Source organism: Phoenix dactylifera, chromosome 11, assembly GCF_051530095.1.
Source record: "Phoenix dactylifera cultivar Ajwa chromosome 11, Ajwa_hap1_PhDact_Kaust_v1.1, whole genome shotgun sequence".
Taxonomy (NCBI): Eukaryota; Viridiplantae; Streptophyta; class Magnoliopsida; order Arecales; family Arecaceae; genus Phoenix; species Phoenix dactylifera.
This window is the reverse complement of record NC_143200.1, coordinates 26083744-26153452: the sequence shown is the minus strand read 5'-3', so window position 1 is coordinate 26153452 and position 69709 is coordinate 26083744. Positions and strand designations below refer to the sequence as shown.

General features: G+C 39.1%; 9 protein-coding genes across 23 annotated transcripts in view; 5 read left to right on the top strand and 4 right to left on the bottom strand.

The window, feature by feature from the left end:
• Positions 1–2934: 2934 nt before the first annotated feature.
• TOP6B (topoisomerase 6 subunit B) lies at positions 2935–11417 on the bottom strand. Of its 2 annotated transcripts, XM_008784662.6 has the most exons (19): positions 11124–11417; positions 10975–11027; positions 10718–10815; positions 10514–10619; positions 10205–10342; positions 9963–10014; positions 9750–9814; positions 8396–8502; positions 8169–8271; positions 7916–8001; positions 7635–7831; positions 6889–7004; positions 6690–6775; positions 6342–6414; positions 4713–4804; positions 4489–4627; positions 4309–4403; positions 3424–3598; positions 2935–3191 (listed from the first exon to the last, which is right to left on the bottom strand). In XM_008784662.6, exons 1-19 carry the CDS (start codon positions 11224–11226, stop codon positions 3045–3047), a joined length of 2031 nt encoding a protein of 676 aa, XP_008782884.2. In that variant the 5' UTR covers positions 11227–11417; the 3' UTR covers positions 2935–3044. The 2 variants fall into 2 exon arrangements, with proteins under 2 accessions (XP_008782884.2, XP_088563635.1); XM_088707509.2 differs by lacking the exons at positions 9750–9814; positions 9963–10014 and having other exon boundaries at positions 11124–11380.
• A 775-nt stretch (positions 11418–12192) lies between these two features.
• On the top strand, positions 12193–15451 carry PSRP2 (RNA-binding (RRM/RBD/RNP motifs) family protein). Its single transcript, XM_008784661.5, has 4 exons — positions 12193–12592; positions 13970–14071; positions 14229–14528; positions 15276–15451. The coding sequence occupies exons 1-4, from the start codon at positions 12278–12280 to the stop codon at positions 15312–15314; spliced, it is 756 nt and encodes a 251-aa protein (XP_008782883.3). The 5' UTR covers positions 12193–12277; the 3' UTR covers positions 15315–15451.
• A 3243-nt stretch (positions 15452–18694) lies between these two features.
• On the bottom strand, positions 18695–22567 carry LOC103702296 (Rhodanese/Cell cycle control phosphatase superfamily protein). 7 transcript variants are annotated; one of them, XR_015971453.2, is made up of 8 exons: positions 22408–22567; positions 21615–21820; positions 21357–21507; positions 20127–20212; positions 19914–20018; positions 19545–19705; positions 19336–19405; positions 18695–18802 (listed from the first exon to the last, which is right to left on the bottom strand). XR_015971453.2 is itself a non-coding variant. In XM_088707512.2 (7 exons), exons 1-6 carry the CDS (start codon positions 22446–22448, stop codon positions 19635–19637), a joined length of 660 nt encoding a protein of 219 aa, XP_088563638.1. In that variant the 5' UTR covers positions 22449–22567; the 3' UTR covers positions 18887–19050; positions 19605–19634. The 7 variants fall into 7 exon arrangements, 2 of the variants coding, with proteins under 2 accessions (XP_088563638.1, XP_088563637.1); XR_015971452.2 differs by lacking the exon at positions 18695–18802 and adding an exon at positions 18887–19050; XR_015971451.2 differs by lacking the exon at positions 18695–18802 and adding an exon at positions 18887–19050 and having other exon boundaries at positions 19336–19705.
• A 2818-nt stretch (positions 22568–25385) lies between these two features.
• LOC103702295 (squamosa promoter-binding-like protein 17) lies at positions 25386–28751 on the bottom strand. Its single transcript, XM_088707510.2, has 3 exons — positions 28267–28751; positions 26318–26454; positions 25386–26221 (listed from the first exon to the last, which is right to left on the bottom strand). Exons 1-3 carry the CDS (start codon positions 28626–28628, stop codon positions 25614–25616), a joined length of 1107 nt encoding a protein of 368 aa, XP_088563636.1. The 5' UTR covers positions 28629–28751; the 3' UTR covers positions 25386–25613.
• Positions 28752–41336: 12585 nt separating this feature from the next.
• Positions 41337–42697, top strand: LOC149751662 (uncharacterized). Its single transcript, XM_089926405.1, has one exon. It carries the CDS (start codon positions 41471–41473, stop codon positions 42695–42697), a length of 1227 nt encoding a protein of 408 aa, XP_089782531.1. The 5' UTR covers positions 41337–41470.
• Positions 42698–42999: 302 nt separating this feature from the next.
• Positions 43000–44069, top strand: LOC149751661 (uncharacterized). The gene has a single exon (XM_089926216.1). The coding sequence runs from the start codon at positions 43138–43140 to the stop codon at positions 43966–43968; it is 831 nt and encodes a 276-aa protein (XP_089782342.1). The 5' UTR covers positions 43000–43137; the 3' UTR covers positions 43969–44069.
• Positions 44070–51064: 6995 nt separating this feature from the next.
• Positions 51065–54040, bottom strand: LOC103702294 (G-type lectin S-receptor-like serine/threonine-protein kinase LECRK3). The gene has a single exon (XM_008784656.6). It carries the CDS (start codon positions 53905–53907, stop codon positions 51472–51474), a length of 2436 nt encoding a protein of 811 aa, XP_008782878.4. The 5' UTR covers positions 53908–54040; the 3' UTR covers positions 51065–51471.
• A 3784-nt stretch (positions 54041–57824) lies between these two features.
• Positions 57825–58725, top strand: LOC103702293 (uncharacterized). Its single transcript, XM_008784655.4, has one exon. It carries the CDS (start codon positions 57840–57842, stop codon positions 58425–58427), a length of 588 nt encoding a protein of 195 aa, XP_008782877.2. The 5' UTR covers positions 57825–57839; the 3' UTR covers positions 58428–58725.
• Positions 58726–65936: 7211 nt separating this feature from the next.
• LOC103702291 (protein EMSY-LIKE 3) overlaps positions 65937–69709 on the top strand; it is a 10423-nt gene continuing 6650 nt past the window's right edge. For all 8 annotated transcript variants that reach the window (XR_015971449.1, XM_008784650.5, XM_008784651.5 and 5 more), the window contains exons 1-3: positions 65937–66344; positions 69213–69415; positions 69512–69621. Coding sequence is in view for 7 of the 8 variants with exons in the window: in XM_008784650.5 (XP_008782872.2) it covers positions 66317–66344; positions 69213–69415; positions 69512–69621 (341 nt within the window). In the remaining variant the exon portion in view is untranslated. The remainder of the gene's footprint in view (positions 66345–69212; positions 69416–69511; positions 69622–69709) is intronic.

Below are 69709 nucleotides of genomic sequence, written 5' to 3'. Positions count from 1 at the left end.
TAAGATTGATTTTATATTATGGATTTATTTACGTATTATCGTTTTAGAACTTTATGAAATTAGTTTTTTTTATAGAAATTTTTTTTGTTATTTTGTTACTCTATATATCTGAGTCCGTACATTGTTTAGGATTATGATATGATGAATAAAAAAATGGTTCTCTTCCTTCAAGCTCTCGCATGTGAACCCTGAGCGGGGCTAGGTGTGAAGCCTAGTTTTCTTTCTCTTCTCTTCTTCTTCTCTTTCTTCCTCTTTTTCTTATTGTCCTGCATCATGATTCCAGCAAGCGTTCGAGCTAAGTATTTTATTATTTAAGTTTAATAATAATGAAGTTAGGTTAAATTCGAGCAGCTTGTGAAATATTTGGACTCATCTGTACCTCTAACTTTAATTGTTTCTATCTTATTTAAAATCAATCACCTGCACTTATTTCTTAAATTTAATATATATATATATATAAAATTAATAGTATTATATTTTTATTTATAATATATATTATTAATTTAATATTTTAAAATATAATATTAGTTTGTTTTTTTGTTTTAGCTATATTTTATTTTAAATTATGACTAAGGCTCGAATTCGAGCTCGAACATGAGTTCAAGTATGACTTAGTTGATATTCGAGTCGGTCTCAATTATTATTTTTTTTAATCGAGTTGAGTTCGAGCTTGGATATTAAGATTCGATCGATTTTGAATTGAATTTTGACTCGAGTCGAGCTCAAGTAACTAAGAACTATGGGCAACGGTGACTCTCTCCATGAGCAAAACAAATAGTGTTGTAGCGGAGACGATCTCACAAATCTTGTTGCGTGGTGTTACGTCAGGTTTAGCATACCATTACTGCTGATAGGCAGCACTAGGAGCCACTGTTTGAAAATAAATCCAAAAGGCTTTTTTGAGATTCTTATTATTTACAAGGGTTGTTCATGAACGATGCAATCACTTGTGGCAATAAAACAATGGAAATATCAGTAGTTCCTTGTATCCGAGCATCTATCAGTAACCATCTATCTGTAGTTTCTTGTATGCAAGTATCTATCAGCAACTATCCATCTGTAGTTCCTTGTATGCAAGCATCTGACCATTGTAATATTAGATCAATTTCAATCAGAAGTACTGCAAGATCAGAAGGAAACCATCAAAAATTTCCACACATGACTAATCGGCTCCTTGCATGTTTTGCTCAAATTATTAGTCAATAAGATCCATAGCAAGATTTGCAAAAAGATTTTTATTTTATTACGTTATACAAGCTAAGTAGTCGTCTGAATGAATATTTAAGGAAACTAGAATTAATTTATAATCATATGATTATTTTGAGCTCTATTACCTTAGTCCTGTGGCGGAGTAAGTATCGGTGTAAGTTTGAATTGGTTAATGAACATTGTAATGAATGAACCTATTAGCATTATACTAATTAGGTTATTGCTATCTGTAGTAAAATCCTAGGACATAAAGGTTCCTACCGCACGTACCCATTGAGAAGCCAGATATCAAGGAGGATAGGCGCTCGTGTTTTCTTCTTTCACAGGATACTGCTACAACGGTTATCAATAGCTTCTCAGAGTTCTCAAGGTACGCCTCAATTTTTCTAGTTTATTTTTATGAGTTTTATGTTCTAATCTTTTGCATGATGTCCTCGAAAAATTCCATAATTTAACTATCTACGAGTTAAATAAAAAAACCTAGACCAGATTAAATAGAAATACAGCACATCAACCAAGTTAACTCAAATGCCCATCCGACACGGAAACGGGGAAAGTTCAGCCCATTCATTACCTCAAAACGAAACAGCCGACATGCTATGAGGAAAAGCGAAGAATCGGTTAAACTACAACAGTTCTCGCGTGAGATCGAATCAAAGAGTAGGAGAAGAAAACAAAACAAAAGAAAGAAAAAGAGAGGAAAAAAAGGAAAAGAAAACTGAACGAGGATCCGCTGATATTTTCCTCGAAGAACTCAAATTTCTCGATCTTCTGTTATATATCGCTTATATTCGTACCCATACTTGCCTATCACAAACGTTTCCACGGAAGGAATCAAAGAGAGAAATCTTAGAAAAACTGGCAATCAATAAAAAATAATACCGTCTCAAGCATAAAAAAGTCCGTCGAATTTTACCCCCGTTTTTTTTCTTAAATTCTTCCTTTAATTTTAAGTCCTCTCCTTTCTTGTATCTTGAATCTGATGTAATCTGAGGAGAATTGTGGATCTCAATGAAAAAATATCCTTCAGAGCCGGCATGAGGGCTGTAGCCTGTAGTTACTACATTTGTTAATCATAGGCAAGAATTAAAATACATGTTAAATTTCAGCTTCCTAATAGCCAGCTGCAGATTAAAAATGTTGTGATACGATTTTGGATTTAAATTGTGGATTTAACAACACATAACCGGGTTAACTACTCAGATTGCAACCATAAATTTCGAGAAATTTCAAGTTGAAACATGGTGCACGGAGCAGCAGTGATTGCTGAAATGGAACTCATCTTCCTCGTATCATGACATATGAGCAACTCAACCAGAGCTACCGCCAAGCTTGTACCAGGGGTACCGGTCATAAGATTGATGCAATACTGGATACAATGGGGCCAGGTAAGCAATGCACGCTATGAATGTACAATCAAAGACACATTTACGTGAAACAGAGTAACAAAAATGTGCATTTCCCCCGTTTTTCTTTTTCTTTTCTTCTTCTGGATCCACACAATTGTATGTTTGTAACTGAAACAACTTAGTCCCAAGATTATGTGCACTTAAATCAGTATGTCATTACATCAAGTGGCCGTCTCTAATTTAAAATCAGCAACCCAAATCATCAAGTACCAACTACAGCCATCGCTCTTTGCTTGAGAGTCTGATCCAGAATACTGTGGTCAAAGCTTCCAGCTACTCTGAATCTCTTCCAAAACACAAGCTGATTCTTTTACAGTGAAATGGAAACATTGTTTGACATTTTATTTTATTTTATTTTATTTTTGGAGTTTAGCATGAATTACAGAAAAAAAATGAAACAGCATGTAAATGAAAAAAAATGATTGCCTAAGGAATGAGTCTGAAAACAAAGACAGGACTATGGAAGTCAATGAAATCATGTGTGCCTTCAAGCGAGCTTAAATAGACAGCTTCTCGAGGCTCCTCACTTGCTCCACTTTGTGTGGCATACTCTAGTGCCATCTCGTAATCCACCTGATTGTGTGGACCAAAAAACTCAAGTCAATATGATTCATCACACTGTCCTTAGGAACAGAAGAGAAAAGATGCCAACAAGATGAGATTGTCTGGGAAAGTGAGTTGCAACATCTATAACATTGGATGTAAACTAGGATAGACATTGTGGACTATAAACTGGATCCATTAGTATATCATTTTTATCACCATATCAGAGAGTAAACCTCAACAAATAAGTTAGGCTAATGACCTGTTCAACGTGTTGGGATAAGATTTCCCTAAAAGTCATCTCTGTTATATCCTGAGATGCTACTTTTCTGAGGAGCTCTCCATCCTCTCCATCATAACGCGGCCGCTTTGGTTCATAATTTCGTGCCATTTCTTCCAGAACCTCCATGACAGCCCTTGAAGCATCAGGAACATACCTGTGACCAGACGTTATCAGGGGCTTTCTAGCCAATTAAAAAGAGAGCATATTTTATAACAGGCCACAGAGTTGGGCATTGGTATAAATGCAGAATTATCATGTAGGTTACTTCAGCAACAAAAGTAGATCACAGCAAGAAGCTTAATGACCTGACAAAACAGGTAGGCTCATAATTACAGCAAGGGGAACCAGCAGCCAGTGACTTTGAGGATTCATAAGTCCTTACTCTTTACAGAACTAAGCAGAACAGCAGGTGATGTATGAACTGAGATAACATAAACTCTCAAATGATACAACTTAAAAAGAAAAACAAGAAGCTAAAAACAATTTGGAAGAGACACTCCAACCCATCACTTAAACATGTTTCCCACATCACTCTCACCATCTTCAGATCAATAATAAGCTAAATTCTTAGTCAAGATAAACTGAAGATATGTAAGATTGAATGTATTATAGAAATCTGGCTTCCTAGAGTATTGCTAAAGCGAAACAATAGACTTCAAACTTGGTTTTGGAAGTTAACAGTATCATTTTAATCTGTAAAGACTATCAAATGGGACAGATGACAAATGCCGAGGGAAAACAAGTTTTCCTCCAGTTGATCAAAAATATACTAGTATCAGAAGCTGTGTAATAAAAAATCTTCATTATAATCTTTAAATGATGTTTATATTGTTAAAATTTCGCAAGCTTTAGCAGTAAAGTTACCTGAATAAGTTCCTCTTCCTCTCCTGCCGTTCACGGGCCTGAAGTTTCTTCACTATCTTAGACTTTAGTTGAAGACAACACTGCTTAATAGCTGACTGCAAACAATGCATGAAGTCATGCAGATCAGCTCAAATTATTCCACCTGACGCTACCTACCACATCACAGAGAATCTACAATACCTTGACAGCAGAGGAAATTTCAGCGATATCATCTCCAATATATTCCTTCCCAGTTCCTTTGAAGGGTATTTTTGTGCTCACTATACTTATGAACACACCAATTTTATCTTGCATCTGATTCATCTTGTAACTGCTCCAACTGATATTAAAAAAAATCTATATTGTAACAAGAAAAAAAGTAGAATTATGTGATTTTAAAGGAAATAAGAATATTGTGAACTCACTTGATCCTTTTTAAAGCAGTTCTTGTGATGACATCAGCACCTTGTTCAAAAAGAAGAGGTATACGGTTTGCAAAACGGAATATATTTAGGCCCTGTGGCAAATATGATATAGTATCTTTGTCAATTAACAATAAAATAAATCAGTGACAGACAATGTCAAAAATGTTTGGTGGGACAGTACAAGGGAATGCAACTGTATTGCCCAGAGACTGCTTCAGAATGACATATTCAAGTGCTGTAAGAAAACAAGAATATACATGCATGTCTTGGTACTTTAGGAACTTAATATGCTACAACAAGCATCATCTTACGTACGCACTTTAAAGCATTTTAACTGCTACAACATTCTGAACAAATAACTAACTCTATAACTTATTCTACAACTGAGAAATTATGCCTGCAACATAATTTTATGCAGGAGGGAAGAAAAATATAGAGATGTCACATTCCTCACAAGCATTCTGCATATTCTTCTAAAGATGGTATGTTGTACCAATCCATACTAGCACACACATATCAGGCAACCGTACCATACTGCTAATAAATAGGTACTTGACATTGGAGGGCATACCAAGTATAGGTACGTCATATTGACAACGTCATATTGACAACCGAACCAGACATACCGACACTCAACCAAGATGGTATCGGTATGGGATCCGGTACCAAGATTGCAAACTTTGTCCTAAACTAATTCAGAGACCAATAAAATACTGAAGAAACAGCACGTCAGTCATTCATGCACATACTGACAGATGCTATCTATGGACACATGAAACTACATGCAGAAAGCAAATATTTACACATATAGCCTCACAACTAATAGAAGTGTCTGAAAGTAAAGCTTCTGAATTTGCATGAATGTATAAAATAAGCCCATGCACGTGTTGTGACATGTATAGATGAACACACACCTATCCAGCGGGGTCCGTTGGGTGTAGAAAAGGATGCATACCCACCTGCAAAGCAGGGAGGGGAGTATTTCAGGTGGGGGTATAGAAAGCAGGGGAGAGACTAGGCATGCACCAGGGTGCAAGTTTCACTTCCCGTGTTACAATCCATTGCCTGTGAGAAACACAGACATATGCCATCAGGGTCTGTTGGTAGGAAAGGATGCATGTCCACCTGCCAAGCAGGGAGGGGAGTATTTTAGGTGTGGGTATAGAAAGCAGGTCAGAGAATGGGTAAGCACCAGGTTGTGCGTTTCGCCACCTGTGTTACAATCCACAGCCTTTTAAGGAAGACATACACCTATACCAGCATGGTTGGTTTAGTAAAGGATGCATGCCCACCTGCCAAGCAGGGAGGGGAATATTTCAGGTGTGGGTATCCCAGGTGAGGGACTGGGCATGCATCAGGTTGTTTCACTGCCTGGCTTACAATCCACCATACAGAAAAAAAACCTACAAACTTTTGTAGTGGCCTTCCTAAGAATTGCTAATTGCCATTCTATCAAAGCTCCATACTAAAGTTAACAAACTCTAAAAGAACAGAGTAGATAAGCAATTTGAATAGAACATAATTACCCATTGAATGATCATCGTAAAGCTATGACAGATAAAGAAATATAGAAATAATAGGCTATTAGAGCCTACATATGGCTCCATTCATATACAAAGAAATTCTTACTTGTTTAACATCTTTACCGCCCAGGCTAATTCCAGCTTCAACTATGAATGGATGGCCTTCAAAAACCTGAGGGCTAATTTACACGATCAATCATAGAAAAAGAGAAAAAAAGCAGTCATCAGGAAACCCCATACTTTACACCCACAACATTCAATCTAAACTAACAATTTAAGCTTAAATAAAATAAAATGTTACAACTTGCAATTTTGAAGAGATATATAATAACTTAATAAGCATAATGCAATTTTAAAGACACTTTGACTGTGCATATACTATAAGACTGGATGCTCAATTGCATATAAGATATTGAAAGTAACATACAGCTCCTCTACTAATCAGAATTTCAACCTGCTTGCATAAGTGGCAACCATGTCTGGTTTTAGCTCCTTAATAATTCCCAAACGGAGATTGTATTCCCCTGCAGGACTAAGACACTGTAGATGTAGCAAGTTCATACAGCGATCAGTTAAAAACACCAAATAGAAAAAGAAAGGGAATAGAATAAAACTAGTGATTAGATTATGAAAGCCAAAAATATGGTACCCACATCTCCACTAGGATCATCAAATTTTGCTTGACGAAATAACTGATGAATACGGACTATTTGTTGAGATGTGAGACTTTTCACAGGCATTTTAGGGCTAAAATCTGGGCCCATCTCCCCTGAAAAACAAGTTAACAGAAGTTATATACAACGAATGGTAGTTTTAATTAGCAGCATCATATTGGTCATCCTGAAGATTATTTAAAATTCTAGGTGGTAACAGATGCTATCCGAAAACACAAGCATGATTTTTCATACACTGTTATTCAAATGAGCTGACACAGATTCATCAAGATATGCAGGCAAATGATTTATGCTACGATGCTACAATGTTGCAGAAACTCGTAACTTCAGAAAATTCTTGCCCTTTTTTCCTTTGGAGACTCGGTACCTCCTATCATGTACTGAATGCGCAGAAGGCACATGAAAAAAATGAATTAAATATATCCAAGGCAACAGTCTTCCTTAAATATATTCCATAACCATAAACAATATTCCATAACTTTCATGACCACAAATATAAAGACAATACCCTCAATTTGCGTTCATAAAATGCAACAAACAAGATGAACTCCCACATGAATTCCAGAATGAATAATGGGTCCACAACGTTATCCTTTTTTTTATAGAAATTGTTTCCAACAATTTTTTGCAACAGCTTCAACTAACAGTTGCAAGTTTTTCAGAAAAAATGGTAATATTAATTTGCAATGTGGAATAAAAGATAAACTTCATAATTAAATCCTGACCAATTAGACGTTCAGCATATGATTTGCTTATATTCACAAATTCATGTTGCAGAAATTGCTGAAGATTTTGCTTTGAAGTTTCTGCAATAAGACGCTTGATGAGTAGTAGATCAACAGCAGAAGGATGGTGCTTTGTTTCAAGAGGAACTGGAGGCATCCCATCCGTCCTCCGTGCAAATCTTATGGTCATATTTTTGCTGTGCAACCAAACAAATTAAGCATAATTAGTTGAGCTAATGAGAAAACAAGTTCAGCCACATAAACATTTGAAATGGACTTACTCTGCCAGGTCTGAAATGAATCTAAAGAGAAACTGGGCGTAAGGGGTAATCACAGCCATTTGGCGCATATAGTGAAGTATCTTTGACTACAATCAAAACAAAAGAATGCATCATTACCAGCTATATTGCCAGGATCTAGATGTACTTAGTCCTTTAAGGAAAAAAATGCTTTAATCCATTGTCTATTACAACCGTCTACAATGTGGTAGGTATAAAGCTCTTAAATTAATATGACCAAGCAGGCACCACTCACACGATAGGTAGTCCAGTTACCCTCAATAATAACTTGAATTTCTGCTCCATGCCACCGATCCTTCTTTTCCCTTTTTTCATGTAAGTGGACATGAGGAATGTTCCTAAGTAGAAGGCAATATAATGTCGGTCAAGCAGAGCTGTAGAATTTTGAAATGGATGATTATGTATAACTAATAACTTGTAGAAGAAGCAAGGAAATCATTTTCCCCAAATTTTAGTGCCTACCGATGAATATCGATATCCAGTCGACAAAATGATGTATAATTTTGCCCCCTCATTGCTGATGCAATCTCAATAGGAAGGCCAGTGCTCATCTTGGACCAAATTAATGCCTGCATTATTCCAAGATAGGTAAGACTTCCAGCTATGCTATAGATATAACGGCACACATGAGAGAGATAGAAAGAAAATGTTCAAGCACATAGTATACAATTTGATTGGATGTGAATTGCAACACATTAAGAGAACAGCAGTTCCCAACTTGGTATAGTTGCATAAAAATAACTTGCAAGGCTATGCACTTTTTTCTTCAAAAAATTCATTGTTTGAATTGGCTGATATAGTGGCACTTGTATTGGCAATAAGTTAAAAAGGACTTTGTAATACTTAATGTAATAATGGATCTTTTATAGCACATGAAGAACCGGACTAGAGCAAGAGTCATGGTTTAAGATAAAAGACATAACATGCACTTCCATCCGATCAGCCTTCATTTTATTTAGGCTAATTCAAATATCCATCCATAAAGGGATAACAATATGCCCCAAAAGAAGATCTCCATTCATGATTAACTATTGTCAGATACAGGGTAGGCAGAACCGTCCCGAACCAGACAGTTCCAGTCATACCGAGCCATCCCGGCAGTGGACCAGGACGCTTCCCGCAACAAATATGAAACCCGTTGCCGGAAGGGAAGGAGAAGGAAAGAAAGGATAAGAGAGAGCGAGTGGGGAAGGAAGGGAGAGGGAGAGGGAGAGAGAAAAGGAGGGTGGCGGAGGGCCGTCGGAGGCCGGCGCCCGGGCAGGAGGTGGAGGCCGCGGCCAGGTCTCTTGTTTCGTTCGAAACAAAGGTCCGACCGCTTTTTAATTTCATGATTTTTAAGTGAAGTTGGCCGCTTTTTAAATCGTTTCCCAGTTTTATTTAAAAAACCGCAAAATTAAAAAGCGGCCGGACCTTGTTTCGTTAAAATTAAAAAGCGGTCGGACTCCTGTTTCAAACGAAACAGAAAATCCGGCCACAGCCTCCGCCTCCTGCCTGAGAGCTGGCCTCCGCCACCCTCCTTTTCTCTCCCTCCCTCTCTTTCCCTTCTCTCTCTCTCTCTCTCTCTCTCTCTCTTCCTCTCTCCCATTCACCCTCTCCCCCATCTCCTCTACTATGTCGATATAGATCCGATATGACACGACGTGGGCCCGTACCGACCCATGCCGCCAGGCAACTGGTCCGGTGCCCGGAACCGGCACAGCAGACTATGGTCAGATATAACTCCTATGTTTTTCTCCATGCTGAAGCTGAACATCAGATTAGTTTGGGAAAATAAAGGAAAAACAAAATCAACAGTGGTGAGATACAAAAGATTTACCATCTTGGCACCAAGTCCAAATTTCCCACGAGTTTGTTTTAACCCATATTTTGTACCAGATAGAACTGCATGAGACCCAAATAAGAGACCATCAGCAGTAACTAAGTCAACAACTAGCTCTAAATTCTTCATGTTTGTACACATAATTTACAAAAGACTCATATCAATGTCTAAGATAATTCTAGAGTCAGCGACAAATGGATGACATCAGACCTCGTCCAAACATGTTTGGGATGTCATCATGCGGCATTCCTCTTCCATTGTCCTACATTAAGAAAAAATCATCAAAGCATTTCTAACTATGATCTTTCAACTTGTTAACACAGCCAGAAAAATTAACAGAATGAATATATCAAAACCAAACTAAATTATGCTTGAGAATTATAAATTGAAAATAGAAGTAAACATGCACCATTTCTTCCATCATATAAATCTAGTGGAGTTGCAAAAAGCACCTTGCAGGTTACTCTGAAGAATGATGCTTCACCTCTTCCTTTTAGTCCCCTCACAACTGAAGGCTCTTTCACCTTCTTCCCAAGGGCAGCATTCTTAGCTTGAATCTCCTGAAAGCGGGCTTCTTTGGCAAGTCGTTTCTACAAGGACATAAAGTGCAAAAAAAAAAAAAAATACAAAAAAAATAAAGATCAATAATAACAAACTCTAAATCAATTGTTCATGAGCAGGCTAAGAAATACCATAGCAAGAAAACACACTTTCCACACTTCCTGTAATTCTTAACTAAGTATACAGTAAATTTGACACACCTCCCGTGCCTTGGCAGACTCAAAATCATCATACAATTCTTCATCAACACGCTCACGATCAGCAAGGCCAATCATCGTATTGAACTTGCTCTTATTAATCTCTTCTCTGTCACACCAAAGGCAAACGAATGTATGATCCAAGGCAGATAAGCTACCTACTGCTGGGCCTGAGAAATACTGGTACATCTATATTTAATATATTACATTGTTATTTCAATGTCGGGGAGCTCAGAGATTGACTCTGCCGAATCAAGAGAATTTTCAACAAGCTCTCTCACTGTCGTATATAATGATTTCCCAGGCTGCATTTACAAAGAAAAAGGTTTCATTATAAATTTCTATTCTCTGAGTTCCAAGACACGCATAAGGAAATAATTTTATATAATTTTTAGTTTTCGTTTTGGTGAGATTATATAGTTCGCAGTTGAAATCAGTAAATAACTGCAATGGAAGTAGCTTACATTGTCGAATCCAGCAATGTTTTTATTCTCGGCGAAGAATTCCGCGGGGGATTCTGCGATGAAACACACCCAAAACCTTAAAAAGTCAACAAGAGATCGAAGATAAGAGAGATGAGCAAGCGATTCCCAGGGTAGGGGAGAGATCTTACTCTGCGTCAGAAGACTCTCTTTTGCCTTCTGAGGTGTCTTAGATTTGCCTCTCTTCGCCTTCTTCGGCACCTCCAGGCTCTCGCTGCTGCCGTTGGCTTCCATGGAGACTTCGACGGAGATCGCTCGGAGAAGGAATTCGAAGTGAGGAGATGATTTCAGGCGCGAACCCACTGGCCCGCGTTGATCGAAGTAGGAGCTTCGTCCGCGGAGATCGGGAGGGATGGGTGGAGAGCCTCCGCCATTAGAGCTGTAGCGGTCGGTTAGGGCTTTGCTTCTGTGGAGGGAAACTAAAAGGGTGGCGGGCGGGGTGGTACGATTACCGCCAAGCTCCGCGTGCTCACTGCTCCAGTACCAACGAACCACAGCACACAACCGGTCGAAGTTTTTTCTACTGTTGAACCGGTGCTAGAACACACAAAAACCTAGCAAATCACATTATAAGAATGCTTATATCTCTCCTATTAATATCTATTTTCTTATAATATTTTTGTCGCTTTATCTTATTTTTTAAAAATTTTATAAATTATATGCGTAATAGATGTGCACCACTATTATCCATTCTTTAGGGGTGTAGCCTGAAAAAACACTATCAACATTTTTTCTAAATTATAATTACTGTTTAGATTATAATTTAATAATTAATTTGATTTTGCCGTTCAAAATATAAAAAGTATCCTTAGAATATTGTAGATACTATCATACTTGATTATATTGTCACATTATTTTTAAATATTTACTATTTAGAAACTTACAAGATTTTTATTCAATCTTCTGTCTGATATTAATTTATTTAATGGATTGTCAATTTTGAATTCATACTAAGTCAATTATATTTTGTGATATATCATGTTTATTTGCCATATCCAACCATCTGAATAATATATATAAGGAAAAAAAGCAAGAAAGTAGTTATTCTCACAAACCGGACGTGGAGACATCGGTTCAAGTCCGGCCCATCCGCTGGGCCGGTCCGGTCCGTTGTCGCAGGCTGACATCACTGGGGCTAAAGGGAAAACCTCACCGGGGGGGAACTTTTAAAACAAAACCCCGCACTCCTTTCTTCATTCCGACCGCTTGTAGGATAACGTTTTCCTTCTCTCCAAACCTTAATCCTTCTCTCCAAACCTTAATCCCTCTCTCCTCCATTGAAGAAATGGCGGCCATCTCGTCGCTTTTAACTCCCATTCTCTACCAGAACCCTATGGACTCCATGAAAATCTCCAAGTCACCGGCTTGGCTCGCCATTGGGGCTTCTCCTCGGAGCTCTCGAGCATTCGGTTCCTCCATCTCCTTCTCTAACCCTAGAAGGAAAACTCTATGGATCTCGGCCGTAGCATCGGAAGCGACCGCCACGGCCCAAGAGCCGGAGGTGGCGCGGAGGCTCTACGTGGGGAACATCCCGAGGACTGTGGACAACGAAGAGCTGACCAAAATCTTTGGAGAACATGGCTCTGTAGAGAAGGCTGAGGTATTATCTCTTTTCTTCTTCTGCGTTTCTTTGTTTTTATGTCCAAAATTGAATCTTGGATGCTTGAATTGATGAAGAGGGCCTAGGAAAAGAGAGATAAGGGTTACTTGAGTAATTGAAATTAAGAAAGGAGTTGCCTTTGTCTAGAATTTAACAATAAAGGTATGCATTTCTACAACGAAGACCATTGCTCGGCAGATTAAATTTATACCGAGGATTGAAGAACAATATGTTGGAGAAGAATGCAAATGTCTTCTTCATGAGCGCAAACTTATGATCAACGAGAGAACGGAGAGAGGCTTCCACTCTCACTGCTAAATGTTTATCAGTGTTTCAAAAGATCCTTTCGCCGGGTTCTCAAATAAGAAAGTTGATATAATATTTTCATGGTTTATCAAAAACTCAAACTCGGTAGCACTAAATTTGACTCTTCTATTATATATTTTGGCACTTTGTTCATATTGAAGTCGTCAACTACATAAAATTTCCATGTCAGGAAGAATCAATGGTTGGTTTGTTAACATATTTTGTAGAAACATATTTATGTTTGATCTTGTCTTCAGCCATTTTCCTATTCATGGTTCTACTTATGTTGATTATATTTTTTTACTACCAATGGAAAATCAAAATAAAAAAAAGCTTGACTTCCTGTAATTGAATGTTTTTAAAATTTATTGTTGACAAATTCATCTTTTTAAAATTTCTATTTAAAATGACTCTTATCCATTACTACCCTTCTCATGTTGTTCTTTGTTTTGATCTTAGCACTTGCCATCTTGATTAAGATGGTTTAATCATGATCAAGGAAGGTCAAAAAGAGGAGGAAAAGACATAAGGAGAAGGAAGGAGTTGAAAAGACTTGTGTTGATAGAAAATGTACTCTTTGGCTAGAAATTGGAATATGTCATAATTACAGAAAACAAGGGTCATCACCTAGAAATCTTGCAGCCTTGCAGGCATAATATCCTTCTAAAAGTAGAAACTGTTACGATCATGAGTATAATTTGCTACCAAGCTTTGTTGCAAATTCATCTATCAAGTAGGACTGTCTTCCTGACCACAGGCTTGTTAGTCACCATGGTATTTAGTTACCCTTGTAGGTAGGTTCTACTAGGACTTGCATGAAATTGCACCGTGTTTTTTTTATTGCTTTAAAATTTTATAATCTATGTGTGTGTAGTGCTCTGTGGAAGCTTATGTTGTTGTCTGCAAGATTTATGCAAGTGCATGGCGATTCTTGCACCATTCTGCTTAAATTCGGCTGATAATTAATGACAGAAAGAGTGGGCAACTTGCTCCATGAAAGCTCATGAAGATAATTTCCAGCAATATGCACTGCATTCATTTGTGATATGTATATGTTTTGTGTATTTACAGGTTATGTATGATAAATACTCTGGTAGGAGTCGGCGCTTTGCATTTGTTACTATGAGCACAGTGGAAGATGCCAATGCTGCTATCGAGAAACTTAATGACGCCGTAAGTTGCACTTCATGTATTTCTGATTAAAAATCCAATACATATATATATCTTGGTTGTGGGCATATGGCAAGAAGTTCGAGACTTATATTCAGGAATCATGCGCTTATGAATATACATGTCATTGATCATACCAATAATCGTTATGTGTCAACAGGAAATTGGAGGTCGAAAAATCAAAGTAAATATAACAGAGAAACCACTGCCAACTGTGGATTTGTCCCCTCTCCAGGCCGAAGAATCGAAATTTATTGACAGCCCACACAAGGTTTATGTTGGTAATCTTGCAAAGACAGTGACCTCTGAGGTACTTAATAAATTCTTCTCTGAGAAGGGAAAGGTTCTTAGTGCAAAAGTATCTAGAGTGCCTGGAACTTCAAAAGCTAGTGGCTTCGGCTTTGTTACATTTTCGTCTGATGAGGATGTAGAGGCTGCTATTTCGTCATTCAATAATGCTGTAAGCATGCTGCCTTTTTCTAAGAGTACAAACAAATAAACTGCTTTTTATTTTTGCATATCTCTTTGCTAACCCTAGAATTCATTAGCATTTTGTTTCGCATGCTAAAATAACATACAATGCAACTGCTTGCTTATTTTGCTAATAAACAAGAAGAGAAATCCATTACCTGATCATTTGATCCTACAATGCTGACTACATCTAGAGCCTGGTGAGTATAGTCCAGTTGAGGTAAAAGGCTGTGTCTGCCTTCCATACCTTTCACCATTTGATAGGTTGGTTCCCTCCCTTGACAAACTTCCTCTAATCACTGTTGTCAGAACTTAGTAATCCATATTATTCGTCTTCAATACTATGAACCTTTCTCCTCCTTAAGGAGAGATACATGACCTTTGTCTGTGTTCATGGAGCATTCTTGTTTGCTGTACTGTACCCTGATCGGTAAACTTGTTAAAGCATTTCTTGGCCAACCAATTGTAAGGTGAATCTAATGTGACCTAGTGAACTCTGTCAGCCAGGTTGTGATTCCACTCACCAGTCCTTTCAAATAGGAGCCTTGCAAGCTCAGATCCAGCTTGTTCTTCTGTGAATCTCTGATAGCATGTTTGTTCTTCCAACGTGTGCTCGCTGGTTCATTTCACTTGCACCTCATATTTGCTGTAAATTTAGAAATGACTTGAATCTGTGCCAACACAAGCATCATGTATCACTAGCTTAGGTGTATTTTAATACTTTTATTGCGTTCAGGTTTTGGAAGGGCAGAAGATTCGGGTCAACAGAGCTTAGCTATGCTAGTCAAGCACTTGGGGCCCCTGAAAAGGCTGTATGTTTTGTATAGCGACAAAGGTTTTCTTATTGCAAAAATATTTTGAAAAGAGTTGAGTACTTGAGTTATAATCAAAATAACTCTTAGTTTGATGTCACTGATTTTGGTTACAGATCTTATCTTTTCTGTATTTACATGTGATATGCATGTCAACTTTGACAATTTTTGAAACACGTCAACTCTGAGAATTAACTAATTAGAACTCAAGCCTTCTCATATATGTAGATCCCAGGAAATGTTCTTGGCAAATCAAGCAACTAGGGCACAGCCGCAAGTGGAAATAGATTTTTGCTTTGGGTTTTTTTCTGGCATTATCATCTTGTTTGGGGTCCAGTGACACCATCTTGATTTTCTGAATCTGACAGAAATTACAGTATTAAAACTATCACCCCAGGGAATTTTCCTGGCATTGCATATGAATAAACCATAGAATCCACGGTGCAAAAGGTGATAGTTACAGTAGGAATTGTAACCAAAAGGAATTGGGTACATGGCAAGGTCCAATCTACGGATTTGCAAGTTATACATCCAGTACTCGGTCCACTAGAACCAAGCTTTTGAGGCACTCCTTCACATTGGATGTGTCTGGTTGTTTTTCATGGAAAGGGAAAGTTTTTCGAAGATCTAGATAAGCTTTCAAAATTCATTATTGTTCGATGAAACATACAAATGAAAAAGTAGATTTTTTGCAGGAAAAATGAGTTCCACACACAGTTTCCTGTGCAACCAAATGTACCCTTGGTGCACTTAATGGAGGAAGGGACAAACCTTCATTTGAATGAATCGCAATGAACTTCAATTATTATACCCCTTTTTATCTAGATCTTTCAATCAGATCAACTGTACAAATCATTGTTAGCATCCCTCATATGTCATGAAAATTTCGAAATAATTTTCAGATTGCAGCGGAAAAACATATGCGGGATCCGTTCATCGCATGAACGTATTTTAAAACCATTCGTTTGTAGATAGATTAGAATTAAATTATTTTAAACCATTTTAAAATCATTAAGAAGATCAGATCTTCACCTTGTGCGGGTAGATGGTCTCTGCAAATCTAATTTACGTGGTATTTGATCAAGCCGCACACGCGTCCGGCCTCTACAGGTATCCACACGAAGTACTGACTCGATCGAAGCCTTTGGATCTCACCGGGGTGCTAGCTCCCTTGCAGAGATGGCTATGGATGGCTGAAGTCCTCTCCTTTGAATCAACCTTTGATTGGCTTGAGAGGAAGAAGAAGAAGGATGGATTTAGGAAGAAGAAAACAAGACCCGCAGCCTTTCTCTTTTTCTTCCTTTTTGGAACCAAGATGAAGAAGGAAGAGGGCGTCCCAAGCTTTTCTTCTTCTTCTCTTGATTGTGGCTCAAAGGAGGAAGATGGAGGAGGGTGCTCACGGCTGGAATGAGGAGAAAAACATTCATTTTGGCCGAAATTCCATGCTCCCTTTTTAATTGCAAAGGGATAAAGATGAGCTCCTATTTTTTAGGAGCTCATCCTTATCTCTATTTCATGCCACCTAGGAGGGGCATGCGCCCCTCCTTTTTCTCCCACTCATGGCTCAAAGGGAGGGGCATATTCCCCTCCTTCTTATCCATTTAAATCTGCCACTTAATCAAATTAATGGGTGATTTAATTTGGGTCTGGTGCATGAGTCCAATCCTAGTCAAAATAGGACTTGTATGGACCTATTTCAATTTCCTCCCAATCCTAATCTAATTAGGACTTAATTGAACCATGACTCTATTGAACTCTTCAATCCTAATCCAATTAGGAGTCATGAGATTAATTAGATTAAAATTTAAAATTAATTAGGACTTAAGAAAATCCTAATCTAATCAGGACTTGTTCAATTTTCAGCCCTAAGACAATTTGGACTTTAGAAATCCTATTCCAAATAGGATTCTAATTTAATTTGAAATCCTAATCCAATTAGGACTCCATGATTCCCACTCCAAGTAGGACTCATGATCAAGTCCAATTAATTAAATCCAATTAATTAAATTAAATTGCAATCCGATTGCAATTATTCCTTTTTCTAGCCACAACTCTTAGCGGGTTTTCATTTATCAATCTAATTGATTATTTGTGATTCCTAATCACATTCAACCATCGGATCGGTCATTACCTCTAATGTGTGTGACCCCATAGGTTCCATTCTGACTGGTAGTGAGATATATTGTGATCTCTATCACAATATCATTGAAAACTTCTTTCAATGGGTTGAAACAATTTCAACTCAACTCATCAGGGTTTATCGACCATCAAGATGATCCCTGTGAGTCTCACCATCCACCAGTGACACATAGCAGTATGTAGTGGTCACCCAGCAGAATAGAATAATGAACCTCTAGGTGCAGTTATCGTATGATACAGTCCTTCTATCGTGGATCCCTACAGACCGGAGGTCATGGATAACTCGTCAAACCCCCGTCGTCTGTCATATGTCTAGATTTATTTGACTTGAGTTTGATAGTGAAAAACTCTTTCTCCACTTTATATTTCTGCCCTGGCAAAGGTCTTAGAACTCAGTCTAACAAATCACATAGGATCACTCCTCTTCTATCAAGGTCGATAGATTCCATGTAAGTGCATACCCTACTCCTACAGTGAACTTACTGCAGCCAATCTACACTACAAGGACCCATATGGCTAGAGACTATGTATACGTGTAGTCAAACTACAATAACCTCACTGTGAGTAGCCGAAGCACTGCAGGTCAAAGGACCAGTCATACTACTGCAACATCAAGCAAGTCACTGACGAGTGGATAGACATCCAAGTGACTTCTTGTCTTGGTCAAGCTCAGTACCCTTGTTCTCTAACAAGCACCTGCACTATCACTTCAGTGTCCCTACACTGTGGACTCGAGTCTCGTCCATCCAGAAGAAAGTGATCTGTGCACTGATCGGATCGATCACCGTCCTCGTGATGATCCATTGATCATGAGCATTTAGAAATTAATCACCAATGATACATGGCTCAAATTCTCAACTCTTGAGAATATGTATCATCATCTTATTAATTTCTTGGACGATTCATAGACACATAAACAATATGAATGAAAAGATGCTCATTTATTATTCAATAATAATAAAGTCAAGTACAAATTTATGTCCCAGAATAAATAATGTGTCTGCCAGATTGGCTTCTAGGGCATACATCTAACAATCATGTGGGCACCTCTGGCAGTCAAAACTTGCTTTCATGTGCATTGTCCCTCCTGGATTTCAATGATGGAAAGGAGGGTCGAAGTGGTAAAGAAAAGAGCCTGTTTTTTCTTTTCTTTTCTTTTCTTTTCTTTTCTTTCCAAGATTCTTGGCATTTTACATCACCTTATGTCCTCGGTGTCCATACCGGATTGCCACCCTTCTCTACTTCCTCAGGCTCGCCAAAATTTCAACTATATTGGATAAAACCATAGGTGACGCCAAAACAAAAATGAAGTCTGCATTTGATAAACAATTGCAGAAATGAAAGTTACAGATATAATCAAATTTTTGTAGGCATTACAGGGAAGACAGCAGACAACTTGAACGGCAAAAAGTATGAACATTGAGCCAATATAAGTATAGATAATGTACAACATCTTTCACAATGGAGCATATATTTCAGAATAAAGCTCTGACTAGGCAAATATCTGATTCCTATATCCGCACTTCGTTATGTCTCTGAAGATCCATATAGTGTTTCGCCCTGCATGCAAGGGGAAAAACACCAACAATTGAACGATAGATGCTCTCTGAAGTAGTGTCACAAACATGTAGGATGTTATGATAGAATTTCATGATAATATTTTAGATGAACGTGTACACAATGTATACTGGTCAACATGGCAAGGATTCCCCAATGCTTGATTACGCTAAATCTACCAAGTGCCTTATTTTTTTTTCTTTTAATTCTTTGCTAAAAGTTAAAACTACAATCCAAACACATGTATATATGAGAGAAATGATTCATGTGCCTGGACTTAGCAGCTACCTGCAATACAGAAAATGGTAGTAGCTTCCATCAGGCCTGTAGGCAAAACCCCATCTCACATGGTTAGGCACTGTGGAACAGAATACAGTCCCAATCACCATTTGAGTTTCTGATAGCATTGCTCATCCTGATACAAGCACACAGTCTAGGGACAAAAATCCTCTATTTATAGAGATTTGTTTTCCTCTAGTAGATAATATGTTTTTTACCTGAAAAGAACATTGCATTTCCAAGTATATTCTACATCACTAACATCCATACAACTCAACTTGATATCAGATCGCAGCAAAATTGTGAAGCTAACTTGGGGGCCCCATTTGAAGTAGCTTTTCAGCTTGTTCAGGGAAGAATGTAATGAAAAGAAAGGCACCTGCATATGAATGTCAAGAAATAAGATAATTCTAATATATCTCCATAACACAGCATGAGGAATATAGTGCATTTCTTTCAATATGATAAAGACGCAGAGCAGAAAAAACTCAAATCTTTATATGGTATATAAAAGAAAATATCAACAATCCATTTACATGCAAAGTATGCACAAAATAGTATCATCACAATAAGCTGAAACAACTTACATATTAGCACGGTACCAAGAACAGCAGATATCTTTCCTTGAACAGTCACAAGGCCAGCCTTCCCAGCATCTTGCAGTTCAGTGGAACCCACTGAATCAAACGTCCCTGTATATATGGATAATTTGCAGAGACCCACCAAATTACATTAAATCTCTAATTCTACATACGGACAGGAAGGTGGAAAAATGATTTATAACAGGGATAGACTAGAACCTGGTTTTACCGACTGAAGACCTGATGTAATACATGATAAATTCTGGAAGCCTTCTTCCTCTAGCTTTCGAGCAGCTCCAGTAGACCTTCAGCATCAGACAAGCAACCACGTTAACAGATTCAAGAAAATGTTTGGTTTAAACAAACCTAAGCCTTATATGCATCAGATTCATTGCTTAATCAAAAGCTGGTACAACTAAAACAATTTTCAGTTTTATGGTACAGTTTCAAAAAGAATATATGTCATAGAAAAGATTGCCATCCTGATGCCTATATGACCGTTCTATAAATGTACCAAATTAATAATATGCGACTTTGTTCACAACATTCTACTGGCTATGAACCAAAAAATAAAATAAAATCATTTATAGTACAACACAGCCAACCTGGCACTGCAAGGATACACTGATGATAGATATCAATTCCCAGAATTCCCCCGATTGTGCAACATGTATACTTAGATTCATCAGGATAATTCTTTGAGCATATGATCTATTGACCATCCTTCAATCAGAATAAATACTCTATTTAAGAATGTCATGTGTGTGTGTGTTGCTCGAGTCATCCCTAATCAAGAAACAACTTTTTCACAAATTTTGATCCATAGAAACGCATGCAATCTTACATAAGGAAACAGCAGAAAATAGAACTTGCTACATAGTTGCACTTATTAATATATAAAGCGAAAAATTACAAAATAATGACTGCTAAAATCAATATGTAGCTTCTATATCTCCAGACTCTACAAAATCAATATAAGAAAATCCTCCTACAACCCCATTAAACCAAAACCCACAGGATGAGAAATACAATAAACAAAGTAACCGTAATATAAATATAAACTGAGAGTATGCAGCACTTTGAGTGAAAATATACAGATAGGACCCTATTATTAAATCAATATGCCAACAAGCATTGAGAAAAGCAACATATTGGTCAGGCATCGATATCCATCATAAGAATTACAAAAATATAGGCAGTATAAATCAAACATTTCCAACAACTGAATCTTAGCTTTCTGATATAAGAAGCCCTGAAAATATCAATGACACAAAGCTGATGACCAAATGATCGGTTCTGAAAGTGACATTGCAAAGGAAGCTTGACAGCCAGTAAATGGCATATGAAGGGGTAGTACATTGATGCAGGCCAAAGAATTCGAGGAAAATAAGAGAATCTGTACATTTAGAATTTTTCAAAAATCAAATAGAATGAAATGATTCGGCTAACCTCAGTCCTCCCTGGCACACAAGCAACAATTTACTGTCAGCAGAGAACTTCTCTTTTACTGATTTAACAAAGTCAGGGTTTAGTTTGGTAAATGGCAGTCCGAAGAGCAGACCCGAGAAATTGTTGTGGACCGTCCGCTTCAGAATTGTCCCTAAGCGCAAACATGAATCACAACATAACCATCCAATGGAAAGAACAATTTGGAAGTATAATTTCTTTTTATCAGAGCTCCCAGGTTAGGCAGAGAAGATTGCATACCCAAGTCATTGTCCTTGTTCTCCACAAAAAGAGGAACATGGTAACATGACTTTATGTGCGCCCTGTCATATTGTGTTCTGTCTCGAACATCCAAAATAGTGTATCCTTCCTCAACAACTAGCCTCTTCGCTTCCTCACCATTCACAAATCCCACTTCAGCTCTAACCACTGCATTTCTCCTTTGATGCAAAGCTGCCCAAGATACTCTGGTACAGAATATATGCATTTCAATTATGAAACATAAAAACCCGCTTATTGGAGCTTCAAAGAACCCACCCAAAATTCAAGCGCGCGCACACACACTCTCCTCTTATCTCTGTGGATAACTCACTAGATATCCAAAGTATCTGAAATGGACCCAAAGAATAAATCTCTCTAACCAATAAGAAAAGCAAGGCTTAATTTTTCCAATAAAGCATCACCAACCCCATTTTTTTCCGAAGAAGTTGCTAAGAAAGCCCTAATTAAAACATCCATTAGGCAATTAGAGTTTTCAGACACCTGCTATTGAAATGGCACATTATGAATCCTAAGTAAGTTGTGGAATTAAATATTCGGAATGTCCAATATTCAAGTTTCAGGGCCAAGATTTTCGGAAAAAGAAAGAAACCCTAGAATCCAGTATTCACCAACAAAGAACCAAGTAATTTGAATGCTTACCAAATCTATTCTTGACGATATATCAAAGTGAAAAGGAAGTTTGAATCTTACCCGAAAGTTCAAGAAATGAGAAAAAGGAAACGAGGGGAGAAAGAAAAGAACATAAAATAAAATCCAACGACGAAGTTGCTACCTCGAGGGAGAAGGGACCGCGCAGAGTCCAAGCACCGCCATCCGGATTTCCCCAATCTGTGGCGAGTTCGGGGATGGTTTTTTTTTCCCGGGACGCCGGGGGCCTCCCGCGGGTGGTCCACAGCAATCCTGTCAACCAAACGTTCGCCGCCACGTGCACTTAGGCGAACGGATGGGCAACGGTGCGAGGACCCATAAAACCATCTAAGATTGCCATCCGAATAAAACAATAAGGCTAAGTGAGATGGTAGCTTAGTTAAACTGTACCTTACTTCTAATCAAATGATTTCGAGTTTGAAACGCATGGGCATCAATTAAATTATGGAGACCGGACGCCTTTTGCTTGGACACGAAGTTTGGAAGAGCTTATTGGTCTGCTGGTAGTCTCGGTGGCGCCAGGTGTGACGTACTCACACAGAGAGTTCGTACCGGAGTCCAGAAGGATAACCGAGCCAAGCCCATGAGTGAGGAGGGTATGAGTAAAACCGGCCGGGATGCCCAACAAACGGTCATTTCTGCCCGCATCGAACATTTTTCTGGCAGAGTGGGGGCTGCTACGCGGGGGTGAGTTTGTCCCTTACTCCCCCTTCCCCTTTCGTTTAGCGCAAAAAATAAATAAATAAATAAAAAGAAACCCTGTTATTCCCCCGGCAACCGCCGCCTCCTCACCTACCACCATCGCTGCCACCGCTGCCGGCGACAGCTAAAGAAACCCGATTAAATCCTAAGTTTCCGAAACCCGCCAACTCTCCTCCTCGAATCCAATCAAACCGCCGCCCCATCTCCATCTCAATCACCTAACAATCTTCCAAGAAAAGATTATCATACGGGGAGGGCATCGCCGAGGACCTCCCCTGCCTCCGCGCCCTCCCGCCGCTCGCACCCCGGCCATGCCCGCCCTTCCGAAGCTCTCCGATTCCTGGGTCAAGAAGGCCCTCAACCTCGGCCCCCCAGCGCTTCATGTTTCCCCATGATCGAGTCCTCCGTCACCGCTGAGCTCCCCATTTCCTTCTGCCGTTCCCCGCCGCGCGGCGTCCACAGGTCCGCCCACACGGTGGTGCGTGACTCTGCTTACGACATCGACGGCGGCGGGGCTGGCGGAGATCGAGACATTGCAGATGGAGCCGTTGGATCTTAGCGTGAGCATGTTAAAATAACATTGCACTTTTATGAACTAGGCTTTACATAGATTACCATTAGATTCATGATAGGACTCGCTATATAGCAGGCTGGTCATACCCTGAGGATCTACTGCACAAAAGCAAATCTGATATAAACCATTGCTAATGCTCTTGGAATTTTGATGCAAAACCAATGCATAGCAGATTACCAATACCTGCCTTTTTCCACGTTTTCATGCTTCCGTACCCTACAACTTGTTGGTCTGCTTCAGTGGCCTCTCCCGGAAGCCATCATAAAATACAAGGAATGGCAAACTCATGCATGAGATAACCTCCTACAAAGCGATTCATTGAAGATTTTTTTTCTCCATACTACTAGTTGATGAGATTAGGGTATAAGAGCCAGGTTTGTATGTTACGAGCTAATATGTATTTAGTCCTACTGTATAGATTTTAGATACTCATAAGGATCAAGAAACTCAAATAATACTTTTTGGCTAGCCATTTTGAGCGAGGTCCTATTTTGTTACAAATAATATTGAAGCAGATCCAGCCTACGACTTATATGAGCTGGAGGACACTGCAGCACGAGTATATTTAAGCTGACCACAAGCTGATCATGATGTTTGTGATTGGATTTGAATAGATTTGGATCCTTGGTCTCGCGAGGACACCAGAGCTTAAACAAGGAAAATATGTGAGGATCCGTGTGAGCATTTCTTTAGTCCCACACGATCAAGATTTTGGGTAAATTTTGAGTACTTGTATAAGATCAAGAAATCCAAATAATATCTTTCGGCTAGCTATTTTGGATAAAAACTGGAAACAATTTTTTTTATTTGTTTTTTTTTTTTGGAGACATACATGGTGCCCTAGCTAAAAGGACCAGATGATTATGCCACAAAAGAAAGTGGGATAAGATTGTACTGTGTGGGAACATACTAAAGAATTTCTCTTGGTATTTGCATATCACTGCTAGCTATGGAGTGCACGTGACATTTATCCCTGGAATACTTAGTTTCATTCTTATTTAATTACTCAACATTGCATGAATTAGCTGATAGCATCTTCGACACCTCTTAATGATCTAAAGCTTTATTTGTAGAATTGTTGGGACATACAGCTTCCAGGTCCTGAATCTTTTTCCATAGAAAAGGGCAAACGGATCAGCAAAATGAATTTTCTCTTTCCAAGGAAACCCATGTCAATAGATTTTACCGTATAATTTTCTTATGTGGTCTTTTTGGCCTCAAAGGTACTTTGTCTGATAATTCAGAGATGCAGAAGCTTAGAATTCCTAGAATTAATGAGTCCTAAAACTGTCGTTTAAGCCGCAGTTGATGGAATTTACTATCAGCATGATTGCTTAGCGATTATATCAACAAGTAGAGCCTTTGTTTTCTCAAGAAGACAGCTCGTGCTTTAAATACATTGGCGGAAAACCTTCATTTTACACAGAATCATTAACAAAAGTTGAAAGAATTCCCTATCATTCACTGTCTCAGAAACTCTTAATTTTGCCAGGTTGTTAGCTCCTTAATAAGCCTTTCCAAATGCAAGGGGTCCTGAAGTCGCAATGCTAAGCCATCCATCATCCCAGAGTGTCATCTTCATGCCAAAGTATAAGAATGCTCAAATTATTGGTAAATTAGCCAGCAAAACATAGGGATTCAAGTTTCGAGTGAATTTTTACATATAGATAGAGCTACTAATACTAGAGACTTGCATTCAGTTGCTCCTATTACCTTCTGTAATTAGCTGGCGGATGCCCTGCAAACAAATTTTTACAGATGCCAATCTTGCCTATGGAACAGCATATAGTCATCACACATGTTAACAAGGAATTGAATTCTGCCTATAAAATTAAAGAACAACTTGCTGCTACTCATATTGAAAGATCTCCTGCAATGTAGTTATGCCTCTTAGGGTCCCAACAAAGTTGATAAGCCATTATAAAGTGTTTCAGGTTCATTAACTCCCACATAGAATCACCAGACGGGCCAAAACTTAAAGCTCATGACGACAAGAATTCAGAATACTGGAAGGAACATAATCGATGGTCCGAAAAGCACCATGAGCAAATGGTCTAGAGGGACCAATGGATCACATCATCAGTATGGCCATAGGCCCTACTAGGATCGAGGTCCATGCATTGCCTGCTTCCCTGCAGGGCCAGCTCGAGCTCACCCGAGAACTGACCGTCATCGGGTTGGGACACTGGACCCAAACCTAGATCATGCTGGACTCCCAGTGAGCTGCTGCCGCCTTCATGACCTTTAAATCCCCATGAACTGGCTACGTAATGGTTCGAGATAACTGGCTGAGCCATTGGTGCTCCACCGAAGCTGCTGCTTGCTGGGATCGTCGGAGCCCGATCATTCCTGGTAGCGGTGCTACCCCATGGCTGGGTTGACAGAAGAGAGAGAGCACAGCTGGAGTCTGATGCTCCTGAGAGACATTCGCTTGGTGGAATTTCTGGAGGAGAGAACAGGGCCCCACCAGTGGAGACTTGCATGTATCGGCGGGCACCATGTGGCGCCACCTCACTGGGTGGGGGACCTCCTAAACTGCCCTGCCATTGATGACCGGGCATCCGATCACCAGCCCGAACCGTCGGCCATACCTCTTGTGTAGTTCCAGGCAGCCTTGGGTGAGTGAAATCCATAAGAAAGCCTCTGAATCTGCTGTTATCCTCTGTTTACAGTTTGATAGTTCATTTTAAACCAAAGGGTATCATGAATAACAAATGAGCTTCCATAGTACGAGCAAATTAGTTCTAAGGTGCCTAACCATGAAAAGATGATGACAGCCGTCCGATGTGTGATGATAACGACCCAGGAGGCGGCTTCCTTCGGCGCTCATTGTGGCCAGCCAGACGTCTCCGGCAGCTGCGTTTCCCTTGGTCAAATTCAGGTAATTGGTGGAACCTGCGACAATATATCAAGAAAATCTTCGTCATTAAACTTCATCGTGAAAGAATCAAATGCAATAAATTGTAAGCAAAGTAGAATGCTAATACCTGCAAATACACTTATCATAGTATAAATTTCACATCATGGTCCTTACAAACAAATGGTTTCCCTCTGATGTTTATTTTTTGAAGTCACTTCCCTTTAAAAGTAAGTCATATATCTTAAAGACAGCCTACCACAATCTGTAATCTTACTATATTATATCGCACATAGGCCAATGCTTATGGATGCCACAATAGCTTGGAGAAAAATGGTACCATTCTTTTATCTTAAAGATAACTTTGGGTTCGAACAAAAGTTCTATAGACGTCATTGTGCACAATTGGACATCTGAGTGAGTGAAGAGACCAGAATAGAAGCCAGTAACCTGCTTGACTAGAAATAAAGTTCAAGGGAAAAGACAGAGCACCAAAATTGCAGAGAACAATGAAATGATAGTAGGTGACACAAAAGTGCTTGTTAGTATCATTTAGAAACAACAGTCTGAGAAAGAGAAAACATCGGCACCTTAACTTGTTCGTGGCTGAACAAATAACAAGTTAATTGCAGAGCCAGAAAAGAATATTTCATGCTTCTCACTTCAGAACAACAAAGCAAGTGGGACAAGTAGCTGTTCAAATTTTTTTAAGGAGACACCAAGCAAAGCTAAATTCAGATCAAAACTTGTCAAGAGAGAGGATAATACAACTCTACTTAGTACACCATTATGTTTACATGTTGAGGTTGCATGACATAGCATGGTGATGTAGGAGTGGTCCCGAAATGAAACAGTACGACATAAGCTGCCAGAATTAACTCCTAGGCATCCAGATGAAAAGAAAAAAAAAAGATTGAAAATATTAGAAAACAAATAATGTAGTATAAGCTTGTTGGAAATGTCAAGATCATTCAAATTGGCAGTCAAGAAAACTGAATAAATTAACTACTTCCAGCCATATAAAACAAAAGGACTGTGAAGATAACCTTTCAATATAAAATTGTGATTTTTTTTCTTTTTTTTACAGTCCAAGAGTCATAATACTCCAAACACCACTGAGATTGGGTTGGGAGGGGGAGGGGACCAAAACAAAGTGTAAGCAAATGCATTAACCCCCGTCACATTTCTACCCAGATGTACTCAACTAGAAATAATGAAACGATGCAACCAAATATACCAAACAAAATCCAGAGATTACGCTCTGTTTCAAGCGTCGTGGTTAAGCAAGCCATCCATTCAAGTAAAACCACAGCATCGACAAATAGCAGTCCTCATCAAATCAGAAACAGCGAAACAAACCAAACAAATTGGACAGACAATCCCAATCAACACCACCTTCACAAGCTCTTAAGGCTCAATCCAACCACTACCCATAGATTAGATTTCAAAGACAAACAGATACAGATAATATCCAAATTAAAGAAAAAAGTAAAAGGAAACTCCAGTGGCAATAATGTTCAAATATACCAAACAAAAACCAAAGATCGCATGTTTCAAAGTAAGAATCGAGCCTAAACTGCCCTTTAGCTCTGAGTATGAAACTATCGCTCCAAATCAAATAGCACAACCAAAATAATCCAAGTCGAAGCCCAAACAAACAAATTGGATGAATGAAAATCCAATCAGACAAGATATTGAGCAGAAAAAAAAAAACTAATTATTAGATATTCTTGAAGAAGAAAGGTAGACACTCATGCCTCCCAAGAACCCAAAAGGTGAAGGATCCAACTTACAGATGGAAACTAAGAACTGAATGCTAAAACGTATAAAGGGAAGCACAGCTAATTAACCTGCTGCACTGCTGACAGAACCTCTGCTCCAAGCCCGCCACGATGACCCTGGGAGACTTGGAGTGCATCCCACACACCTTATGCCTACAGTAGTAAGCCTTGGCACCAGTGAGATCCACCTTGCACCCCTCCACCTGGCACCTGGGTGGCTGCTGCCCCCCTTGCACCAGCCCCTTCCCTTTCTTCGGCGGCGTCGGCGACGCCGGCGAGGCTGACGCAGTGGTTGATGAGGCCTTGGCGGAGCTCCCACCAGCAACCCCATCCTCAAAGTAGATCTTCTTCCCAAACTTCAGCCCATGGGGGGAGTCATTAGAGCCACAGGCCCCAGACACAGCAAGAGAACTCGAGCAGCCCCTCTCCATCTCCACCACCTTCTACTGCTGCCCATCCAAAGCCATGGATGGATGAGGGCACAAGTGATGTGGGCTTTCTTAAAGAGGTGGTGGGGAAAAAAGAAGTGAGGGGTGGGTGTGGCTGGTTACAGCTCTCTGAGCCTTTTTGCCCCGGTATATAAAGCCAGCACCTGCCATTTGGGCCATGCCAGCTTGGGTTAAACTGTACCCCTGATGGACTATCATAATATATATATATATATATCATTGATACTGAGAGTGATGCAGGATAAATAAGTAACCATGTATAAAAAGTAAGAGAAGACAACAACTGTACTTGATCTCTATTTGCTCTAGATGGAGACTTCCAGTTTGCCTCTTTGGCTTCCTCTTCCATCTCCTGAGTACACTGGGAATACAAATATCTTATCTAAAATGGCTGAGCGAGGCTGCTTGTTCATTTCTTGAAGACCTGAACCAAAAGCCTTTCCCAGTTTTGCCTACGAAAAAGGTCCACTTTAGTACTAATTACTAGAAGTTTTTTTTTTTTATTTTTGATCTGTAGTGGAGGCTCTTTGCTTTTTATAGCGAAGAATAGTAGAGCTTTTTGAGGCTTCGGGGGGCGTAGATGTTCTGGAAAAGGTAGCTTTAGATAGATCTCTACGCATTACTTTGGGACCCTGACATTATATTTTTACAGTACTGCTTCACGTACCTTTCTACCATACCGGCAACGGGCGCCAACCCGAATTTTTTGTACCCCATACACGAGTTGGTGTTGAGCGTTATATAGTCTATTGGACCTCTACAAAGTTGTATAAAACCGGGTCAGGGAATGTTAGAAGTACGCTAAGGGCTATAAAAAGTATTTTCCGTATTTATGCGTTGTTATATATTTTTTATATATTTTGGACTTCTCGTGGCGCATTCTTATTGGGGAAGAATCTTTTGGAATGAGCTTTGGATTGCCTCAAGGACTCTCTCTTGGGGTCTGGGCTCTTTGGCCTCTCTTTCCTTGTCAGAGAGACAGGGCTCCTTGGGTTTGGTCACTGACCTGGGAATCTATCAAACCGATGTAAAGATTTGGAGATAGGGAAGTTACAGAGGTACCCATAGGATTTCGGGGAATTACCTGACACGCATTTAGCTTGCGAGGATAGATCAGGATTTCAGGTTGATCGCTGTGAGATGGCGTCCACCCTTCGAGGCCTCAGTTTTTGGGGCAAAACTCAGGACAGCATGCAAAAAACTACGCAAGATAAATGTTTGAGACGAGGTGCATCATCTTCGAGGAAGACTTAGAGCAAGTGATTGGGCACATTCTAGAGGAAGAGCAAGGGTTGAGCATATGCTACTGCGCGACATCCGACGACTGTCGAGAGAGTGTTGTGCATTCCAAATCGTGCACGTGTTTTGTGAGGTGAATAGGACTACTGATTAGGTTGCCGCTCCTGTTGTCCACCAGCATACTTTTATTCCTCTATCATTATGTAGTCCTTTTTCTATTGATTCAGATGATTGTGCTCATGCGAAATTAGTGTCAGCAGCCGATATACCAAAAAAATTAAAATATAATAAAAAAACTATATATATATATATACACACCCTGCACTCAAGGTCAGTCCAATCCTTAGGCGACTTAGGCGGTCGCTTAAGGCCCCGTCCCAAAAAAGGCCCACCACAGAAAAGGCCTTAAAAATAAAATGAAAAGAAAAAAGGTCTTCTTGTGAATTTGCCTTGGGACGGTTCACTGTAGGAAAGACCTCAAAGATAAAATAGTCTTAGCTCCGAAGTATATTGAGCCGCTCCTGCTTGCACTGCATGATTATATACACAGCCAATTACAATCGTTCGTTCTTGAAGACTTTATTCGCCAAATATTGATTATTTTACTTGCACAGCTATACGATGCATCGTAGCTAGTGGTTTTTAAGTAATACTCCAATTGCTTGTACCCATGCAGGCAATAAAAAACTGCAGTTTGTCCGAAAGAAGGGTATTATTTTATTAAAAAGAAAGCCTTATTTTAATGAGTTACTTTTGCTGGATTAGGCAAAGAGAAGTTGGAGAGGACTTCACTTAATGTGCCACTAATCAGGAATTAGTAGGAGGTACCATCAGGCTCTGTTTTATTGTTAGTGATACATGGAATCGTCATTGAACAAAGCGTGACAGTGCCTAGAGTAATATATATTAGTGAGAGCCACCATGGTGGGCTACTCATAGCTGTCCGATTTGGTCAGGTGGAAGCTTCCCCATTTTGCTAAAAATCATAAACAAGAAGTTTATTAAACGTGTGGATGTTTATAGAGAAAGAAATCATACAACTGCCCTATCGTAGCAACGAAACCTATCACATTTTTGTTGGCTAATCCTAAAAGAGAAGAGGTGGAAGGGCCTTTCAAGCCAAGCATGTGTTCTATGAAACTAATGAGGCTGTAGATTGGATGGCTGCTTATATAGCCAGTCACCACGATAGTATCTTGTGGGCTGATGATAGAGAGATGCCTCTAGCACTCCGAAATATTTTATTTTTTAATTTTATTGGGCATATCCGTACTCGTCAGGTATGATTTATCCGTCTTAGCAAAAAAAAGAAAAAAAGAGAGAGAGAGAAGGATTACACAGAGATGGACACGATGGTAAGTTGGAGAAATTAAGTCAAACTTGTGCCATCAAAAAATAAACTTAAAAAATAAAAAAAAAGGAGTTTTTGAGAGAGCATGCAATTGAAAATTAGAACGATTCCCTGCAGTAGCCTTCAAATTAAAAAGAGTTTCTGTCTTGGTATCTTATATTAAATAAACTCCAGCACATTTAGAAAGCCTACTTTGGTAATAATATGGATTCTGAGCATGTTTGTGTGTGCATGAGGGAGAGATGCTACCTAAATTTGTCTCCTCCCTTTCCAGCACGAATGTTATTTGTTTAAAGTCGGAGCATATTTGATTGAGAAAAGTTGGACTCTAAAATAGAAATAAAGACGAATGATTTTCATTTCAGCTATTTAATTGAAGCGATTTCTGGCAGAAATTGAAGTGATTTTCAGCCAATTCTTTAAAGTTCATATGTGGATCCTTATGTCATCCCTATGCTCCCACACGCACGAACGGAAAAAAATAAATAAAAAAATCATCGGCCAAAAAACTGCCTTACAACTACACCAACTTATTTCTGCATTGATTTTTGGATTAATTGGCCACTAAAGCGTCAGAGCTAAGTCATCAGGCTCTTGGCAGTTTATTGTCAGATTAATTAGGCGATTGATGCCTTTGTAGTTGTCCTTTTGTGGATGATAAGTTGAGAAATATTTTAGGAACATATCCTTTTATCTAATATTATTGCATCCACAACCACCCCTCTATGCCGAGATTTAACTTCTCACAGTGCAGAGGGATTTTCTTCCATATAGGGGGTCTTTTGCATAAGTATTGAACAATAGGACACCATACAGGTCCTGTCTATAAGGATATCTGTGCTTTGCCTACTTATATAATAATTCAGAATCTTATCCAAAATATCTAGTCGAGAGGTATTATTTAAGTTTCTTAATCCTGTACGAATATCTAAAATCTACCCAGCAAATAATCAATATAAAACTAAACATATGCATGCACCAAGCTGAAGTGGCAATGAGAAAAAAAAATGAGAAGTGTGGTTCTCGGAGTTACCACGGTGCAAGCATTTTCCACGATTCAACTCAATTTAGAAAGCAGCCGATCTGCTCTTCCCCTCTCCCGCCCTTCGTGCACTTGCGGCATGGCAAAAAAGGGACCAGAAAAGCCCGCACATATCCTTATGCATTCTCTCTATTTAAGTCCTGACATCCTTGCTAGGTTAAGAGTTCAAATCCATCCAAATCTAATCACAAGCACCACAATCGATCCGTGGTTAATCCCAATGAATATGTATTACAATGTTTCCTAGTCCACATAGATTATGGGCCAGGTCCAGATCCGTTCTGATACCATTTGTAATTACCTAAAATAGCTGATTAAAAAATATTATTTAGATTTTTTGATACTGTATAAATATCTAAAATTTATTTAATAAATAATTAGTATAAGACTAAATATATATATGTAGCGGTTCTCACAACTTATGCAACCATAAACGCAATCAAGTAGCTCAATTAATTCGAAGTACAACCAAAAAGATCATCTGAAAACGTTTAGGCTCACTCAAAAAGGCCCTCCTCAATTATATATATGTTGTTTGCCTTGTGCTCATAGAGTAAGCGTTGTGTAAGTCCACGTCATGGGGCCCTTGCTTGTAAGATCGTTTTTCAAAAAAAGTACCATTGCTGTAAAAATAGTAATAGTAATAATAAATAGCACTGCACATGTGCAAGTGCATTCCTCTTTATGAAAGGGAAGGTAACAGGTCATCCTGATTCTATTAACAAACTTAGAGAAAGAAGGATAAGGAGAGGAAAAAAAAAAACTAAAGTTGACAAAAAAAAAAAAAAAAGGAGAGAAAACAGTGACTATCTCTAAAATGGGGGGATTATATATAAAAATTAAATATCCCTATACTATTATTATTTGACTATCCCTGCCTTTTTTTTTTTTTTTTTGGTACAACGGCGGCTCACACCCTACGAGTGTGGATACGGCCTGCTAAATCTGAAACAAATAAAGCTAAAAGAGATTCCGGCACTGTGTCGGACTTCCTCAAAATAAAACTTCCAGAATGGTGAGCCGCATAGGACGCGACCCAATCAGCTGCACAATTCGCTTTCCTATAGACGTGTGTAGCCTGATAGGTTTCACACGCTTGTAGAAGTCTGCGAATGTCCAGAAGCAGCGGTCTACCCTCACCTGCACGACCTCGGCCCCTGATCCAATCAATCACAGTGGCCGAGTCGCCCTCAAGAATGATCTGGTTTGCACCCAGTGTCTGTCTCGCATAAGAGATACCCTCCCAGGCGGCTCGGAGCTCTAAAGGTTTGTCTTTCACGCACTCAAAGCAACGCCTTGGCTTGTTATTTTTTACGAAATTTTGGCAAGCATCCTCTTGACAAAGATAGCCTAATCTTATACATTTGCTAAGATAAGTGACAAAATAGATGCCATTTTGCACCCTAGAAAAAGATTACCATGCCATAAAATGTTGGAGAAATAGCACGGTCTTTATAATATTGTAAATAACAGATAATGCATGCGTGCACCTTCAATATTAGTGTATCAAAGTTAAACCGGGACTTGCTCTAGTAATTATATCTCTCTACTTGGCAATCAGAAATTTTGAATTCAAATTTTGATGCTGAATCTTTACTAATTTGGACTTGAATAGTTATAGTGTTGGTCGATCTGTATTTTAGAATACAGACAACTTGAAATATACCACTAATATATTTCATTAAAAGTACGAAAAGTTAGGAATTCCAATCACAAAAATATTAAATGCCTATTTACCGTCTTATAGACTTTCTCTATCCTGAGCACTTCAAGCTCTATTGGAGAGGATAAATACTAAGAAGATATAGTACATGCATAAGCCTCTTGCTTGTCGCTATGCATAAGCCTCTGGAGAAAGTTACTAAACTGATAAATAAAATTGCAAGTATCTGTTCTCGTGAGTTGCATGCATTAGGACTGCAAGTTGGAAGCTGCTATGTTTATGTAACTCTAGTAGCTTAGCTACATATTGTACCCCCAAAAAAAAGAAGTTAAAATATCCTGTTGGGCCTATATTGATCGAGAAAACACACGTAAAAAGCTAAAAAAAAATCAAATTGCAGATGAGATGGAGAAAAATAAGAACAATAGCAATAATGGCACAACATCATGTGCCTAGAACTCTTGCAAAGACTTTTCTTTTGTGGGGGTACACGTGGAGTCAGCCAAATTCAAGGGGATGTCAGCTTTTATGCGAACCCCACCACATGAAGCTTTGTTGGTGCACTGGACCAGACTGCTTCCACCCCACATGCCTAGAAAGCGAAAAGCATGAAACACCTAACAAAGGCTTCTAGGGCTACCAAACTCCATGCCGGAGCGAACCGGCTCTGAGGTCACGTGACCACCTAAGAGTACTGTAAGGAGGGATAGACGGGTGGCACAATTGGTCCCAACTATTGTCCCCAGGGACATTGACATTTACCTAGTCCTCGCTGGAAACTTAATACGGATGATTCATATAGATTTGATATGGATACATCCAATAAAATTAGAAAATGAAAGGTTTTGGAGCGTTCTAAACAGCTCCTCGTTTCCAACCCATAAGATGCCTCTGAAGTGTTCCATTTGTCTTTCTGAATACATGTTAGACCTGAATAGTCCGAAAACAAATGATGGGAAAACTCGTTCCGTTCATCAATGGTTTTAATTAGCTGGGGACCTTTGAGTGCAGCTTTCATGGAGCCCTAACGAAGGTGGGGATCGAAGTCTTCATTGGATTCTCCAATAAAAGGGTTGGCGATCCTAGCAGTAATGTCCCTAAAAAAGGATGGTCCCATGGCTGTGTAAACTTTACCAAACCTTCTCTCTCTCCATAATTTAAGGACTGGGTGACGCGACGATGGCATCAGGTGTCAGTGTAGAAGCGAAACGTACTGCAGCATGCAACGACATGCATTGCAGCATCTCTCTCTCTCTCTCTCTCTCTCTCTATCTATCTATCTATCTCTCTCTCACACACACTCATTATTGCGGAGTAATGTTAAGTACGTAGAACGTAATGAATACGACCCGGTTGAGGACGGCAAGTACCCGATCTTGGGCATGAACAGTTAAGGAGCATGCTTGCGGTCGTATCCACTTGGATCGATGCATGGTGCTCAGGAAAATGTCACGAACTCAGGGCAATGCTAAACTAACCACCAAGCTTTTGGATGGAACAGAGGCAGGTGGAACTCTTTACTAATGTTACTTGGAGTACTATCTCTCTACCCATTGGTTTTAAGTATTGTTTCTTAATTTTAGCATTTTACTACCTGCATGAAAGTGTTCGGCTCATATAGATACCTGATAATTTTTGTTTTTGTTTTTGTTTTTTTTTTTTGTGGTGGTTGATGCACCACCGATTACATCTGGTAAGGATATATAAGTATATCGATCCCTTCTTTTTTCTTTATGGTGTAATTAGTTTTTATCTCTATACTTAAACTCGGGAGAATCTTATGTGCATGAGGCTTCGAGTTGTGCTTGCACTCCCCTATTTCTATTTGTTCTATAACCACTTCATATTTTTTGATACACTGCGCAAGCCAAAACCTATGAACATGGCGCCATGGAGTGCATGACAAATTGCTCACCAGTTAATACTAAGCGATCAATGGGTCGAGTACTGATGTGATGCGACTCAAAACCCAACCTGAGCCAAGTATAAGTTAGGTTGAATCAGCCTGACACAAGTGTAAGTCAGATTGATTCGATCCAACTCAAGACAAATCAGATAAACATGACCCAACCCGACTTAGGGCCTTTTCCTGATCTCATGGAGAGTAAGAGGGAGGGATGGAGACCATCGTAGTAGTCCCATCTTCGCCCTCCTCTTCTGTCTTCTCCTTGGATATCCCTCTCTGCCGCAACCTCCTCGTCTTTTTATGTTGTTATCTCCTCCCCCTTCACCTTTCCTCGCACGGCCACCGCGTTTGACATCCCCTTTCTGCCATTAAAATTTTAGGCCTAATAAATTTCTCCCCTCCATCCGTTGCTATATTGTATCAAGCAACAATCCACGGCTTTTTTTCATTTCTCCCCTCTAACCTTTCATTATCATGTCGGGAAGTTGTTGGAGTTTCAAAAACTTTCTAACTTGACAATCTAATTTGATGAGCAATAGATACACAGCTAGATCTCCAAGCGAGCGAGTCCTTCCTTTAAATAATGACCTTGTGACTAGTTGTCTGGCTACTTGCTAAGACATCTCATAAAGTTAGCGCGGGTGGAAGTCCTCTTTCCTACCAATTGTTTATCAGCATTATTTGTTATTTTAATATATATTTTTTATATGTTTGTAAATATTCAACTTGATATAGACAAAAAAAATTAAATCTAATATTTTAAAATCAAGCATGCCTGATGTGTGTATATATAATATCGTGGTGGGAGCATCACCAAGACACCTAACAATCATGACGTATAGTTGCTTTTCTTTTCTCCTTTCTGAACGACTCTCTCTATACTATTAACTTACTCCCAAGCATCCTCTCTATACCGAGGCTTAGAGTCATGTTTATGTATTGTGTCCACTTCATTTCTTTCTCCCGGTCCCTTATTTTTACTCACATTATAGGCAGGGCCGGCCCAACTCTTAGACGACTGAGGTAGTCGCCTAAAGCCCCAGCCCAAAAAAGATCCACCGCAGGGAAGGCTTCAAAGACAAAATAAAAAGAAAAAAGGCTCAAGTTAGTGAGTTCATCTTAGGTCAGCTAGTGTAGAAAAAGTGTAGAAGAAAAAAAAAAGGCTCATCTTACTGAGTTCGCCTTAGGCCTCTAAATGCATTGAGCTGCTCCTGATTACACATGCTGAAGTCTTACTAAATAGTATTGTTATGGAGTGCTTGCCTCACAACCTATCCAACCAACAAGAGGGGGATTGATGCCATTTACACAGGTCTATTTGGTTTACAAGAAGCTAGCAACTTTTCTAGGACCACATATTCTATTTTAGCCCTACCACACCATGCATTGCGCCATCCAATGGCCCCTCCAAATCACTTCCCTTCAGTGAAATAACATTTTGAGATCACGTAGTAAAATTATATTTTCAGAGACTGCCTATTTGATAAGTATACACATTCATATCAAACTACACTGGAGTAGCAATATTCTCCAAGTTATTAATAAATTCTTAAACCTTTTCTTTTTAACTTGGTTAACAATTGTTCAATTCACTCTTGGTTTGTGCAGTGCCATCACAAGAGATCCTTCGCCCTTCCCATCTTGGACACCAATTTAAGAGTGCAAATTAAATACCAAAGGCAACCCGAAATGGTTTCTGATGAAAAGGGAGGCTAGAATAAAGCCACAAAGCTTTTATTGTATGAAATGTGCAATTATATGCAGAGTAATATTTACAGAGAACAAAAACAGATGTTCTCTAAGAGAGATCACAAAATTTCTGCCAGCATATGATAGAACAGCAAGATCAAGACCACAGATCTTCAGAAACATCTGAAGCAGAGACCTGGAATTTAGTCTTCCAAGGTAGCCCAAAAATGTGAGAAACAGCATGAGGACTTCAGCCTTCTGAGCTTCTAATTTGGAGTGGAGATGAAGTAACAAATCAGAAGCTGGGAATCATACATAAACTCCAACTATTTGTGCACAATGATTTTTAGGCTAGCTCCTGCATCTACCATGCATTTAAAAAAAAAAAAAAGCAGCCCCGAAATGCACCCATCTCTGAATTGTCTCTATATGATGTGACTGAACAAAAGGAGCTGGATTCTCCCAGGCGGGGCTTCGTATTACTTGGTCGGGGCGCCCAGACATTCATGAAAGAGACCAAAGATAGAAACTCTTACGAGGATGCAACCTACCTGCCAGTTCGTGTCATTCAAATGGTTAGCTGATTAATTGTCACGCACCATATACATGCGAACATGGTCCGCCAACTTTTAATTTTTAAGAAATTAGGGAGTATTTGCACTTGAGAATCACCGGAATATTTGCCGTGGGCCGATGGAGCCTCCGGATTCTAGCCTCAAAGCATGTCGTGGCGGTCTGTCAACCGAATTTGTCGCTCGGATTAGTTTGGAGAGATCTGCTAAAAAAACTTTATCTTTTGATGAGAAAGCTTGATTGGATGGGTTTGTTATGGCATCTCCATTCTAACTTCCAAGCCGATTGATTAGTCAGCATCAGAAGAATCGACAAGTTGCCCTAGCCGGCATTTCGAGAAAACTATTTTTTTTAAGTAATACTAAGTTTATAAAAAGAATCAAGTCCGAGAATCCGCAAGGAAGATAGGGCTCAAGCTGACTACTTGGTCACCAATATAAGCAAACACAGAAGTGGCTCATGGTGAAAGCTTCGAGTTTGACCGGAACGACCCAACTGCAGGATTTTACCTCTCTATGTCAGAATTGATTCCAACTCCTACTTGGAAGGCTCCAAAAGCTGCAAGATGCCAAGAGAGTTGAAAAGCCACAGCTTCAGATGGTAGATTCAGCCCCACCACTGATGGTCCCAGGGAGGGCCTGTATCTAGATGTCATGAAGTTTATATGACAAAAGTTGGCACCATGCCCCTTTCTTGGGCCACCAGTATTAAAACCATGCACACTCATCTAGCAATAGCAGTAGAATTTGTGGATCAACACCGGAATTACCGTCAAATGTTTATGATCAGGACCACCTTCTATGATGATAGCCTGGGATCGAGGAGAGTGCCTTGGATTTCTTGCCGGGTTTATTGCCATTGAATGTGGGATGCATGAAAAGGTTAAGGCAGCTGCCTCTTAAAACAATGAAGGATGTTATTGATGGATGGTAAGTAATGTTAGATAGCGGTTGCAGCATTATGGATTGCAGTGATTGTGGTCATAATGGCTAAGGTGATGTTGGTGGCAATTACGCTTGGTGGTTGCTGGGACAATAATAGTGGTGGTGCTAATAAAGTTGATTTGATCATGGAAGCTTTGGTGCCTACGATAATAATCATAAGCAGTACGAAGGTTTTTAATGGTAGATACCTCATACATTAGCTATTTTGGTGGATCAAATGAGCTGAATTAATTTATCTCCATCAATCCTGTTCATCTAAGGTCATACAATAAATACAAAATTAACTGCTCTTGTAGGCGTTGGTTTTAATATTTACTTATTAAAAAAAGCAGCAATTGGGGTAAAAGGAACTAGAAAGGATCTGGGATAGTTAAAGTAGTTTTCTCTATATCATATAGCAAGATTTATATTGGTTGACATTAAGAGAGATAATAAGGGTCAAGATCTATGTATCATTTGTTGGTTACTGTCTGATACTTATGTAAGATGTGATCCTGGAGGACAATATCTCGGTCAAGATCAAAATCAGGCTCTGTTTGGGGGAGCTTTTCGTACTTTTTGGCCCTCCAAAATTACTTTTAGATAAAAAATGGTGTTTGGTAAAATTTTCGCAAAGCTGTTTCAGCTTTTGCAGGAAGCTGAAAACAGCTTTTGGAGAGAAGCTCCAATTTGGAGCTTTTCGAAAAAGCTGTTTTTGGACCAAAATACCTCCATTTAAATCACACATTTTTTCCCAAAATCCTCATCCCGCCTCTTCCTCTCTCACCCATCCTCTCCCTCTCTATCTTCTTCTTCCTCTCAATGCTGCCGCCTCTGTTCCTTCTTCCTCTTCTTTTTTTTTCTTTTTTTTTTGTTTTGGAAGCTCGTGGCTGCCCACGATGGCAGCCACCATGCTGGCCACCACCCATGGCCGGCGATCCCTCTATACAGTGCCGGCCCGAGCCCTAGGCGATCGAGGCGGTCGCCTAGGGCCTCGGACCAAAGGAAGGCCTCCGCCTCCGGCCTCCGCCCAGCGAGCTCCTCCAGCGACCAGCGGGCAGCGACAGCGAGCCAGCGACCAGCGGGCAGCGAGCCAGCGACCAACGGTCCTCCGCAACCGGCATCCAGCCTTCCAGGCCAACGGCAACAAGCCCTAGCGTAGCCAACTAGCCCAAGCCCTAGCGTAGCCAACTAGGTAGCCCGTCTTCTCCATCCAACCATCCGCCTGGCACGCCACCGTCTTCTTGCTTCTTAAATCCCAAATAACCAAAGTGGACGGCGTCTTCTTCTTCATCCTTGAGTTCTTAAATCCCTAATCCTCAAGTCACTCAACAGTTCTTCCTCTTCCTTCCCGGCTTCCCGTTCCTCGAATCTCGATAAATCGGTTCTTGAGACTTGACGCCGGCGTCTCTTCTCCAGGTCTGAGGTCTCCTTCTCGTTCTCGGCCCTCCGCGGCTCCGCAGTCCAGCTCCGCCCCTGTTTCCGTTCCGCGGCTCCGCCCCTGTTTCAGGTGAGTTCTCCTTCTCCTTCTGGCTTCTCCAGCAGTCCAGCTCCGCCCCTGTTTCCGTTCCGCGGCTCCGCCCCTGTTTCAGCGGCTCCGCCCCTGTTTTCCGTTTTCCCCTTTGTTTCCGCGGCTCCGCCCCTGGGTGTCTGCCTGTCTGGCAGTCTGGGTCTGGCCGTCTGGGGAGTGGGGATTTCTTACAGTTTGTGGCTTTGTGCCACTGTAATCAATTTGATTATTCTTGTAAGATGGAAATGCATCGATAGCATTGTGTTTCCCCAAAGTATTGCATTCCATTCCCAAATTATGGCCTTTCTTGGCATTCTTGCTATCTTTAGATTCTTGAAGCATTACATTCTGAATTCATCGGTATGCTGTATAGTCAATAGAAATTCACTTTATGATATGTATGAAAGATTTTGAGTCTCAAACTCTTTGATATAGTCCCGTGCAACTTTTTTTATTCTTTTGAGAAGATGATGTCTGTTGTGATTGAAATCTGGCCTGAGGGTAACCACGCACTGGGGAACGGGGGATTTATTAATTATTTTTTGGGCAGAATGTGCCGGCTGCCGGAACTGTGCCGGCAGCCGGCAGCCCGGCACCCATTTCCACTTTACTATTTATATTTCAATGCTATCAAAATTTTTATTGTCGGATTCTTGAAAATAAATTTTATGTCTATTCTTAAAAATTGATAATAGTTTTTCATGTCTAGGGTCTCCATTAAAATTGAGTTCGGCACCGCTTGTTGGGATTTGAGTTCAGAGTTCGTCGTCGAGTCCGGCACCGCTTGTTGGGACTGGAGTTCGTCGTCGAGTCCGGCACCCCTTCTATTGGCATTTCGGGTTTTATCATTTTCAACTCTATTCTATTTTGATTTGTTTGTAGTGATTGTCTTAATTGTTTGGTTTGATAATATTATTTTTGGATTCAAATGTCTAATAGAAAATTTGAATGTGGGTATGAAAAACTCAAAAAGAAAAGAAAAATCGAAAAACTCATTCAATCTCAAAAAGGTGCTTTAGATAGATTTATTGTCACAAATAAACAAAACACTACATCAAGTTCAACTCAAAACGAAATAGAGTTAGAAGATGATATAAAAAGAACGAAACAAATTGAGATTGACAACCAAACAATATCTAGTGAAGAACACAATAAGAAATTAGATGAAGATAGGATAAATAAGGATAGTGTAGAATTTAATGAAACTAGTTCTATTTCTATAAATATATATGATCCTGGTCAATGGAAAAATATTGATACAAAGTTGAGAGATCTATTAGTAGAAAGAGGTCCAATTAGAGATTATGATCTTCATTTTCCTAGGGATGAAAATAATAGACACTTTTCTACTATACATTATATTCGTAAGTTACCTAATGGCGAAAAATATGATAGAAGATGGTTAGTGTATTCAAAGGATTTGGATAGGGTATATTGTTTTTGTTGTAAATTATTTGATTCAAAGTCTAGCACGAGTCAATTAGTCAATGAAGGAAGTAGGGATTGGAAAAATCTAAGTATCAAGCTTAAAAGTCATGAAACAACTAATGAGCATATCATTAGCATGAATAGGTGGATTGATATAGAAGTGAGATTGATAAAAAATAAGACAATTGATAAAAGTCTCCAAGAACAAATAAATCAAGAGAAGGATCATTGGAAAAAAGTTTTATTGAGAATTATTGCTGTTGTAAAAAATCTTGCAAAAAATAATTTAGCATTTCGAGGAAAGAATGAAAAGATCTATCAAAGCAATAACGGAAATTTTCTAAGTTTTATTGAAACGATTGCAGAATTTGATCCAGTAATGCAAGAACATGTTCGACGCATTCAACATGGTGAAATTCACAATCATTATTTAGGTCATAATATTCAAAATGAATTGATTCAAATATTAGCGTCTGAAATTAAAGCTATAATAATTAAAAAGATTAAAGAAGCAAAATACTTTTCTGTAATACTTGATTGCACTCCTGATGCAAGCCATCAGGAACAAATGACCCTAGTTTTAAGATGTGTAGATACTTCAACAAGTCCAGTAAAAGTAGAAGAATATTTTTTAGAATTTTTAGAAGTAGATGATACCTCTGGAAAGGGCCTTTTTAATGAACTTATAAATATAATAAAAAACATAAACTTGAGGTTAATGATATAAGAGGACAAGGGTATGACAATGGATCTAATATGAAAGGAAAACATCAAAGTGTACAAAAAAGATTATTAGATATAAATCCTAGAGCATTTTACACACCATGTGGATGTCATAACTTGAATTTAGTATTATGTGATACTGCTAACTCATGTCCTAAGGCTATATCTTTTTTTGGAGTAATACAACGAATTTATACCTTATTTTCTTCTTCTACAAAACGATGGAAAATTTTACAAGATAATGTATCTACATTAACTCTTAAACCTTTATCACAAACACGTTGGGAAAGTCGTATTGAAAGTGTCAAAGCAATTAAACATCAAGCTCCTAAAATAAGAGATGCCTTAATTCAATTAGCGGAAACTAGTGAAGATCCTAAAATAAAGAGTGAAGCCATATGTTTAGCTACATATGAGATTGAAAATTTTGAATTCTTATTAGGCATGAATATTTGGTACGATATATTGTTTGCTGTTAACTCAGTTAGTAAGAATTTACAATCTGAAGACATGCATATTGATGTTGCTATAGATCAATTAAAAGGTCTTCTTTCTTATTTAAAAAGTTATAGAGAAAATGGATTTATGAATGCTTTGAATTCATCTAAAGAAATTGCAAATGAAATGGAAATAGAACCTACATTTCGTGAAAAACGTGTGATCCGTAGAAAAAAACAATTTGATGAAAATACTGATGATGAGACAATAAGATCAGCTGAAGAATCTTTTAGAATTGATTACTTTTTATATGTAGTAGATCAAGCTATTTCTTCAATTCAAAGTAGGTTTGAACAATTCACCATATATGAAGATTTTTTTGGTTTTTTGTTTAATTTTAGAAAGTTAAAATCTTTGAATGAAGAGAATTTGAAAAGGTGTTGTCTTAATCTTGAAAACTATTTAAAGCATGGTGAATATTCTGATATTGATGGTCTTGATCTATTTTCAGAGTTAAACGTTTTAAAAGAAATTTTACAAATAGAAACTTGTACCCCTATTGATACTTTAAGTTTTATTAAAAAAACAGATTCTTTTCCAAATGCATGCATTGCTTACAGAATATTGTTAACAATACCTGTAACAGTTGCTTCTGCTGAAAGAAGTTTTTCAAAATTAAAGTTGATAAAATCTTATTTGCGGTCAACTATGTCACAAGAAAGATTAAATGGATTAGCTATATTATCGATTGAAAATAGTATTTTAATGAATCTTGAGTACAAAAGTTTGATTAGCAATTTTGCATCTCAAAAAGCTAGACGGATTATTTTTAAATAAATTTTTAAAATATTTTGCACTTATTAAAATTTATTATTATTATTATTATTATTTAAAAAAAAGGCCTCTCTTAGAAAGTTCGCCTTAGGCCCCCAAATGCATTGAGCCGCCCCTGCCTCTATATTTCAATAAAATAAAATAATAAATAAATAAAAAAATAATAATAAGTGAGTGACAAATAATCTGATCTAAATAAATAAATAAATAAAAATATTATTAATTATTTAACCAATTTTATCACCTAGCTAAAAAATTTGTTAGAGAGATAAATGGTCATTAGAAGGATGAAAAATTAATTTACACTAACAATTATAATATTTTATATATTTATTATTGTATTATACTATAAATATAATATTATATTACATTATATCATAATATATTGATATGTTATGTTAAATAATTTAATAGTTGCTGGAAATTAGACCCGGGGGCGACCACTGGCTGAGAAGGAGAGAGCTTCGGCAAGAGATGGCGGGTGGCGTCCTCCGAGGGACCTGCAAAAAGCCGGTGGTCGGGGTTTACGACGCCGGCCCTCTGATACTTAAGTTAGAGGGGGCTAATGTGTAAGAGGAGAGAGAGATTATCTTCTCTAGTTTTTAGAGTCCAGACCCGCTCTAAGAGGGAGGGGTTTTTCTTTTATAGAGGAGTACATGATTACCTATGATGTGACGGGGCGAATGAATTACCGTCATGATTGAGCACAATCGTATGAATTAATGCATGATCGTGTGAATTAATGCATTGCCATGGAAGATCAGGCTGGAGCCAGTGAGTCGTCGTGGCTGATCGGACGTAGCTGAATGGGTCAACTGTTCGCCGTGGAGAGCCTGAGATCCATGGATAGTATGCGCATTAACTGTTGAGCGAGCCGGAGATCTGCGGAGGCCATGCGCATTAATTGTTGAGTGAGCCGGAGATATGCGGAGGCCATGCGCATTAATTGTTGAGTGAGCCAGAAATATGCGGAGGCCATGCGCATTAATTGTTGACAGCGATAGCAGGGCATGGTCCCCGATCGAGCTGCAGAAGGATGTGACCGTAGTGGGTGGATAATGAGGTTGGGCTTCTGAGGTCAAGAGTGCCGAGGTCGGGTGCCCAAGTCGAACGCCTCGAAGTTGGGCGTCTTCAGGTCGGGCGCCTCCAGGTCGGGCGCCTTGGTCACGTGCCGGTGATGCGTTCATACGTTTTGGGGCAATCCGTTTTTCCCCCAACAATATTAAATTATTATTCTATAATACATAATGTTATAGTACTATATTATAATAATATTATATTATATTACATTAATATTATACTATATCATATATTTATGTATTAATACATATTATATTTTATTATGCTATGTTATATAATACTGGTAATATCCTTTATGGTCATTTTGTCACACAAAAGTATTTTCTCAATTTGTTTACCAAACACATATTAAAGTGCCACGACACTTTAGAAATGGTTACCAAACAGTAAACAGATTTTTATAAACGCTCTGCTTCAGACAGCTCTATTTCTAACAACTCTACTTCCAAAAGCTCTACTACTAACAGCTCCCTCAAACAGAGCCTTAGTATAGTATGGATAGCATGACAATAATGATGCAATGGCTATGAGGTGGAAATGGTAGGGACCATGATGCCAAATGCTGAGGCAGACTGAAATGTTTTTATTTGTCCATTTCAAGCCAACAAGAAATCATGCACTCCTCATTGATAGAATGAAACCTATCTTTGACTCGTTTGGTTTGGTTTGTGAGAAAAAAAAAAAGTGGTTTCAACTGAAAAATGGAGATATGCCTGGTTGGAATTAGAAATAAAAAAGTATTTTTATATGAAAATAAGATTTTCATATTTTATTAAAAAAACTCTTAGGATATAAGAAAATTTTGTTCTCATTGGATGAGAATTAGAAAAAAAAAATTCAAAAATATCATCAAGCTTTTAAGTAGATTAAGATAAAATTTATCTCTTCATTAAAAGCATAACAAATATTTATACAACTTTATAAAAAACCTAGATGCTCAACCAAACAAAAGCAATTCTGAAATATATACTTTTTCATGGTAAACTAAAAATTATTCTTTCAGACATTATATATCCAAACATCAATTTTTTTAAAAAAAATTCCGCAAACCTAGCAACTCAATACTTCTTTGGGGCTCGTTTGGTTCGCGGGAAAAAAAGGGGGGAAAGTGTAGTCAACGAGAAAGTACTGAGATGCTTCTTGTTTGGTTGGAGTTTTCAAATGAGAGCGATGGAAAAGTTGTATTCCCATGCGAATATGATTCCCACATTTCATGAAAAAGTCTTTCCCATGAGAAACATGGGAAAGTTACTTTCCTATGAGGCGGAAATCACTTTATTTTTATTTTTTCCCAAAAAGGCCCTTCAGCATTAAAGAGGCATTAAAGACTTAATTTTTATTAAGGGCATAATAGAAATTATACATAACTTTTTCAGAAAAGTAGATGGCCAACCAAACATAAGTACTTTGTAAATTTGTCACTTTCCCATGGTCAACCAAACATGTCAAAAGTACTTTCCTAAGCATCCTCTTTCTAGGAATTTGTTTTCCAAGAATCATATTTCTAGGAGGAAAAATGCTTCCCGCGAACTAAACGAGCCCTTGATGTCGGTTTTCTCTGCTCTGGTATGCTCGAGTCCTGTTGTTTGCTCTACCTCATGCAGCTACTTGATTTTTGTGAGAAAAGGATAATGCCTTATTTATGGTTATTTTGTTGTGCTTTTAGATCGGTGCTGTGAGTGATCCATCGGTGGATAGGCGCGGAGGGAAGTGGATCCTTCTTTCGCGCAATCCCTGGGGGGGCAGGTGTCTGGATAGGTAAGCGGGACCCGCATTGAATAAATTTCGGTTTCGGGATCACAATATTACAGTGCCACGTAGAGAGAACATCGTACTTAAAGCATAGCCGCGGTTCACCTAATGCCGGACTTGTCATTGGTAAAGGCCCTTCGGAGATGGTAGAGCAATGGATAAGATGGGAAGGATGGATACTTGCATAATATTAATAGATTTGGATGACTATATATATATATATATATATATATATATATATATATATATATATTGGAAAGAATTTGTATGATGATGATCAAAGGCATGGTGACAACAAAAAACTAGAAGATTATCATAAATAAAGCAATGTTTCTAGCGAATGGTCAAACATTAGAATCATTATTGCATTCACGAGCAAAGTGCGGCGTTACAAAAATTATAGCGTTAGTGCCTGATTACAACCTAATATTTAAAAGCAAGATTTATACTCGACAAAGTACGGTGCCTCCTGTGAGAAAAGTTGTGTAATTAGTGTAGCACTTACATAATCTAGAAAGCTTTGGAGTCATTGTTGTGCTACTTATTACACATGTTGTGCAAGTGTTGCACAATGTCGGATACTTATTATAGTTGGATTATCAGCAAATATTACCATAGGGCAGTTTACTGTAGTTATATTGTGCATACAAATGCCTTATATGTCTAATTAGATGTCATGGCGAGCAAGCAAACACACAAATACACACACAAAAAAAGCAAAATATTGTTTTAAAGAATCAAAAATATATTCTAATACCAATATAACTAGTTCTTCAACAGAGAATGGACTGCTGCATGATATAACACATGCCATGTACTTGTGTATGAGAGATCACATAGCAACAGAAAGATGCAACTGAAGGTTCATATGGATAATATAACAAATCTCTACTTCATTTTTGTAAAGTCAAACAACTAAGATGCACCACTTGTTGAAGTATTTTTAAATTATAAGTCTACCCTTCTTTTGTCTTTTGTCGTCTTTGTCTAGTATAATTTCTTTAGTCCCACATTGAAAAGAGATGAAACTCAAAAGGTCTTTATATAGTCTTCAACCTTTTAACTTTGTGAAGCAAAAAAAATAAGTAGCCCATGCATGCATGAGCCCAATAGTGGTTCCAGGCAAAATTGGTGGATTCGATCCGGAAACTTATAACCGATTTTTTTTTGTAAAAGTGTCTTTTAAATAAGCAAATCTTATCTTCCTTTTGTTCATCCTCCCGCTATTTTCTATGTTCCTGAGCGATGATAGACCGCCATTACCTGCTACACCGAGATTCATTCTCCGAGGGGCGTGATCTATTCTTAAGGATAGTGATATCACGCCTCAACCGATAAGTTTTTCCTTACCATCCGTTATTTTCGTAACACCATTGTCCTGGTCCTGGGTCACCACCCATGATCCACCGGCTTTTAACTAAACCATTTGGCTGACTCCTCCATTTGAATAGTTCAAACTAATGGCATAGAATAATGACTCTTCTCTGATTCATGAACAGGTCTGAAAAACGTTCTAGAGTCATTGCCGGAATATTAGAACATTAATCTTCAACACCACAAATCGACATGCCAAGGGCATCATTGCAAGTAAAACAAGATGAAAAAGTCTTCTAATAGCCTCCTTGGCTTAAGAATAATATTGTAGCTTCAAAGTTTCCAGCATCTATCATGAGCAGTTGATCATTATCAAAGGCTAGTGGTTGCCAAGGATTTGCCAAGTGGAGCATTCACCTTTTGTGCCTTAGCTTAGCGTATCTCTCCGTGTGACATGCATGATTGGCTGACATGATGAGGGCTGCACCTTACTTGAGAAAAATAAGATCCGTGCATCAAGTGGCCTCCACCATGAAGGCCAATCATCGTGCACTAACAAAGTGCGCATAGGGAATCAATCAATCAAGCACAAAAATCAAAAAAAGGAACTAAGTATTTACACAGGTAAATTATACATAAGCTGGTGAGAGGACAAAGCCTGTGGTTCCAGCGTCCTTGTATTCTCTTATTCTCTCTGATTTTATGGGCTCCACCCATATTCGTTATGTGTGAGAAAACACCAGCCAAAGCTAGGACGCCTAACTATACAAAGTATGGGAGAGACTTTCAACAAATAAAAAAATAGAGATAGTGAAATTCTTTTCTTTTATTTACATAAAAAAGAGCAGTCAAATCCTATCACTGCATGGTAAGACCCGGTCAAATCCCATCTACGGGTGGCAATCTAATTGGATTAGACAAAACATAGACCAGATCGAATACATAATGAAAAATATATATATTAATCCAAATTCAACCTATTTATTAAATAGATTAAAAAATATAAATCTAAATTTGATCATTTTATTGAATGAGTAATCTAGCTCGGTTTATAATAGATTGAAACAAGTTAAATAGATTAAATTTTTACTCCTAATCTTATCACTGCACGATAAGTTAGCATGCATCTTTGAGATTTTTTTTCTTCTTCTTCTTTTTAGGGTACAAATGTTCCTTCAAAATTTAAAAGCATATCATGGCCCCAAAGGAGTCTAACCTCTCATTTTAAATGATTTGGAGGGCCCCTACTTTCCTCATGAGTAACATTATCTTGGATCAGTTCTTCGATGACTGTGATTTCTCAAAGTTTAGGACATTTGTAAAGACCGCTTGATAGGCATCTTAAGTGTCACAGACTTGGGCCCAAAAACTTAGTTAGCTCCTACTAAGGGCCATCTATATTTTGGATTCTGCTCGATCCTGCTGGGTTCTTCTCGATCGTGTTATCCCGCATTGAGAGACTCGCATGACTAATAAAGACTACGATATATAATAGACGTGGGTTTGATACCTTTTGTTATGGACCCATAACCCAAAAGTTTAAGCTGTTGGAAAAAAAAACTAGCCCAAGCTAATAAACTTATGCGACATCTCTTTCATTAGTCAATGTAAGACTATGACAAAAAGCAAGCTCCCCAAGGAATAACAAAGAATTTGGCTCTTTGTCATTTGTACAAGCAAGCCAGACAATCAACTATTGGAGACTAATGAATTGGGTGCAAGTGGTTTGATTGATTCATTGTCAAACCATACTGAACCTTCGACTGACGAGAGAGGTAGGGCAATGATCAATGTATATAAAAATAGGAATAACAAGCACCCTAAAGACTATAATAGTTGTGACCCAAATCCAAAATAGTTTTCTAAGGCCAATGGTCTAATTCTGTTCAAGGTGTTTACCTGCTTGTTTAACCCGAGCTATCTACATGCATCATAGGCAATGGAGACATCAAGACTACCTTATACACTATTTACATAGTGTTCAGATGAAAGCCCACCTCACTAATTAGTTCAATATGGGGCCATCAAACTGAAGTAGCCAACAAAATCTAAAGTTGAGCCCATTTTAGTAGATGAGCTGATGGATAAAACGGGTTCCAACTCAAAATCTAGATATCAATTCAGATCAAACATATACCATAATATATACTAAATCAATGCATTTATTTTATAGCAACATGATCGGGACAAAGTTTTTGATCCAATTAATATATGTAAGATTTTTCATCTTGACTCGCGATTTGGTCATAATTTGTGCTCAAGATTATCCGGCCATTTCTCTCGGAGAAAAGAAATGCTAACAAAAATCACTAGACCATACCATTATCTAGAGTCATTGCTCGGAAGATTTGTCCTTCCCTCTTTTTTACTTGGCCTTCCATGGTTCGTGGAAGAACAGTTCTCTTGAAAAAACAGAAGTTCCTACCTCACAATATACTGAAGACAGCTGACATCCCCATGTAGTGAAGCCAAATAAACATTCCATAAGGATTGTACTTTATACAGAGAATTAAGAATTCCTACTGAGTGATGTACCGAAGACAACATACATCTTATATTTTTTGGTAAATTCCATCCATCTTATCTTACCAACCAAATAAAACATTCCATGAGGGTCACCACCATCTTGTTCTCTGTATGCTCAATACTCACATAGATCTGGTCTGTTATTAATTAAGGACCACACACATCTACAGGACATCAGGCGGCTATTGATGGAGTGTGAAGTCTCCGAAGTTGTGCACGTGTTTCAGAAGTCAAATAGAGCTACTGATTAGGTCACCTCCTATGTTGCCCATCATTCTGGTGATATTTTATAGATCCGCTTTGCACATGTTCCGCTATCTTTGTATAGCATTTTGTCCAATGACTTAGATGGTAGTGCTCATGCGAGACTAGTATCAACTGCCGATGTAACCAGAAAAAAACAAAAACAAAAGAGAGAGTACAAGTGTGGATAAAATGAGGAAGAATCTTCCACTAATTCCTAATTCAATGCACAAACAGGGAATAAATAAGAATAATTTTTAGTAGGGCAATCTTTTCCTAACTCATTAGATTACAGTCCTGCTACCCTCGTGTGCATGAGAATGTAAGCGAGGGCTCCTTCAACACTTCTCTCTGCTCCTCGGTCTCAATTTATGGCGAATTTGCATTAAGATTCCAATCTTTGGAGACTAGAACTAGAAGCCATCAGTGTCTTTGGAGACTATAAGTGACACCACTATTTGGTGCTGTAGTCTGCCTTTTACTAACGTAATACATGACTCTTAGAATTGCAATAATCAAAGGTGGCCTTTGAGGTTCTTAAGAGCAAGCAGGGGACGTAGGCCAAAAAACGAAAACAGAGAAGTTAAATGCTTATCTGATTGGAGTAATATGCGATGAAGGGTCTGGGGGAACTGAAACCATAACTGCTCCTTCTAGCATCTGATTTACCTTCTTCATTGAAGGCCTCAGCGATGGCTCCTCCTGGATGCACCAAATGGCCACCATCACAAGCGTCTCAAACATCCCCATGTCAGCCATCGCCTCTTCATCATTGCCTGCCAAAAGTTCCAGATTCCCTTCTCTGTAGCAGTCATAAGCCCAATATACCAGCACCGCTCTGTCCTCGTCCCCGGCCTCTGCTTCCAGGTTCTTCCTGCAGCATATGATCTCCAGCAACATGACCCCAAAGCTGTACACATCCACCTTCGCTGTGATCGCCGTATTTCTAAACCACTCAGGTGCGACATATCCTCTTGTACCCCTTATGCCCGTACTCGTTCGAGACTGGTCGGTTCTTAGAAGCTTGGCCAGCCCAAAATCTGATATCCTGGCAACGAAATTCTCATCCAGAAGTATGTTCTGAGGCTTTATATCGCAGTGGATGATCTGCGTGCTGCACTCATCATGCAAGTAAGCAAGTCCCCTCGCAATCCCCGTGGCAACCTGTACTCGTTTAATCCAACTCGGCCTCTCACTCCCAAACAGGAAGCTGGTGAGTGACCCATTGCACATGTATTCGTACACCAGAATCCGATGAGTTCCTTCGTTGCAGAAACCAAACAATCTAACCAAATTCTTGTGGTGAGTCTGGCCGATCGATCTCACCTCGTTGGTGAATTCCTTCTCGCTGTCCTCATGCAACGTTTTATGTAGTTGCTTCACTGCAATCGAAGTTCTGGCGTCTGATGCCAGCAGCAACCCCTTGTAGACTGCTCCGAAAGATCCACTTCCCAGTTCCTCGCTGAACCCTTTGGTAGCCTCTTCAAGCTCCTTGTAAGTGAAGATCCTTAGGTTTAACCCCAGCATGGTCGTGTCCTGATTGTGCTTCATCAAACTCCTACTGTGGCAGCAGTATACCATAGCAAAGATTGCAGTAATCAAGATCAAATTGAGAAGCCCAGAGCTTCCCAGAAGCAACGATTCGACGAGAATCAAAGTGCTTCGATCATTTCTTTCCATGGCTCCAACTGTACCTGGAGGCGGAGGAAAGGAGGCATTATATTTGGGCACTTTGATGAGCAGCTTCCCTCCGACATTTCCCGTCCTCCCATTCGACAGAGGCAGCTTCTTCTTCCAACACTCTCCGTTCCTATAGACCGCGACCGCGCACAAGCAATCGCTCAAACAGAATGATCGGCAGTTCTCTTCATCCACCTGTGTGTAATGCTCATAGTCCGCCTTTGGCCAGTCGACACCGGACACCGTCTCCAGTTTGAACGAATCCGATTCATCTAGCTCGCAGCTCTGCAACTCAAAGTCTGGCTTGCAGCCTTTAAATTTCATGGCGGAATCCATGAACAAATAGCTCGATGGGCACCGGCAGTCGGGCCTCTTATTCTCGTCCAACACACAGAAGCTATTGAATCCACATGCGCCGCTCCCGACGTCGGTCAGAACTCTCGTGCAAATGTCTGAAGGAATGACGTCCACGGCCGTCCATTTGTCCCCCCATATCGCCTTTTCTGATTCCTTCTTCGGGTAGACGTAAACCGTGAAGACGCCGTCGACGTCGAGCGTCGCCCTCTGGTAGAAATCTTCGGTCGAATAGGTGCCGTTGGAGGTTATATTGATTTGAGTACCGTTGGTTAGAGCGTAGTAGAGGTCGCCGGACGTGCTGAAGACGAGCCGGGAGTTGGAGCCGGAGCCCATGGTGTCGGTGGCCCAGTAGGCGTCGTAGAAGTTTCTGGAGGGCAGCGGCGCCACCGGGTAGAGCACCAGGTTGCCGTCTGTCTGCGCCGCGAGAGCGAACCGGCCTGTGGAGAAGTTGGAGTCCATGAAGCGGGAGAAGAGGCTGAGCCCCGGGGTCAGGACTTGGCCCGGGAGGAGGGTGTCGGCCGGCAAGCTGAAGCTCTGCCATAGAGGGGAGGAGAAGCTGGGGGAGGAGAGGATGAGGTTGCCGGTGTCGAGGAGGGCAGCGTAGGAGGCGTTACTGACTCCGGGGTTCCAGATCTCGTTGCCGGTCTGGTCGGTGAGCGAGAGCTGGCCATCGGAGGTGAGCTCGAGCTTGGACCCGGCCTGCACGGGGGTGTCGCCGTTGGCGAACCAAACGATGGTCTGGGGGGAGGTGGAGTTGAACCAGATGGCGAGGATGAAGAGGGAGGCGTTGGAATCGAGGCGTCGAAAGCCGAAGGCGAAGTCGCCGGAGGGGGAGGGCCAGGAGGTGGCCCGGCCAAGGGGGGTCAGGGAGGTGCCCCGGCTCAGGTTGGCATAGGTTTGAGCATAGGTTTGAGCCGTTGCCGGGATAGTGAGGGTAAGAAGGAATAGAGCGAAGGGGATGAGATGGCGTGAGAGAGCGAGGGATGCCATTGTGAGAGATTTTTTTCAGCACCACTGGCTATTCTTGTTCCCGGGCTTAATTGGGCGGTGGTTGGAGACGATAACAAGACCTATGAGAACGGCGATGGTTCGGTGATGACTTTTCTCCATGGCGGACCTTTCCTTTCCCGAATGACTTGGGGGTTCTGGCGACTTTTAATTGGTTTCTCCGGTCAAGCCAAAAATTTCTCGATAAGTCCAGGCAGACTTGAATTGGGACAACATGTGCTTAAGCTGTGTTGACTTGGTCAAAGTTTTAGGGCTTAAACTGTCCTATTTGCTCCTTCGGATCCATACCAATTCCTGCATATTTTTCTATGCTTTGGAATCTAAGAAGTAAGAAGGGGTCTGATTTAAGCAGAGAACAGATCTAGATTTGGGATTAAGTTTAATCAGCTGGCTGGTTGCAATTGGACTTTGGGCTGGATCTAAAATTCTGTTAGCCGACTTCAAGTTTCTTTTCTAGCACGTAAGCCTTGATGGGCCAACACAAATTTCATGAGACCCGTGCATGGTCAGCCTAGAGAACTGGATCGAGGTTCGGAACTGAATCCTAACTCTCAAGTTTATTGAATCATTTGGTCCATCATTGGTCAAATTAAGTTTCAACATGGCTGAATTCAAGCGGAAAGGCCTTCTATTCTGTTGTTGGTCTGGGTTGGGGGATCCGATCGTGTATGAATCGGGATTGGAAGTGAATCCTTAAAATTATCGATATTAATATAAAATCAAAATATAATTAATGAGCCTAATAACAAACATGAAAATATGCATGTGTTGAAATCACCACTTAAAAGTAGATTTATTTATATATTTCATATTTTCTTACGCTCCTCCTCACATGTGGGCCGGATTTTTATTTAATGGGTGAGCCCAACATGTAAAATTTTTAATAATGAGGTTAAAGAGTACTGAGACAAGGTTCGAACTCAAGACCTTTGCTCTGATATTATGTTGAAATTACCACATGTCCCAAAAACTTAAGTTAATAGGATAAGATAAATTTATTTATATATTTCATATTTTCTTACAAAATATAAAATTTATGTTACAAATAGAGTAAACTATCGGGTCAAGCGGGGTTCATAAAAAGCAAACCCATATCTTGATTAAGATCGATGCTAGTAAGGGCTCGACCGAGTCTAGGTCAAGTTCGGGTCTATATATAGGTAACGAATAGTGATTACGATTAAAAATACCTTTGTTAGGTTGAGATTACTAATCTTATCATAACAACAAGTGATCAGATGAAGCGAGACAAACGTGGTTCAGGGTTATGAGGGAAGAAGTCGATAAAAGAAACACCAAATTGAAATCCTATGGTTATTTTAAAGAAATATTTGCATAAATTAGTGATATAGGGCGGCAAAGCTTACTCCTCTTTCACTTCGCTCCGGGCTTGAAGTCGTGGTCGTTGGAACTCATACTTTCATGTCATGCGAGGAGGCATTCCCCCCAAAGAAAAAACACCCGGAAGGTGACTAAACTCAAAATGGAGGAGGGAATCAAATTGATTGAGGTCGGAATAATGCAGTTTTGCATGCCTCAAAATTGATGGTTTTCAACCCAAACCTGTTCTTTCTTATTAATTTAGATTGACCATCTGCAGTAGTTTTTGAGGGGTCAATTGGACTGTCACGATTTGCGCTTGCTACAACGTCTCTCGATGCATGTAATTAGGAATTGCGGTAACAACTTGCTTTTTATATGGGGAAACAGGCTATATTAGCATACCTCGGTCAGAAGAGAAAAATCTGAGCTAAATGTTAGAAGACAATCTCTTTGTTTGCTCATTTATACATCTAGAGTTTTTTCCTAGGAAGCCAATAGAAAGCTCTCATCGTCCTATTCTATTCTCTTGAGTCGAAAGAAAACTCTACTCCTCGCCCAGGGATGTGTTTGATCGCCTGAAATGCTTCTTCTATGGTGCTTCTGCTTGCTTAAAGATCTTTTCTTCTTTCCACGGGCTAACGGGTTCACAAATAAGATTTAGACTGTAATTTGGACAGATTCTTAAAAGAAAATATGCTGGGTAAGCCAATAGATCCGAATTTTACAAAAAAAAAAAAAAAAAAAAAAAAAACCTAATTCTACTGAATTTTCTAAATAAATCTTAAGTCAAAGAACATAGCCTCATAAACAAAAACAATGATTCTCCCTGGATTGGCGAAACTAGGGATAAATAGAGATAAACGAGTACAACTACTATATTTACTGAAAATAGTAAATTTTTGGGCAAAAAAGAAAAAGGTTGTTTTCGTCTTTGTGTCCATGAATACGTACATGTTATTGCGTAGAGATGATGCATGCCGGGACCGGTTTCCGTCTTCTTCCATGATTGCCGGGTGATGTCATTTTGAAGTACGGAAAGATCTCATTTCTGCGGAGCCTCTCTTTTCCCGAGCACGCTAAATGGATGAATGACAAATGCCGCATCAATCGAATGGGTAGAAGTCTAGAAACTCATGGCCCATGCCATCTAAGGATTCAAATGATGCCATCAAATGGAAAATGGAAGTGCACTGCTGTGAAACTCTGTACTGTTCTGCAACTCCACCCTCTTCTGAAAAGAACAGTGAACAAATCTCTCTCTCTCTCTCTCTCTGTCGAGGCTTCTTTGGTCATTTTGGTACACACACTTTAATCAATGTAAGATGTGACAAAAACCTAGCATTGGATAAAAGATGCCAAGTTTATATCAAGAGATTCAAGACGTGTGTGGAGGCTTCTTTGGTCATTTTGATGCCACACTTTAATCAATGTAAGATGTGACAAAAACCTAGCATTTGGATAAAAGATGCCGTAAAAGCTTATGGTAATAGTAGCTTTTTAGTTGGGCGCGCTAATTCAGTAAGTTTGAATGGAAGCAATTAAAGAAAGCAGATAACGGCATAGGATTCCATCGATCAATCTCGATCTCCTTTTCTTTTTTATGTTAGACGGCATAGGATTCCATAATACCACAATTATTCACCAACATATAGAGCAACAAATGTTTTTTCCCCAGACAGACATTTATCCACTCATGATTTCATCTGCATTCCAAAGGATCAAATGAGATTTAGTACCTTGATCTCTTATAAGAGAGAGCCCATCTCTAATGAAGCAAAAACCTCAGCAGAAATAGAGAGAGAGGGAGGGAGAGAGTAAGGAGTGGTTACTTCAAGAACCATTAGGAAAATGAGCTTATTTCCTTTGTTTTCCCTCCTTAGATAAGTAATTAATCATGGCTAGCTTTCAAAAGATTCTCAAACCTAGAAAGCGAGTGTTTTGGACTGCTTTGCAGATGATGTTTGACTTAAGAGAATATGGAATCAAAAAGGAGGACGATGTCTCACGATCTTCCATGTGATTGGTATATCTCAGCTGGTACAGACTAATGTGGTTTAGGGTTCACCTACTATTACGTACTACTCCCATTGGCTTTTCTTCCTTTGTTCCAGATATTCTCTTCAAATATGCTAATGTCAAGAGAAGCCACACCGATCTTCTCCTCCTTCCCAACCATCCTAGCTCATGACCTCCTATTAAAGCAATACCATCACCTACATTTGTTAACTAAAGCAAGACCAAATTAATGTCCATATATTTTGTTAAAATTTCCAATAACATTGTTCATATATTCACAATGTCACGATTTTTTAATTATGTTGCAATAACTAATAGTAGTGATGATAAAAAGCACTTCGACTAGCTGCCTTTAGATTCATAAAAAGGATTGATTAACTCTTAAGTCTTCCCCTAAAGAGGGTACGCTGTGAGTTAACAAACTAGAGCTAAAAGGCTGTGACATATGGATAAAGAAGCCAACCGTCTCTTTCAGGAAAGGGCCAGTTATGTTATTTCGTTCCATCGGAGTGGTAATTGTGTGGCCCGACTTGTTTATAAAGCCATGGGTGTCATAAACTGAGGTGCCGGACCTCATGGCTCACCAACCCCATCCAAGCTCCATGCGCTCTGTCCATGATTTCACTGTGAAACCACCATGCCCGAGTTCAACCTCGCGCAAGATAAAAGCCCTGCTTCATGCCTATGTCTTTCGGTACGTCCGCCATGTCGTCCAAGCCATCACCAGTGCCAAGTCCATGGTCATGGAGCTTCTCAGCAAGAAGAGTACCATGGCCGCCAACCACACCATCAAGCTAAGGAGGAAGAGAAATAAGAAGCTCCTTAGCTCCATTAGGCTGCATTTCAACTGGTCCTCGTCGCATGTGATACCCGTTCCAGAGCCCACAAGCATGGAGGATTTCGACATGAGTCGCATGTACTACGACTCGACGTGGAATTCGATAATTTCGACCGAGGAGGGTGAAGAAGACATGGAGCCGCCGCTCTCTGGGTACCTCCGTTGGCTCGAGGAGAAGAATTCCGAGGCTTCAGCGGGGGATGACTGTGGGAGCGAGATCGACCGGCTAGCGGAGAAGTTCATTGCAAGCTGCCATGAGAAATTTAGGTTGGAGAAGCAGGAGTCTTACAGGAGGTACCAAGAGATGCTTGCTAGAAGCATGTGAAGAGTGATGCTGTAGTTTAGATAGTCTTAGTTTGTTGAGCTCTTGGTCGAGGTAAACTAAATTAGCTATTGTGGGTTGAGCTGTGGTTCTTGTTCTTCTTGTCTTTCTTCTTAGTTTATATGGGTTGTGAAGACCGTAGAGTTGATGACAATTTGGAGGTCCTAGAGTTTGATTAGAGATGCTGAGTCCCATTGTTGTTGAACTTCCGGAGAATTCTTCCTCCTCTCCTTTTAATGTTTGTTTGTGGTGAATAATGTCATCTTTCCCAAGGATATAAAAAGCGCCATTCTCCCTCTAATATTATATGGTCATCAATCAGTATTCTTCCAACTGACGTCAATACAGAGCAAAAAAAGTCTCTCTCTCTCTCTCTCTCTGTGGATGCCTTTTATTTTCCTCTGGAACTTATCAAATTCAAATCAGGGAACATGTACTGGGCTTCCCAGGTTAAAAGTGTTTCTTTAGTCATGACTAAAAAGTTCGTCACTTTAAGAATCTTTGAAGGGTTAAAAGTTAGGTGAACAATTATCCGAGAATCAGTCACTGAGAGAAAACCATGTGTAATTCAGTATAGCATAGACATATCGAGCATGAAATTTTCCATTAGTTTTTGCAAAAATTAGTTCAGGCAGAGGATTATCACGGCTTAGAGTTTTGAGTTAGATATTCTCAGCTTTTATACTAGATAAATCATAGCCATTGATCGATCTGCTAGCTTGATTTTCTGGTAATAGACAAATCCAGATGAACCAATACTGATGCCAGATCTTTGCTAATGATAACAAGGAATTTATAACTATGCTCCATTGTGATTTTTAGGATGAATCATGTAAGCGTATGCCGTATGGTTACTACTTTTGGTTTTTTTTTTTTCAAGACGGCTATCGGTACCCAATTATTTTTTTCCAATGAGTGTATTAACCTAACTTTTTATTTTTTGTTATATCAATATGGTTGTGGAGCGTGTTTACTGTGTATCAATTATACACTAGAGAGATTGGGTACTTATAAATAATTAAAAAAATTAAATAATACCTTCTATATATATAGTCTGTTTTGGATATAAGGTTTTGAATTGTTACAAATGGTATTAGAGCATATCTAGCTCATCATCCACATGGATTAGGAGACAATAACCTTTTGGAGACTCATCACAAACCAATTGAGACTTTGAGTTTGCTGAAAATGCCAGAGTTTGAGTAAGAAAAGTATATAAGATCATCGGCATGTTGAGAAAATCTTAGATACCAATAGTTTGGGCGGGTCCTAGATTGTTACAATCATTAAATTAGCCAGTAACTACTTCGTTGCAGGCTGAACATTATGAATTCGAATCCTCTGCGATGCATATTTTGCACTACATAGAGTTGGATGGCTACCGTTCGTCTTGGCAATCCGAATAACTGTGCTTGGTGCCAAACTGCAAACACTCAAACGTGAGAGCAAGGGATCACCCAACGAATGGACACACCCACATAAGAAATGAAAGATAGCTGTTAGTCTCCTAAATAGATGATGTGGCAGCTATCTAGGGCTTTACAACCCTCTCCATTGCAAAATATGTAACATGGAGGATCCTGACTCGAACATTATACTCTAGAAAGGGAACCCAGTCAAGAAATGCTTTTCTAGTCATCACTTCGACGAGAGAGAGAGAGAGAGAGAGAGAGTAAAACATCCAAGATGCTTCTTTTGGTTTTCTTCTTTGGCTATGCCCTTTATTCCAAATGGAATCACTCCCTTTCCTAGTGTCGAGAGCTTTGGCAGGGACCTGTCGGCTCCTTTGTGCCGCCTGGGCCTCATTGCATTTGCCTTTATGTTTTGTTTGGATAAGAGAGCAATGAGAGCTTCTAAACTTCGTGCTGAGATGGACTCTTGCCAAAGGAAGGCTTTGGTCTCTCGGGCATCTCTACATCTCGATCCAGATGAGGGTTGGGTCCATGTAGACTGACATTCAGAACTCCATGGGCTATGCACTGGCCTTCGGTTCACGGCCATTCAAAATTTTGAACGTGCTTTTACACTGTTTGGATTCGGTAGAGAGAACAGAAGACCAGAAAGCGAGAGAGAGAGAGAGAGAGGATGAAGGAAAACTTTTTGCAGTGAAGAAGAAGGTGGAAGCCATGTGTTAGGATGGTGAAGTGTCGTATTTACAAACTACTGGAATCCAGTGCTTTATTATGCCTTCTTCATAGCATTTATTATGCAAATTTCTTTAAAAAAAATTATTAGCAAATTAAGATGATTCATACATGGAGATCCATACTAAACATGGTTTTTAAATTCTAACAAAGGTGGCTTCATGTTGTTCGACCACTTTTGTCGGCATCTTCAGTTTATTCCTAAGAGAAAATCATGCAAATATATGGTCCAAAGGTTGTACCCTTGATCCATTTGGGAGGAGGTGTTGTAGTTGAAACCTGGAAAATGTCATTTCAAATATATGACTCGGCCATGGGAGTTTTCTCGCCATTATTCTCGATCAAAATAATAAAAAAAAACGTATACATGAAAATTTTTAAAAGTCCAATAAAATCAAGTCATGGATGACATGTTAAATATCCAAAGCCTCGGTGGAGAAAAACAATGGCTTTACTCAAAATCTTTCATGTCCTTAACACGTCGCACTTATTCCAAACTCTTTGTTGATCTAGCTTGATGAAGAACTATGTAGGCAATTGGATTAGAAACATGTGGAATAAAGGAAAGAAGATAAATTGATATAGCTAGCAAGTATTATGATCAGCTGGACTACGGCAAACCTCGTAGGAGCCATTGAATTCGCAGTCAAAGACCCCAACAATCTAATATGTGATATTCCGGGATTTATAGCCAAAGGTCTTATGTGTTAGTTATTTGCCTAGTTTTCAGATTTTGTAGTTGAGTCCTATTTTCCTTTTATTTTTGTACTGCTTTGTAGGCTTGGTGAAGTTTTTCTCTCCATGCTAGTGGTTGCTGCCTGCCTGTTCATTAATGTGCAGGAGGGAAAATAGTTGCAGGAAAAGAGACATCAGATGGGTTTACTGGCTTGCACCTTAGTATGCAACAAGTTAAATATGCCATGAAGCTTTTGACTATACAAATAAGTAGAGGTGGGATATCCCTTGCATTGCTGAAGAAATAGATCTATTTCATGAAATAAATGTATTTTGGAATTCGGTCGAGGAATAAATATAGGAATAAATTAAAAAATAATAATATTATATCGAATACACATCAAACTTCATGTAAATGTCAAATTATCCTTTTACTTTTTATATTGATAGATTGGATAAGAGCAAAACAATAATTAACAAGAGCATGGACAGACTTATTGTACTCTATTCCACCATTTTGGAAGAATTAGACTTATACCATGGAGAGAACAGTGGGCGATATCCCTGCCCCAGTATAAATCCCAATTCTTTAATGTTTGGCAGAACTTTGGGGGATATCCCCCACCTGACCCCCAGTATAAATAGATAAGCATCATCTTAGATTCTTTTCCTTTCTCCCCCTCTATCTTAACTATATGCCCTTTCATTTTTGAATATTTTACTGATAAAAAAAAAATAGCATCTGATACTTGGATGAAAGTTTCTTTCCTGCTTTTGACTCTTTAACCAGACAGGTATTGGCTCTATAGCGAATAATTTGCAAAGATTAATACACATTATCAGATAACAGCAAGCATTCTATCATAGGGCCATCTTCGCCAACATTACATTTGCATTAATCTCTCTCAAATATGCTAACTTTTCATTGATTTATCGGTACCTGACAAGAATAGCAGGCATTCTCATCTCGCAGCAGACAAGACACGGAAACACATTACACATTACAGTCTGACAAATTAAGCTGCAAAACCTCCACTACACTGGGGTATTGACATGATCTCTTTATATTTCATCATTACAGCAAAGTTGTCAACACTATACTACACTTAGCACTAATTATTATACAGGAGGAGTGGACGTAAAACCTATCCTCAGGAAGAGCAAGACAACATGCACACACCTGGCTTGTAAGCCCATACAGGTGGTATTGAGTCTATTGCAGCCGAGGTTTGTTGTCTCGATACCGTACGATCATATCAATGCCATACTAGAACAGTTCGGTATGGTATGGTATAAAATTTTTTTGGTATACCGAGTATCAGTACGCTTTCCATATCAGGTACCGATACCGAACCGATACGGTATGGTATGTTCCGTACCATCCAGTTTAAGCTAGTATGGCATACCATGATTGTAATTTTCTTTGTGTGCCTATAATGCAACTAGCTTTTAAAATAAAAAATAAAAGAAAATAATGACACCAAATTCTAACATGATCAAGGCACCACTACACTAGGCTGAAGGTTTATGGCGCACCAAGAAAAGCATATAGGTCTTTAGATGAAATGGAAGCAAGAAATCTGTCTGATAACTGGCGTAAATAACCTCTTTATCCAGTATTCGTTGACAAAAAAAGGAGGAAAGCTCTGCACACGTCAAGAAAAATGAACGGGAGGACTTGGCTGGAAGTGGATGGTACATAAGCATGCTGAAAGAAACTCTTTAGCAACAACAAAATTAAGATGAAATGTATGGTGACATTAAGTACCAACGCATTGCATCAAAGAATTAATTCAAAGTTCGCCATCTCAATATTGGACCCTGTATGAGTGACACTAGCACAGTATCGATATGGTGTGGTACGGAATATTTTTGGCGTACCGATATTCAGTACACTACCCATACCAAATACCAGTTTCGAACTAATACTGTACGGTATATTTTGTACCGTTTGGTTCGAATCAGTATGAGCATGAATTGATTCATTTAACTGTTACAGGGAACGTTTGAAATCGCTAGGAGTCCTTATCCCAATCAAGAAATCAAGCTGCTCAAGGATTATTCAACACAAAATCATAACAATGAGACAAGTAAATCTGTGATTGTTCCGGTCGATACACATACCAAAAAAAAAAAAAATCTAACAATGACTTCATATAAATCCGGACTCATTCCCGAGGCTTTTAAACTGCATTTGTATTTGCACTTCTCCACGAAGTGTTCACATAACCTAATAAATCAAAGCATCTGTACCAAAAGCCCGACCCTTATACAAAGAAGATATAGGGCTCGTTTGGTTCGCGGAAAAAGAAGGGGGGAAAGTGTGGTCAACGGGAAAGTAATGAGATGCCTCTTGTTTGGTTGGAGTTTTCAAAGGAGAGAGAAGGGAAAGTTGTATTCCCATGGGAATGTGATTCCCACATTACATGGGAAAGTCTTTTCCATGAGAAACATGGGAAAGTTACTTTCCAATGAGGTGGGAATCACTCCATTTTTACTTTTTCCCAAAAAGTCCCTTCAGCATTAAAGAAGCATTAAAGAGGCATTAAAAACCTAATTTTTATTAAGGGCATAATAGGAATTATATATAACTTTCCTAGGAAAGTGGATGGCCAACCAAACATAAGCACCTTGGAAATTTGTCACTTTCCCATGGTCAACCAAACATGCCAAAAGTACTTTCCTAGGCATCCTCTTCCTAGGAATTTGTTTCCCAGGAATCATATTCCTAGGAAGGAAAATGCTTCCCGCGAACCAAACGAGCCCATAGTGTACCGTGTAAATTCCTCATCAAATATACCATGCATCAGGATCACCAGAGTATGTTAAATAATAATAATAATAATAAATAAAACTATGTTCCGAAAATTACACATAAACAAAAAATAAGTACCTCCCGAGGAATCGTATCTGTTCTTGGGTTACCAGGCAGCTCCCTTACGAAGGAGTGATCCCAATTCAGCTCCTCGAAGAGAAGCCCAGCTAGCGAAGAGAAGTATGATGAAATTAGAGGTAATTAATATCATTTCACTCTCTTCTTTTTGTTATAATGCAAACTATCAAAAACGTAGGTCCACTTCCCAATAAATTCCATTGCTCTCTTCTAAATCTTTTGTAACCTCTTTAAATAATATAAAACTAACTGTGGACCCTCATGCATTGCATGGAATCTGGTATGCATGCCTCAGCTTGCTAACATTTTTATGCACAGGTTACATGCACTCCCACCTACTTGCTGATATGGCAATATATGATTGAAGTTGATTTTTAAAGACTTTAAACATGGTTATATTCTCTTAACTCTTTCCTAACTCTTCATGATTCTGAGTGCCTTTTATTAACCCTTAAATGAGCAATGTCTGAGGTTGAGTGTCGGGGTAGAAAACCTAGCTATAAAGATCAATCCCAACGTTCTCCTAACTCTTTCCTAATTTTTCGTGGTCCTGGGTGCCTTTTATTAACTCTTAAAAAAGCATTGTATATTAATGATTCGTGATTATTCTCATACGCCTCTACTTCCTAATATGCTCATTCACAGGTTAATTATATGCACTCCTAGCAACTTTCTGATGTGGAAATGCATGATCAAAATTGATCTTTAAACACTTTCAACACAATTATATTCTCCTAACTCTTTGTAGTCTTGAGTACCTTTTTATTAACCCTAAAATGAGCCTTATTAATGATTGATGATTATCCTCATACCTCTCTATTTTTTTATTTTTTATTTTTTGTGAAAACGGCAATTCATAGAGCTCTGACGTAAGTACATCCTGCCAAATCAAAAAAAAGTAAAGAGTACAAAGGAGAATGCATGTCTCTTATAAATGTCCAAATGATCTCTCCGAAGTCCGAAATACCAACAATAAAGGAGGCGACCCAGTTGGCTGCGCTGTTCGCCTTTCGGAACACGTGTAATGCCTGAAAATAGCTCAGCTCCTGAGCCAGTCTGTGGGTATCACGAATAAGAGGGTGACCATCACCATAATTGTCCACTCTCTTAACCCAATCAATCACCACAGAGGAGTCTTCCTCGATGCATATACGCTCATCACCCAGTACTCGCCTCGCATAGAAAATACCCTTCTAAGCTATCCGAAGCTCAACCCCAACCGCCGTACCCCTCTATTTGCTAGTATGCTCATGCACAGGTTATATGCACTCCTATATATCCACTTCTTGATGTGGCAGTGCATGATTGAAATTAATTTTTAAATACTTTCAATATGGTTGTATTCTTTTAAATTTTTTTGAATTCTGGGTATCTTTTATTAACCTTTAAACAAGCATTATTTGAGGTTGAGCTATATATGCTTGGTAATATTATATGCTACTCCTATGTAGATGTGGCAACATGGTATACAACTTCTGCTGAAAAATCTAAATTTTATATCATAGTATGTAGTTAATAAATTAAAATGTTAATGAAGAAAAGATGAGAAAGGCAGCAAATCCATTTCTAACTTGTGTTTCCCGTTTTTGCTTCACCTCGTTCAACTTTCCTTCCAGCATTATCAAGTAGTTTGTCTTTGTTCTTCTTCTTCTTATTATTATTTATTCATTTTTTCCTCGTCTGACCGGCGGTGACCATACCGTGGCCTCCATTCAGGCGCAACAGGAATTCGACACGTGCCGCCTTCAGTACGCAACTCCATTCAGAGCGCCAAAATCACATACTTCCCGTTAACTCACCGGCGGACTCAAAAAAGTATCAACTGTTAATAATTCGTCTATAAGACGCGTTTGGAGTCCGCCTGTTTCCTCGAACCCCCGACTGCGCTCTCTGTCTTCCACCCCGGCGGGTGCCTTCCTCTTTCTACTGATCTCCACGAATCTCCCTCAAATTCCCCTTTCGCGGTTCGAATTCTCGATCGAATTCGCTTCCAGGCATCGAAGTGGATTGGTTCTTGCGGTAGGTGGGTAAAGAATGAAGCAAGAAAGGTAGATCGCTCGGTTCTTGATGCGTTCTCGGCCTAGCGGAGGAAAAAGCGCTCTCCTTTCTCTTCTTCGAAGCGTTCGCAGCATTTTCTAGGGTTTCTCACCGAAGAATTTTGTCTGTGGGAGGACCCGACCATGGAGTATGATCCCTCCGATAGCAGCGGTAAGCGGCATCGACCTTTCTTGTGTTATGGCCATTTCTCATGTGTTTCCTGGGTTTTTGGGGCAACGTTTTGAGGAGTTTCTTTTCAATTCTTATGCTGGAAAGGAGCTGGGTGTTCATTTGTTGGGCTAGCTCGGATAGCTTGCGATTGTTGCAAGATTGAAAAATTAGGGTTTAGAGCTTGATTAGTTTCGAAATTGGGTGTACCTTTCTCGATCCCTCATTTTTTGCATGAAAAGTTTGTCCTTTTGTCTGTGTATGCTAGCTAGGTGTTTGATTTGTAAGCCAGATGGATTGAGCTCTGGTTTTTGGGAGAATTAGGGTTTTTATGGGTCAGACTTCATGGTTTCAGTGTTCCTTTTGCATTAGGTAGTGGCAGGATACAATATCAGGTAAATATAGACTTTTTTGTTGGGGGACTAAGGATTCAAGACATTCTCACTTGATTGTGAAATCTGATTTGTGCTGGGATGTAAATATATTGCATCGAAGCCATCTTGAACTTTACATTGGGTGCAAAGTGAAATATACTTCTATTCAGTTCCTGTGCGTTATAGCTGCAAGTATTAGAGGTGGGAATCGAAGCTGTATATGAAATTCAATCCGTAGCTCATAGTTTATAGACTCATTTTCCTATATTTAGAAGCTAGAAATAAATGTGCATTTCTATAATTTTGTACTGCAACCTGTGACAATGATGTGGTTACCATGATAAGAAGTGACTTTGGGAGCAGTGTAAGAAATAGACTTGATAAATCCTGAATTGTAGTTTGGATTGAAGTGAGAAATATAGTATGTGAAGCAGTATTTCATAATATTTTTGGGGAAATAGGTTTAGCGATGAATAACCCTGGCTCATTTCATCCAAACAAACATGTGTCTGCATGTCCTTCTAAAGTTGATTTGCCCAATCCATGTTATTACATGATATGGTTGAAAATTAAGTCTGCCATAAAGGATGTGGATGGTGTTATCTAAATATCATGGAACATGTTAGGCATAAAATAAACATCAAGAGTCACTGGCAATTGCAATAGCTTAGGATCTTTTTTCTTCATCTCTAACCTACAGCAAGCTCCTCTTTGGTTTCTTCATCTATGAATGACAATTTTCATGGACTGAACTTCATAGGTTTCACACGTAACTAGCAGGTGATGCAAGCTTACTGTGCCAACATTTATAGTGCTTTCTCCTAGAATTTTTTGATATATATATTTTTTTAAATGTTGGACACAATGCAAGAGCATCATATGTTAACATGGAAACAATTCTTCAGAGGCTTGACATAAGATTGGCAGGTGGTCCTTGAAATATGTTCATTTCTGGATATGGACTCAGTATAGTACTTTTTAGTTGACCTCATCTGTTTGGAGAAAAGGCTTGGTTGTTTTCTCTAGTGAGACTATATGTTTCCAGTATCTGAACAGACAATTTGTTTGTGATCCAGGAAGTATGATATTGAATAAAAGGATGAAATGGAACTTGTTAACTAATAATGGGATCAAGGATGTGGTTCCTTCCTTTTTAGACACCTATTTCATTTGTTATCATCTTCTTATTGGAATCAAAAGGTAAAGCTGATGCCATCAATTAGTTGGATCTGAGGGTCATCACACATTGTATCTTAAACTAATCAACAAACAATTAATTTCTTGCCCATGTGGCTGGCATCTTATGATTCACATTATTCACACGGTGGAGATTTTCCACCAGTTATTTGAAAGTTAAGGTTGACTGGTCTTGTGAATAAGTTATAAGGACCCTGCCACATTAGGTTGGAATGAACACTTTATAAAAAGCTGACTCTGGGGAAAGAGTCCGGCTAAGTTCATGGTTTAGAACTATTCATGTTGCTAAAGGTAGTTATGAGATCTTTTTATTTATAACACGTCCCAGTACTTTCCATGTATTTGAGGGATAGTCATGACGATCTTGCCTCTCATACATTGCAAAGGAAGTACATAATCTGCCAATGTGAGATACTAATATGTGTGATAATATAAAATGCGCAAAAGATGTGAATATTTGATTCATTTTATTTTCTATACTGCTAACTAATCATATTTTTGAATTCATTGGACCTATTTCATATATCAGTAAAGAAGACTAATTAATTGAGATCTAATTGGGATTACTAGAATTTTATGTAGCTAATCAACTGGTTTATTGGCATTTTTAATTTGTTATAAGGTTCCAAGGTTTCCAGTTTTACTTAATCAAAGGTCCTTTTCATCAAAGGATGCAATGAAATGTGGTCTTGTTGAACTGGAAGAAGCAGATGACTCATGTCCAAACCTTTAGAGTGTCTTCCATGGGATAAGTTCCATCTAGCGATTTCTCTTAAAGGAACTTGAAATTTGCATTCATATGTAACTTAATTGACAATCTGTCCTCCCATTGATATTGGGAGTTAATTCATTTAATTGGATGGTGCAGTACAGCATTAGAGAGGGGTGTTGTAGGGATGACAGAATTCAAAATGCTGATTGAGCAGTATCTTGCTGGCGTTTCAGGTTCAGACATGATATTTCAATGAAAGTGAACAAATTCCTACAAAGGGCTCATAGTTTCCAACTACTAAGACCTAAGGTCGAGGGATTTAAGGTGGATTTAAGGTTTAAATTGGATTCTAAGGCTTAATCATGAAGGGAAAAAAAAAATTACAGGTTGCCAATATTTACTTTGGCAAGGAACATTAGCAATTTATATAAGGAACATTAGAAATTACGGGCTGTCAATTAGTAACTCCACTTTTTTTTTCTTGTGCTATTCCCCTTGAGATTTCTTAGTATCATCGTAATCTTTTTTGTTCCTTACATACTTAATACTGGTGTTTTTGATATTCTAATGTCCGTCAATTGACTGCAGGGACTGATGATGACCTTCCACCATCACATCAGAACAGGGGTGCAAGAGGAGGGCGTGTCACTGGAAATGGAAGAACTATCATTGGTGCTTTTTCATACCCCAGGGTACACAGTGACATGGAGACTCAAATACACCTGCTTGAGCAAGAAGCATACAGTTCAGTTCTTCGAGCATTTAAGGCTCAGTCGGATGCCATTACTTGGGTATCCATCCGCCCATAGTCTTATCCAAATAATGTGTCCTTTACTTCTTCCTGCTGATATTTATTGTTAACCTAGTGAGATATTTGATTTCTACAGGAGAAGGAAAGTCTTATAACTGAACTGAGAAAGGAACTGAGAGTATCTGATGAGGAACACAGAGAACTGTTAAGCAGGGTTAATGCTGATGACATTATTAGGAGACTTAGGTTTGTAAATAAATGAATCTTATTAATTGAACCCAGAACCCACTTAGATACACAACACGTAACAATGAATTTTGTCCCTTTCACTAAT

Excerpts from the sequence above, each read along its gene's own strand:
- TOP6B (XM_008784662.6), bottom strand. The coding sequence starts at position 11,226 with ATGGAAGCCAACGGCAGCAGCGAGAGCCTGGAGGTGCCGAAGAAGGCG. Across the intron at positions 10,343-10,513 it reads AGTCTGCCAAGGCACGGGAG|AAACGACTTGCCAAAGAAGC; the intron begins GTGTGTCAAATT and ends ATGTCCTTGTAG. Across the intron at positions 6,776-6,888 it reads TTGATGATCCTAGTGGAGAT|TGTCTTAGTCCTGCAGGGGA; the intron begins GTGGGTACCATA and ends CTACATCTACAG.
- PSRP2 (XM_008784661.5), top strand. The coding sequence starts at position 12,278 with ATGGCGGCCATCTCGTCGCTTTTAACTCCCATTCTCTACCAGAACCCT. Across the intron at positions 12,593-13,969 it reads GCTCTGTAGAGAAGGCTGAG|GTTATGTATGATAAATACTC; the intron begins GTATTATCTCTT and ends GTGTATTTACAG. Across the intron at positions 14,072-14,228 it reads TCGAGAAACTTAATGACGCC|GAAATTGGAGGTCGAAAAAT; the intron begins GTAAGTTGCACT and ends ATGTGTCAACAG.
- LOC103702296 (XM_088707512.2), bottom strand. The coding sequence starts at position 22,448 with ATGGCGGTGCTTGGACTCTGCGCGGTCCCTTCTCCCTCGAG. Across the intron at positions 21,508-21,614 it reads GAACAAGGACAATGACTTGG|GGACAATTCTGAAGCGGACG; the intron begins GTATGCAATCTT and ends GTTTGCGCTTAG. Across the intron at positions 19,706-19,913 it reads TCTTGGTACCGTGCTAATAT|GTGCCTTTCTTTTCATTACA; the intron begins GTAAGTTGTTTC and ends ATTCATATGCAG.
- LOC103702295 (XM_088707510.2), bottom strand. The coding sequence starts at position 28,628 with ATGGAGAGGGGCTGCTCGAGTTCTCTTGCTGTGTCTGGGGCCTGTGGC. Across the intron at positions 26,455-28,266 it reads TTCTGTCAGCAGTGCAGCAG|GTTCCACCAATTACCTGAAT; the intron begins GTTAATTAGCTG and ends ATATTGTCGCAG. Across the intron at positions 26,222-26,317 it reads GCTGTCATCATCTTTTCATG|AGGATAACAGCAGATTCAGA; the intron begins GTTAGGCACCTT and ends AACTGTAAACAG.
- LOC149751662 (XM_089926405.1), top strand. The coding sequence starts at position 41,471 with ATGTCTAATAGAAAATTTGAATGTGGGTATGAAAAACTCAAAAAGAAA.
- LOC149751661 (XM_089926216.1), top strand. The coding sequence starts at position 43,138 with ATGAATATTTGGTACGATATATTGTTTGCTGTTAACTCAGTTAGTAAG.
- LOC103702294 (XM_008784656.6), bottom strand. The coding sequence starts at position 53,907 with ATGGCATCCCTCGCTCTCTCACGCCATCTCATCCCCTTCGCTCTATTC.
- LOC103702293 (XM_008784655.4), top strand. The coding sequence starts at position 57,840 with ATGGCTCACCAACCCCATCCAAGCTCCATGCGCTCTGTCCATGATTTC.